This window comes from Triturus cristatus, chromosome 5_1 (assembly GCF_964204655.1).
Source record: "Triturus cristatus chromosome 5_1, aTriCri1.1, whole genome shotgun sequence".
NCBI lineage: Eukaryota > Metazoa > Chordata > Amphibia > Caudata > Salamandridae > Triturus > Triturus cristatus.
Genome location: NC_140587.1, coordinates 6,564,938 through 6,637,026, shown reverse-complemented (window position 1 = coordinate 6,637,026; position 72,089 = coordinate 6,564,938). Strand labels below are relative to the sequence as shown.

Genomic DNA, 72,089 nt, shown 5'->3' with positions numbered 1-72,089 from the left:
GTTCAGATGGCAACTCTCACAGGGGCACTTGAGAAACCTGCTATATAAAACACCCATGCACCAGGCCATGGCAGGCTATTTCTCCCATAACCTGGCGACTGCCTCTTCCAAAATCATACTATGGGAGGCAATGAAAGCCACCATTAGAGGCGCAGATATTAGTTTTTGTACTGCGAGGTGTGAACTACGGTCAAATGAGCTATCTCTCATAGAGGCTCAGGTGCTAGAGTTGGAGACGCAAGGTCAGGACGAAGGGGTGGGATGGCACGAGGACATTCGGACCTGACCCAGCAGCATCATCCAAGAGTGCTCCTTGAGGAGGCCACGTGTGCCTGACGAGCCTCCATGAACCGCATAGACCAGTCGCGAGACAAATCTAGCAAATCGCTCCATAGACTGTGCCAGGATTCCCTTGCGATGATTCAGGTCCCCACGGGATGCTCGGGGACGCTGGTGTCTGGTCCGAGTGAGGTGGCCATTAGCTTCACCGACTACTATGAGGCTTCAAAGATAGAGAAAGAGACTGTGACACTCCCTCGAATCAATCCCTTCATAGACGCCCTTCTCCCAAAGTCTTTGTCTCCTACAGCCAAGGCGCTGCTCGATGCGCCACATACAGTAGAGGAATTGACTGCCACCCATACAGAATTGCACCCTGGGGATCCCTAGTAAATTATTCAGAGCCCATATATGCGGCTGGTGGGGGTTCACATACAAGCATCTGTTCATGCTGGGCTAAAAGAGGCGTGCATGCCTCCAGATTGGACATGCCGAGTTTGTTGTATTCCCGAAACCGGCTCGCTTGTTGAAGGTTCCCTTCTATTACCGTCCAATCTCTCTTCTAAATATTGAGGTCAAACTCCCTCATCAAAACTTTACTCAACAGAGTGATACCTCATATGCCGGATTTGGTCCATCTTCACCAGGTCGGCTTTATGCCCCACCGTGCCACTCATCACAACATCTGCTGTGCCCATAATGTCGTGGCTCTTGAAGATCAACTGGGGCGACCAGCAGCTCTGCTTCTAGCAGACATAGACAAGGCCTTTGATTCTGTGAGACAGACATATTTGTTTGCGCTCCTCCAGTGTCTTAATATGGGGCCTTGATTTCTCTTTTATGTTCGACTATTGAATACAGTTTTCACTGCATCGGTTAGATTTGCGGGGTCGGTGTCGGCCCCATTCCCCATCCGCCAGAGCACCATACAGGGCTTTCCCCTGTCCCCCTGGTTGTTTGACCTGGCCATGGATTCACTGGCCGCTTGGGTCATGGTGGATGCCCAGGTGCCGGCCTTTGAATGGTCCATGGAAGTCTCAGATCACATTGCACTATATGCCGATGACGTTTTGTTCTTTCTGGTCGGCCCCTCAGTTTCGGCACCCCAGAATTTGGGAATCATGCAAGTGTTCATGGAGACTTCGGGGCAAGTCCGTGCTTTTGCTGCTGAGGGTGTCGTCGGTTGACTTAGAGTGGGCTACAGAACTAGCCCACGTTGCAGACGGTTTACAATACTTCAGAGTATATTTATCGCTCGTCCCGATTACCTCATGGGACCGTAATTTAGCCCCGTTGATGGAGCATGCCAAGAACGAGGTCAGGTCTTGGTCGCAGCTGCCTCTATCCTTATTTGACCGATCAACCATCTTTAAGATGAATTCGCCACACCGCTCCTGTATCCATTACAGAACTATCCAGGTTGCATTCCCTCCCCCTGGTTGCGGCAGATTAATGCAATCTTGGGTCAGTTTTTGTGGGGCGGGGATTCTGCGCTTGTGGCACTCTGACCCTGCTTCCAATCCACATACCGCGGAGGCACCGCCGCTGCCGACATTCAGTCCTACCATGCCAGCGCCCACCTGCAGCTTCTAAATGAGTGGTGGTATGGCACACGTTAGGATCCAAGATATGCCGTAGAATGATGGGTAATGGGTGATACATCTATACTAAAGTTATTGTACAGTGGGTCAGAGGCTGGTACCCTTCCCCCAGAGACCAGAGAGGTGAGTCGGGCATAAAGGCGATCCCTTCGTTAAATGGGATAGTGGAGGGGTCTAACACGTGAGACACCCTCCTGCCAGGGCACACTCCTTTCGCAAGTCGCAGGGCTGAGGGGATTCATGGATGGGACCACACAGGTATATCCGCTTTGGGTGATGTTTTGAGCGGCCTCATACTTAAGTCACTTCTGGAGCTGCAACCCAAGGGGCATATTAACAACGAATAGTGATAAACATCGCTAAGCGCGTTTAGCGATGTTTATCTTATCGCGGGATATTGATGGATTTCATAGCTGTGATAGCGCTGTATCGTCAACGCTTATCACAATGGCGATAAGAAATCCAGCGATAGCAGCTAATAACCCCATTAACTCTAGAAATCCGGAGATGAATTGTCGGTGATAAGAGTAGAGCTCACTAAAACTGAAGTGTGGTTTCAACTTTATAATCCACATCCCATATGTCATAAGGCTAAGTCTGCTTTTTTGCAGACGTTAGAATCGGCGATAATGGGGGCTTAGCGCGAGTTTAGACTTGACTTCGCGGGTCCGCTGCTGCCTTGTTAATATGGCGAAGCCGTGTTAGCGTGCATTTCAATGCTGTTTTCCTCAGGAACGCCTACTTTGCATCTAATTAGCGATGCGAGGCGTTAGGAAAACTGCTGCTAACATGCGCTAATGCATGTTAGCAGCGCATTGTAAATATCGCGAATTCATAATCGCCGCTTTTTCGTCGCAGAACAATGGAAAAGCGGCGATATGTCTGTTGTTAATATGCCCCCAAATTCTCGATGCCCCATAGCAATTCTATGAATACTAGATGTGCCACGCCCTATCCCCATACATCCACATTCTCTCGGATCTCTTGAACTTCAATCCACTCAAGGGTAAGCTTTTAATGAGCGACTTTGGCAACCATTACATCTCCAAAATATACCAGACCCTGGATACAAACAGCTCCACCGCGTTAGCTGCCCTCAGGGCGGGGGGGGGGGGGGGGGGGGTACTTGGGGTGATATCGATGATGACGACTGGGCAGAGGCTTCAGAGTCTCCTCGCGGGACGGCCATGTCTACACGCCTGTGACTAATCCAAGTATCTTCATGGCGCCCATTTTACAGGGCACTGCCCATAGCGTATGGGTCTCTTTGCTCTCCTGGGTGCCTGAGTGTGAGACTGGAGACGCCACATCTCTCCATACTGGCTGGGACTGGAGGCTCCTGGCCCCATGGCGCCCATTTTACAGGGCACTGCCCATAGCGTATGGGTCTCTTTGCTCTCCTGGGTGCCTGGGTGCGAGACTGGAGACGCCACATCTCTCCATACTGGCTGGGACTGGAGGCTCCTAGCCCCCATGGCGTTGTGTCCTGCTTGGCTGCAGTGCTTGCCTGGGATGTCCTGTTGGCCCTGACGTTGCTTCACCTCCAGGGTGCTGCAGGTATAGGTGGTAACAGATATAAGCATCGTTTACTTTTTCTTGGCTTCACGGTAGCCAAAAGAGACATAGCGCGACAGTGGCAAGCCGCAGACCCGCTGCTTCTGGGGGTTTGGACGTGGGGCATCAACTTCTGTATGCGTCTGGAGGTCGCAGTGTTCCAGGCTAGGGGATGTCCACAAACACATCCTAAGGGGCATATCAACAAGGGCTTTTTTGGCTTTAAAAGCCAAAAAAGCAGAGATAAAACTAGCACCCTATCAACAACAGGGTGCTAACACGCAAATTGGCATGTTAGCACACTTTTACTCTACGCTTCCCCTTGCATCTCCAATGAGATGCAAAGGAGGCGTTCCAGAGTAAAATAATAGGAGAAATGTCGCTAAGCGACATTTCTCCTATTATCAAGAATGTCGCTAACCCTGTTAGAGACAAAAAAAGCAGCGCTAACCGCGGTTAACGCTGCTTTTTTACGTCTGCTACTTTTCAGACTTAGCCATGATATCCTATGGAAGGAGGATAACATGGCTACATTTGCCTGTCCCTATCAACAAGGGGGCATATCAACAAGGGCTTTATCTCTGCTTTTTTGGCTTTAAAAGCCAAAAAAGCAGAGATAAAACTAGCACCCTATCAACAACAGGGTGCTAACATGCAAATTTGCATGTTAGCACCCTTTTACTCTACGCTTCCCCTTGCATCTCTAATGAGATGCAAAGGGGGCGTTCCAGAGTAATATAATAGAAGAAATGTCGCTAAGCGACATTTCTCCTATTATTAAGAATGTCGCTAACCCTGTTAGAGACAAAAAAAGCAGCGCTAACCGCGGTTAACGTTGCTTTTTTACGTCTGGTATTTTTCTGACTTAGCCATGATATCCTATGGAAGGAGGATATCATGGCTAAGTTTGCCTGTCCCTATCAACAAGGTAACGTGAGATTATCGCTGGGTTTCCCGCGATAATCTCACGTTAGCCACTTAGCGTGAGGATTTTTATCACTATTGAGATAAGCGTTGCTAATAGCACGCTATCTCAGCGATAAAAATCAACGCTAGCCGGCGATAAATATCCTAGCGCTAAGTGCGCTTAGCGATAATTATCGCCTGGTGTTGTTGATATGCCCCTAAGATCGGACAGAGATGGCCAGACTATCGTGGCTTCACTCTGGAGCCGATGCGCGCTGCTGAACAGCAACTTGTCCTGGACGAGCGAGGGCCTTATGTCTTGTGAGTGCCTCTAACGCTGGCCATTGTTCCCGGTGGGTGGGTGGACGCTGTCGGTGTCATATGTTAAAAGTGTTTCTGTTGATGTTTTCCGTTCATGATCTTATTTTGCTACGGAGCTTGTGCTGTACATTAAGCTATACTTTCTATTATGTGACATGATGTATCCTCCTAGGCCGGCTGGGTCACGCTTTGGCAAAAAAACCAATCCATTCTGTGAGGAAAAAAGAGAAACAGGAAATCACACTTGTTGGATTTCCCTTTTTTTGGTCCCAGCTTCATGGATTTGCACAAAAGGTTCCATGAAGAAGCCAACGTTTGGGAAGGAGTGTGCGTGTTCCTCAACTGACACCAAAGTTAGTATAGAATCAAAATATGCTTTGTCTATGGAAAGTCTGTGCTAGCTCTGTCCACACCGGCACTCGCACCAAGAAGCACACAGGAGAAGGGAATCCTTGCCGAGGCATTGAGGGCGAAGGTAATATCAGACGCCGACGATACTCAGCGCTCTTTGGGGCATATCAACAAGGGCTTTATCTCTGCTTTTTTGGCTTTAAAAGGCAAAAAAGGAGAGATAAAACCAGCGCCCTATCAACAACAGGGTGCTAACATGCAAAATCGAATGTTAGCACCCATTTACTCTACGCTTCCCCTTGCATCTCTAATGAGATGCAAAGGGGGCGTTCCAGAGTAAAATAATAGGAGAAATGTCGCTAAGCGACATTTCTCCTATTATCAAGAATATCGCTAACCCTGTTAGAGACAAAAAAAGCAGCGCTAACCGCGGTTAACGCTGCTTTTTTACGTCTGGTATTTTTCTGACTTAGCCATGATATCCTATGGAAGGTGGATATCATGGCTAAGTTTGCCTGTCCCTATCAACAAGCTAACGTGAGATTATCGCTGGGTTTCCAGCGATAATCTCACGTTAGCCTGTTAGCGTGAGGATTTTTATCGCTATTGAGATAAGCGTTGCTAATAGCACGCTATCTCAGCGATAAAAATTCACGCCAGCCGGCGATAATTATCCTAGCGCTAAGTGCGCTTAGCGATAATTATCGCCGATCGTTGTTGATAGGCCCCTTTACTTGTGAAAAAGGGGCAACATTTGATGGAGGAGTCATTAAACTCTGTCCCACTAAGCTGTTCAATTTGCCGTCCAATAACCAACTAAAAGGCAATCCCAATAAACCGGAGATTGTGATTTTCGGCTGTACCCCATCTGAGGTTCGGAGGTCTTGGTGGCCTCAGGTTGTCCCTCATTCTACCGCTCATCAGAGTTCGGTAACACATTTATGAGTCAAATGTGACTGTACCCTGTCATTGCAACCCCAAATGCAGGCTCTTGCGGGCACCTGGGCTGCTACGTAAAAAATGGTTTACCTCGTCTATGTGTCGAAACTAGAAGAACGGTGACCCAGGCCCGGATTACTTCCAGGCTCCACTGTGGGATGTAATTCATCTAAGTCCTCCTGACCATCCTGTGAGTGGTCTGCAAGGGGCCGAGTCTGCGGCAGCCAGAACAGTCCTCAATCTCGCTCCCAGAACCCATATGACCCCGCGTCTGAAATCCCCCCGCTGGATACCCATTGAGAAGCTCTTTAAGACAGGGGTCCTGGGTCATCAAGCCCTGCATGAGGAGGGTACACGGAACATATGGCCCCAGTGGACACAATGTCTCAGCACACCATTCAACATCGCCTGTAAAATTAATTCAGAGCAATTTTACAATATGTTTAACCTCTTTATTCATGTGGAACAAGAGTTCTTAGGTTCACAAGGAACACATCAATGTTATTACATTTAAAGAAAGGTGCCCCAGAAGGAAGGGACGGGTAAGTGCAGCAACGTGCCATGGTGAGGAGAAGTGAAAAAGGGGGATTGCAGTGAGCAATATATGCAGTCCGGCCTGAGACACGTGCCCTGTCTGTCTACAACACCATAGTGTTAGGACACACGAGGGACCTATCACTGTTTGTCCACAATGGTGAAAACAACATCAAGCCGTTGACGTTTCGGCCCTGGGGGGATGTGCAGACTGTAGCGGTCTAGTTGTTATCGCGTCACGCTGACGTGACGCTGGCAGCCACGTTGGCGCCGGGATGCGCGCGCAGAGTGAGCGCGCAGTGGAGAGAGAGTTAGCGCGCCACAGCCAGTGCACGGTTGTGTTGGCCGGCGCTCCTCGGGGCAACTGCTCATTCTCATGCAAATAAATATAGCGGAAAGATCACACGTGTCTCGAGTGTTCATTGAGACAACATTACAGTGGCGACGAGGTCGGGACAGAAACCAAGAACCGACGGGGAAGCACAGTAGTGGACAACACTCCACGTGGCCCCCACGAGTCGAAGGAAGACACGCTAGCAGGTCATCAGGCCCTAAACAGAACACCGCACAGGCCGCCTGGAGCGGGGGAGTCACGGGATACGTCCCAGCCAACCGTGTAGGACGATCCGAAGCACAGAGCAACCGAGGAGCGTGGCAGTGCCACGGTACAGTACCCGAACCACATACAGGCCACAGGGACGACGCCGTCCACAACCGCCAAGAGCACACGAGCTGCCTTCGCACGTAACCAAGCACAGAGAGCGCTGCACTGGCTACCAAAGAGGAGGAAGTGGGGTCCAGTGACAGGAGCCCCCAGAGGATCAAGCACACTAGAAACAACGACAACACCCCAGGCAGCCCCCCGAGCAAAGCCACCGACGAAACAAGCACCAAGGAAGTGAAGATGAGTACCCCGGCAGGGTACGCGATTGCACCGGTGCAATTCCTAACGAAACCCGGTGAACCAATGATGAAATGGGAGGACTGGAAGGAATATATAGACAATTTCATAGGGGTCTTGGAGGACGAGAACGAAGAAAAATTCACTCCTCAGAGGAAAAAACGCATCCTGCTACTAAATCTGGGCCCAGAAGGACTGAGAATATATAAGAGTCTAGTACCCACGAAGAGAGAAGACACAGACGATGATGTGTATGCGCACGCGGTGGAGGACCTAGATGAGCGATACCGCCCCACCGTCTGTGTTTCGGTAGATAGATATAACTTCCAGCAAAGGAAACAAAAGGTGGGGGAATCCATCGAAGAGTATGTAGCAGCACTGAGGAAGCTAGCAGCCCCGTGCAGGTACGCACTGTGGGAAGACGAATTTATAAAAGACCAGGTGATCATGCACACCACTAGTGCAAACGTGCAAGACAAGCTGTGGGCGAGTGGGGACACCACACTCAAAGAAGTAATGGTCATAGTGAAGAGGGCAGAACTCTCGAAGAGGTGCGCCGTTGCTACCAGAAAAGAGACGGTCACCCCAACCATGGTGAACAGGATACAGGAGGGAGATCACCGCAGGGACCAGAAAACTAAACCACCCATAGCCAAAGGGACCAGCAGATGGCAAGGGAAACAAGCGGACAGCGAGAACAAGAAAACGTGCTACAGGTGTGGAAGTTGGTCCCACGAAGCCCACGACAGACGTTGCCCGGCCTTCAGAGCCAAATGCATGCACTGCGGTATCATGGGGCACTACGAGAAGGTGTGTCGGAAGAAACAACAGAAAGGAGTGGTGAAATACATGGACCAAAGCGCAGAAGACCTGGAAGATGCCACGGAGGAAGAGGTGGTCACCGTCTTGTGCATATACGATCAAGTATTGAGCGTGGATGCCAAGAGATCAACCAAACCTGTCCTAGAGATGTCCATGGGCGGCATAACCATTTCAGTCGTGGCAGACACCGGATCCCCATTTACCATCATACAGAGAGCAGTGTGGGTAGAACAATTCCAAACCAAGTTGGGCCCTGGGCTGGAGAAACTAGACATACGACCGGTAACATATAATGGTGATCGCATTCCCATGCTAGGCTTCCGACGTCTACTGTTCGAGTTCAGAGGCCGATCAGCGTGGTGCAAACTGTATGTGGCCGAGAAAGGACCCTCCGTCCTGGGATGGTTGGACCAGGGTGACCTGGGCATAAAACTCGACCCAGGGGGGAAGGAACAGATTCTGCTCACAGACCAGGAGGAATGGCCGGACATGGATAGATGGAAGAAGAACTACCCAAAGGTGTTTGGGGGCACAGTAGGAAAAATGGAAAAATTTCAACACAAAATAGTACTTAAGGAAGGAGCCACACCAGTAGCACATAAAGTGAGGAATGTGCCCATTGCAGTAAGGGAAGCTGTTCAGACAGAACTCCAAGATCTGGAGAAGAAGGGCATCATAGAACCCATAACCTGTGCCGAATGGCTGGCACCTTTGGTGGTCGTGATGAAACCCAACGGGAAGGTCAGACTCTGTGTGGACTTGAGAGAACTCAATAAGAACATAGTGGTGGAGAAATTTCCCCTTCCCAAGATAGAGGAGATGCTGGCAAGAACCAGAGGAGTCCAGTGGTACTCCACCATCGACCTCACGTCAGCTTACCACCAGGTAGCTCTACACCCGGACAGCAAAAGTCTGACATCATTCATTACCCCGTTCGGGTGCTACAGATTTTGTCGCATGCCGTTCGGGCTAGCCTCGGCGGCGGCCGTCTTCCAGAAGATGATGCACCAACTGTTCAGAGACTGCAAGGACGTACAGTACTTCCAGGACGATATACTAGTGATGGGCAGAGATAGGAGGGACCATGACCGGACACTAGAAAAGGTATTACGGACACTGGAAGCCAAAGGCCTCACGGCGGAATGGTCGAAATGCCGGTTGGGACTGCAATCGGTAACCTATTTAGGCCATGAAATAGGGCAACAGGGGATCACACCCAAGATGGAGAACGTGAAAGCCATCGTTGAAGCACCGCCCCCCAAGAACAAGGAGGAGGTCAGATCATTCCTGGGGATGGCGGAGTACTACAGCAAGTTCGTGGTACAATTCGCATCCAAGACCTACAACATGAGGAGGCTGACCAGAGAAAGCACGGCGTTCCATTGGACACCGGAAGCCCAAGCGGAATTTGAAGTCATCAAAAAAGGGATCCTGGAAGCAATACCACTCAAGGGGTACGACCCACAAGGCGCCACCATACTCATCATGGACGCCAGCGACAAAGGGTTAGGCGCTGTACTCATGCAAGACCGAGGGAGTGGGGACATGGAGACAATAAGCTTCGCCTCCAGAGCACTGACGGAGACAGAAGGCAAGTACAGCGTCATTGAGAAGGAGATGTTGGCGGTAGTGTGGGCCATGACGAGGTTCCGGCAGTTCCTATGGGGTACCCGATTCCTGCTCAAGACGGACCACAAGCCGTTAGTGAAGGTTTTAACATCGTGTGGACACGCCAGCGCCACACCCAGGATATCGAAGATGTCCTTAAAATTGTTGGAATTCAGATATGACGTGGAATACATCCCAGGAAACAAGAACCGAGTGGCGGACTACCTGAGCCGAGCGGCGGCCATGGAGCCGGGAGAAGAAGACCCAGCGGACAGAGGAGAGATGGTGGCTCTCATCGAGGACCAAGAGAAGATCATCAGCATACAAGAGTGGACTGAAGCTTACGAAGAAGATGCTGACCTGATGGAGGCAAAAGTGCACATCACGCAAGGGTGGCCTGATAAGAAAAAGGTGAAAACCAACCTCAAACCTTATTATGAAGTGAGAGAAGAACTGACAGTGGGAGACGAGGGCATATTCATCTACCGGGGAGACAGAGTAATTCCCCCCACGAACCTCATCAACAAACTGCTGGACTTATTACATGAAGGCCACCTTGGCATAGGGAAACTCAAAGCCAGATCGAAACAGAACTACTGGTGGCCAGGCATGGACATGAGAGCAGAGAGACACGTCAGAGAGTGTCCCCAATGCCAAGGGGCCGACAAAACATTGAGACCATTACGTCCGGCACTGGGAAAATTCGACACTCCCTCAAACCCATGGGAAGAGCTGTCCATAGACATTCTAGGACCGGTGCTGGATGACCAGAGCGTACAGAAGTATGTGTGTGTCCTCATCGACCGTTATTCCAAATGGCCAGAGATAAAAGTGAGCGAATCCATGGACACGGAGAACATTCTGGAGTTCCTATCGGAGACATTCACCCGAGAGGGAATTCCCAAGTCCATCTTAAGCGACAATGGGCCACAGTTCACATCAGAAAAATGGAAACAGTTCATGGGGAGGAATGGCATCTCGGTAAAGCACACGGCCATATACCATCCGGCAGGTAACGGTCTAGTGGAACGATTTAACAGGGTGGTGATGGGGGCCATACAAGCGGCCATCACCTGTAACAAAGACTGGAAGAAAGCGGTGGAGAACATGGTATGGGCCTACAGAATAACGCCCACAAGCACGGGGTACAGCCCGTTCCAAATATTGAGAGGACGTGAACCCTTCACACACGACAACAGAGTCTGGAAGGAGAAGGTAGTGACCAGCGAATGGTCTCCGGCGGTTGTAAGAGCAAACCTGGAGAGGGCACAAGCCATCTACACCAATAACTACAATAAGAGGAGGAGTGTGAAGGACACTCGGTTAGTGAGAGGAGAATGGGTGAGAGTAAAGCTGGCTACCCTACAAAGGAAAGGAGACAGCAAGTACAGCAAACCCATGCAGGTCAAGGAAGTGTATGATAGAGCAGCCCTGCTCAGCGACGGGAACGTGTGGTCGCAGGACCGCATGGCCCGGTGCAACAAGATATTGAGATGGGAACAGTGGGAGCCGGAAGGTGAAGGCACGGAAGACGTGGACGAAGGGAATAAGGGGAGCGGAAGTGAAGAAAGGGAAGAAGCAGGTGTAGGAGAGGAGCAAGTAGGAGAGCAAGGGGGTGAGACCCCAGTGGCAGAGATGGACAGGCCGAGAGGAATTATGAACAGTGGAGGAGCGATGACTGAAGGAACAGAACGTGAGGAAACACAGAGCCAAGTGGCTCGAGGGTACAGTGGTAAGGTGACCAGGAGCGGAAGACAAGTTGTAAGGCCTTCCAGGTTCCAAGACTTTGAACTGGACTGCGAACTGTAAGTGACTGATCTTTGGGTTGGTAAAAAGGGGGAGATATGTAGCGGTCTAGTTGTTATCGCGTCACGCTGACGTGACGCTGGCAGCCACGTTGGCGCCGGGATGCGCGCGCAGAGTGAGAGCGCAGTGGAGAGAGAGTTAGCGCGCCACAGCCAGTGCACGGTTGTGTTGGCCTGCGCTCCTCGGGGCAACTGCTCATTCTCATGCAAATAAATATAGCGGAAAGATCACACGTGTCTCGAGTGTTCATTGAGACAACATTACACAGACAAATGTAGTTCTTACAGTAGGGTCTTCACCAGGACCAAGTGTGGGACACCATTGGGCCACCGGGTGCAAGTGGTGGCAAGTAGGCAAATGATGGGGCCTCAGACTCCGAAGTCAGAAAGGGGCGTGGTATGGTTAATGATGAAGCTAAACCTGTGATCCTGGGCTTGAATCAATCTAAAGTCACCACGCATCTCGTTAGCTGTGAAGTGCGTCCATATACGATTCTGTAAAAAAAGTGGAGTGCATGAGATTGGAGCAGTGTACCCGAGGAGGAGGATTTATGAATATTCCCCTCCCAGGGTTTTACGGCCAACCTATGGCCATCTTGCCAGCATTCCTAAAGTTTGCCTGGCCAGAACTGGTGGAAGATCCTTTTGTTATCTCGGATCAAGGGCCTGAAACAAACTCCCTCTGGGACCGCATGTTATCCCTGAGCTTTCGGACCCAGGAGGAGGCTAGAAACCGCCTTTCTTTTATTCTGCAGGTGACCTTTCTCTCTAGCGCTGGGGCACTCCCTGGAGTATGTGGGCGCTCTACACATGCCTTTTAATTGCATTATGATTCAGTTTACACAAATCCCAAAGTCCTGCATTCGCAACGCACAACGCACATCATAACAAAGGCCCTTGTCATGTTTTTTTTCTTTGTCGACATCCATGTTTGTTTATTTTTTATCCTCAACGAAGAAGTACTGAAGATGATGTTTTTGTGTTCCCTAAACTAATGTGTCCTTTGCAGTGATTGCCATCTTTTTTTCTGCTCTGCCTCGTTCCCCTAGTGTGTTCCTGTTCTGCACCATACACAGGCTGTTCATAGTGGGGTTTGGTTGCGCGGCCTCCCTGCTTTGAACTGAGATTATCCTGCTTGCTTCCAGATCGTCAAAGGGCACCAAAGTGACGTCATTCCATGTGTGTTCCATGGGCGTTCCCACACATCCTCCGATAGATCTTGAAGCAACCCCTTATCTACAAAGAATTGTAGACATTGATTATTGCCAAAATCCTGATCCTCCCTGAGGCTGGCGGAGCGAGAAGAAATATTTCTATCTCATCCTGCGGCACACATAGGGAGAGGACTGTCCTTAAAGAGTTGTATTTGTGCGCGAAGGCATCCCTTCCTGTACACAGGCTATGCTGACCACAATGCAGACATCCTTGCACTATGGCACAAGAGTGCACGGCTATGGGCAGTTCACCAGCGCAGCCAGAGGGCAGATCTGTGCCGCCGCTGTGTATATATGGCTCCTGTCTGCTCTGTCCCTTTAATGCGGCGCAGCTGAACGACTGCTCCATGCCCTGTGCGGCATCAATCCGGGCCGGAGAGTCCGGCGAATGGTGTCAAGTATGCGTAACACACACTCTAACCTTACCAAGCAGCTGCAGGTTTATTTCAAATGCAATGCAGACATCCTTGCACTATGGCACAAGAGTGCACGGCTATGGGCAGATCACCAGCGCAGGCAGAGGGCAGATCTGTGCCGCCGCTGTGTATATATGGCTCATTTCTGCTCTGTCCCTTTAATGCGGCGCAGCTGAATGACTGCTCCATGCCCTGTGCGGCATCAATCCGGGCCGGAGAGTCCGGCGAATGGTGTCAAGTATGCGTAACACACACTCTAACCTTACAAGCAGCTGCAGGTTTATTTCAAATGCAATGCAGACATCCTTGCACTATGGCACAAGAGTGCACAGCTATGGGCAGATCACCAGCGCAGGCAGAGGGCAGATCTGTGCCGCCGCTGTGTATATATGGCTCATTTCTGCTCTGTCCCTTTAATGCGGCGCAGCTGAATGACTGCTCCATGCCCTGTGCGGCATCAATCCGGGCCGGAGAGTCCGGCGAATGGTGTCAAGTATGCGTAACACACACTCTAACCTTACAAGCAGCTGTAGGTTTATTTCAAATGCAATGCAGACATCCTTGCACTATGGCACAAGAGTGCTCGGCTATGGGCAGATCACCAGCGCAGGCAGAGGGCAGATCTGTGCCGCCGCTTTGTACATAGGGCTCATGTCTGCTCTGTTCATCTAATGCAGCGCAGCTGAACAACTGCTCCATGCCCTGTGCGGCATCAATCCGGGCCGGAGAGTCCGGCGAATGGTGTCAAGTATGCGTAACACACACTCTAACCTTACAAGCAGCTGCAGGTTTATTTCAAATGCAATGCAGACATCCTTGCACTATGGCACAAGAGTGCACGGCTATGGGCAGTTCACCAGCGCAGGCAGAGGGCAGATGTGTGCCGCCGCTGTGTACATAGGGCTCATTTCTGCTCCGTCCCTTTAATGCGGCGCAGATGAATGACTGCTCCATGCCCTGTGCGGCATCAATCCGGGCCGGAGTGTCCGCGAATGGTGTCAAGTATGCGTAACACACACTCTAACCTTACCCACGAGCTGCAGGTTTATTTCAAATGGGAGAAGTCACGTTAGACTGTTTCAAATGTTGGGAGTATATTTCAGTCTTGGTTTGAATCTGGTTGAATCTGTTTCTTGCATGTTTCTGCCTCCAATATATAACAGGAAAGGGGCAGGTTAGTTCCATGTTTCTGATCCACGTCTTGTAATTCAGACAGTAGAACAAGGAACACGTTTGTTGCATTTGCCCAGAAGATCTTTTTACATTCAACATTATGGACACAGGCTTTTAACACCTGTTCAATGCATCTGTGGTCTGCTCTTTGACTCTCTCTTGTAGTTAGGCTGTCTTTCCATCCAGACAGCCCACCAGAGCTTGACACAATGCCCCTCCTGTTTGTGAAGCAAGGTGACTTGGTGACAGTACAAGACACAAAGAGGACTCTCTGGATTAACCCACCAATGACTGCCCTATTTCAGTACATCAGTGACTGAATACTTGTGCCTCAGGGGCTGTCATTCACTGACCCACTACCTTCTTCAGTCCCACAGAGCAGAACACATGTCTTTACTTTGTGAAATCAATAAATGGTAAATTGAATAACATGTATCTTCTGTTGATATGAGTTTCACTGCAGATTCTTGTGCATTCGAGGCGCTGAGGATGGAGAGAGCCAGACTCAGGGGACCTCAGACAAGGACTGTCTCTAAAACAGATGCTGCCATTAAAGGCGCCTCTTGGTGGCACTTGTTGTTCTGCCGCAGCCTGTACTTAGCGAGGAGCGCGCGGTCCTCGCGGACTCTGTCGCAGTCACCACAGGCACAGAACAGAGAAGAAAACAGGGACCATCCTGCAGGGCACAGGATCCAGGGACACAGCCTCTGGGGGACCCTCCTCTGAAGGAGGGCCACAGCTGAGGTCTGAAGAGGAGATGGGAGGGGGAGAGGCCATGTGAGCAGACAATGTAGTATCTTGACACCTTTTCAATCATCTACAGTCCTTCATGCTAGTTTAAAAAGATGTATGGGGCACATGCATCGAGCCTTTTCCCGTTCCCAAACGGGCTGATTCGCAGAATCGTCCCGTTTGCAAATGGAAATAGGCCTTTTCCTATGCTTGTAGGTTTTGGCATTCGCAATTTTGCGAATGCATTAAGGGAATCACAATTTGCGATTTCCTAATGCCGATGAATGTAGCCTTTCCTAAAAGTGAACTGTACATTTAGGAAATGCTGATTACCATCCACTACAAGTCGATGGTAATATGAGAATGCTTTGAAAAATGCACAAAAATGCATTTCTCAAAGTGCCATGTAGTGCAGACATGTCCTTTGGTCTTTGGCCGTGCATAGTGAAGGGTTGGCCATAGCACGGGTGGCAAGCCGCAATCTATGCACAGTGCAGAGAGTGGCTTGATGCATGTGCCCCATAGAGCTGATTTTTAGAAACATAGGGGCACATGCATCAAGCCCACATTTTGCGATACCCAAATAGCGAATTTTCGCGATTCACTATATGGGAATCGCAAAATGCTATGCATGTAGGAATCGCAAAACAAATTGAGATTCCTTAACATTACCTAATAGCGATTCAGAAATTGCGAGTCACTATTTGGTAATGTAACGCCATTCAATCCTATGGGCCTACAGGCATTTGCTAATTGCGATTACCAAATTGGTAATCGCAAATAGCGAATGAAAATCCAAGGGTGCCTGGGAGCCTAAGGCCCCCCTCAAGCACGCCACAAAAAAAGGTAAGTGTGCACATGTAAAGCACACACATGCCGTAAGGGCATGTGTGCGTTACAAGGCATTTTGAAAAATACATTTTTGTGCATTTTTCAAAGCATGCACATAGTACCATCAACTTGAAGTTAATGGTAATTAGCGTTTCCTAAATGCACAGTTCGCATTTAGGAAAGGCTACATGCGTCGGCATTAGGGAATTCAAAAGTGCGATTCCCTAAATGTATTCATAATTTAGATAATCACAAAAAATTGTGATTATCTAAATGGCGAATGCCAAAACCTACATGCATAGGAAAAGGCCTTTTTCCATTCGCAAATGAATCGGGTCATTTGGGAATGGGAAAAGGCTTGATGTATGGACCCCCTACATCCTTTGGCAGCCTAAAGTGTTCCTGCCCTCTGGAACCGCGTGACCTTTGCTTGTTCTGCTGGGTCACCCTGCAAACTGGGCTGGCATTTGGTTCAATGGTGAGTGGTGGGAGCCCCAAGATCCCTAAAGAAGTTTGAGGATTTCTGATACAACCCCACTGTGGGTGGTGGTATTCCCTCCTGAGCCGTAGGTCCGCGTCACGTCAGGGTCACTGAGCCTGGTAATCCAGGAGCTGCAAACTCCAGAGCTGATAGTTCTTGCCGTTGGCAAAGGTTTCTCTATCTGCAGTTGTGCACCTGCTGAAGTACTGTGGAGGCGGGGGCAGGCCTGAGGGCATGAGTGAACCCCCCCACTGTCTGACCTTTGCGGCACACTGGTGGTACAGGCAGAACTGACCCAAGCAGGTACTGGGCTCCATCTGACCCTCATTTACCCAAAATCAACAGGAAAAGGACATTGCCTGGCCAATGACAGAGCCTATGACCTAGCATCCCCCCCCCGAGAGCACTTTTAGGGGGCAGAAGACGATGCTCCCCACGGGGCGTAGCTCAGTCAGTGAGATTCAGTGGATATGCATCTCAGATTTCCCAACTAAAGAAGCGGTGGCCACAGGGCGAAGGGGTAAGACGGTCACAGTTCAGGATCGACTCTTTCCAAGGGGACGAGGGTCAGTGCAGATCTGCATTGGGGCGCCTCTGTCTCGAGGGGCGCAATGGGCAAGAAATGAGGGTTTGGAATGATACTCGGAACGACTGCCAGTGGTTAGACAACGATCCATCAATGAGTGATCTTATAAAGCATGACTACTCACCCGTGAGGGTCTCAAGACGCTGAACAAACGAATGACAACAAACATTCATCCCATCAACCTTCGGGTGTTTGACCGCCAGTAGAACGCCTGGAGACCTGGGACCGCTGGCTCTTTCCAAGCCCACTGCTGCCGAGGTTTGTGAACTCCAAAAAGTAGTAGATTTGCGCCCATCGGAAGAGCACTCCCATGGCTGCAGATTTCTTTCTTTTTTGGTGACCCAGTGAGTGTGTGTGTTGAAGTTTCCACTACAATAAATTAAGAAGTTAAAAGCTTTTAGTGAAATAAGACTGCTGAGAAAACCGACACAGAAAGAGCAAGCCCATCTCAGGGACCGGGTCCCTTCCACCCAGGCAAGAATGCGTCTGGGGGTGTCACACCCTGAACACCCTTGCTCGGCCCATTCCTGGTAGTGCTCCCTGGAAACTCATGGTGGTCACGTACAACACAACGCCTGAAGTGCCGGACCAGAGATCGCTCATGGTCAAAGCATTTTCGCTGCACGCACTCTTCTTCATCTCTGCTACGAGAAGCCTTGTTGGTATCGTTTGCAAGCGGTGATTTAGGCGGGGCTCCATGTCGGCAGCTCTCGACTTTTACAAATCATTTTTATCAAGTGACTGAAAAGTTGCAAATAGTGATGGGTGCACCAGTGGATAAATGCATAAACAGACCTAGAGCTACGCCAAGGTTTTTTGATTTGGCTCTAAATCAATCAATCAATCAGTGGATTTGAACAGCGCTTGTTAGACCTGGCACCATTGGCGTGGGTCTCCCATCCATTTTTTCACTGTGCCTCCTCTGTTTTTCTGGTGATAGATGCTCTGGGCGCTGCGCCACTGCCATTCAGTGCCGCAGCGCGGATGCTCCCTGTGTAAAGATGACATATGAATTGATGTATCCCTGATTGGCTTATTTGGTCTACCTGTTAGTCCCTAGTGATGTGGCCTGTGTGTGCCCAGGGCTGGTAAACCTAATGCTGCTGGTGGGCCTGCAGCGCTGATTTGCGCCACCCACAGAAGCAGCTTGTAAAGTGTGTCTCAGACCTGCCACTGCAGTGTCTGTGTGCAGTCTAGAACTGCCATCTTGGCTGTGAAGTGCACCCACTTCCCAGCCCCTGAACCTTCCCTTGGCATCATGTAAGCCAGCCCTATGGTAGGGTGCATTCTATGTGTAAGGTAGGACATGCTCTGATGTGTGTAGCATATCCTGGTAGTGAATTACACCCGATTTCGTTTTTTCACTACTGTAAGGCTACCTGTTCTCCATAGGCCAGAATGGGAGGTTTGGCTATTACATTCTATAGTCCTAACTGACCCATAGAACATGGTAGAAAAACGAATTTAGTATGCCTGAGCTCAGAATATTAAAAATACATATTTTAGTGAGTTTTATTTTTATATTCTGTGTTTGAAACTACCACTTTTAGAAAGTAGGTATTTTCTTGCGTAAGCCTGTGCTCTGCTGTTATGTGTATTGGCTGTCTGGTTTTGGAGGGACAGGGCAGGCTGACGCAGACCTGGGTTGAATAGAGAGATCTGCATTGGAGTGTGGGGAGGGGTAGCTCCTGGACCTGAATAGGGCTGTGCCTGGCAAGGTGAATGCTGGCTCCACCTCCCACTGTGCGTCTGATGCCAGACCCCCTCTTTCTGAAAGGAAGGATGCAGCCTGGTAAACAAAGTGCTCCAGGGCTGGGCAGAACTGGTTCTGGCTGGGTTCAGTGACTTGTAGCTTCTGAGAACAAAGACTTTTGGGGTATAAATATCTGTGCTGAAACCCATACAAATTGTATTGCCCCTGGATCTCAAGACCAACCTCTGTCCGTGGAACTGAAGTAAGTTGCAGTAGAGGACTGTCCTGGTGTTCTGTGCTGTTCTCTGGATTGGCCTGCAGTAGTTTTCATTGGACTGGAAATAGGAGGGAAAAGGAGCTGTAAGAGAACTTTTTAATCTTGAACCTGCAATCACCCAAGGGCTAGAGAGAGAACTAGCCTCCTGACTGAAGTCTCAATACCAGTAGACTTCACTTTTGTCGCTAAGGCCCGTTAGCGAGCTGCCGCAGCCGAGGAGCGCCAAGAAAATCATCGCACTGCTGCCGCCGAGAGCTCGCTGGCCTGACCATCGGCCCGCACGTTTGCGGGCCTCAAAATTATCGCTATCGCCTGTTAGCGAGCGGCCACCGCCGCGGAGCGTCAGGAAAATCGTCGCCCTGCTGCTGCCGAGAGCTCGCTGGCCTTATCATCGCCCCGCACGCTTGCGGGCCTAAAAATTATCGCTACAGCTGCGGAGCATCAGGAAAATCGTCGCCCTGCTGCCGCTGAGGGCTCGCTGGCCTGATCATCACCCCACACGTTTGCAGGCCTCAAAAGTATTGCCACAGTTACGAAGCGTCAAGAAATTCATCACGTCGCTGCCGCTGAGGGCACGCTGGCCTGATCATCGCCCGCACGTTTGCGGACCTCAAAATTGTCGCTAACACCCGTTAGCGAGCGGGCGCTACCAAAAGCGTGAGGAAAAACATCGCTATCTCGCCGTAGCGGCATTTTGACAACAACATCCCGGAACTGTGAGTAAAAAGGGTCGCAGAGACCATTGCCCTGAACTGAACTTTGAATTCCCCATTTGAACTATTTTTGCAGCATCCAGAGAGAATCATTTTTGCACAGTATTGTGGCTTTCTCGTTATTTGGTTTTGTGATAAGACTATATATAAAGATAACTATTTTTTGATACCTACCTGTGTTGAGTCCCTTTGTGTTCCTCACTGTGTTAATGTGTATGGTCATAAACCCTTCACACACTGCCTCTGAGATTAGCCTAACTGCTCGTGCTACGTTACCACAGGGTGGAGCAGGTGTTGTCAAAGGGGTGCAGCCCTTCACTCTGACTTAGGAAGAAGGGTCCCTGCTTGGACAGTGGCCATCCACTGCCAACCAGAGTCCCCATTTCTAACAGTGCTGCTTGTCACCTGTGAGGGTGTCCAGGTGCTGGCAGGGCCCAGTTGATAAGCCAAATAGATAGGTGTTCAGGGACTTTTGGAACTCTGCTTGAGATGGATAGGTCCGTAGATGAAAGGGTAGCTCATTCCATGTCCTCGCAGCTAGGTAGAAGAAGGAGCTGCTAGGTAGGAGAAGGAACTGCTAGGTAGCAGAAGGAGCTGATAGGTAGTTGAAGGAACTGCTAGGTAGGAGAGGGAGATGCTAGGTAGGAGAACGAGCTGCTAAGTAGGAGAAATAACTGCTAGGTAGGAGAAGGAGCTGCTTGGTAGGAGAATGAGCTGCTAGGTAGGAGAATGAACAGCTAGGTAGGAGAAGGAGCTGCTAGGTAGGAGAAGGAGCTGCTAGGTAGGAGAAGGAGCTGCTAGGTAGGAGAAGGAAATGCTAGGTAGGAGAAGAAGCTGCTGGGTAGGAGAAGCAACTGCTATGCAGGAGAAGGAACTGCTAGGAAGGAGAATGAGCTGCTAGGAAGGAGAAGGGGCTGCTAGGTAGGAGAAGGAGGTGCTGATTAGGAGAAGGAACTGCTATGCAGGAGAAAGAGCTGCTATATAGGAGAAGGAGCTGCTAGGTAGGAGAAGGAGCTGCTAGGTAGGAGAAGGAGCTGCTAGGTAGGAGAAGGAGGTGCTGATTAGGAGAAGGAACTGCTATGCAGGAAAAAGAGCTGCTTGTTAGGAGAAGGAACTCCTAGGTAGGAGAAGGAGCTGCTAGGTAGGAGAAGGAGGTGTTGGTTAGGAGAAGGAACTGCTAGGTAGGAGAAGGAAATGCTAGGCAGGATAAAGAGCTGCTAGTTAGGAGAAGAATCTGCTAGAGAGGAGAAGAAGCTTCTCGTTAGGAGTAGGAGCGACCTCCAAATCTGCTACGTGAAGAGGGGGCGAGGGTTGCAGAAAAGGACTCAGAGTGGAGGTGTCTGGTTGTCTGATGGAAGACTGGGGGGATTGCATAAATAGTCCGTAAGAGTCTGTATTCGAGTCAAGCCATGAAAACTGTTGACATGCATATCGTGCAACACACCTAATGTAAAAATGTGATGCAGGCTCCTCAAATAAAAAAAGGTGTATTTCTTTAACATGCACAAGCCTTCCACGTAAGCACATCACTGAATAGATGGACATTTTTAAATGTGGTATGACTCAAACATGAATTAAGAAACATTAATGACTCACACACCCAACAGCAAACAATGCCATTGGTGAACTGGTTAAGCAACATAATATTGAGACCAGAAATATTATGATAAAAACATACTGAAAAAAATATTGTTTCCCACTAATATTGGTAAAAAAGACAAAAATATTGATTTTTAATAGGAATATATAGGGAATAGAAAACAACAAATATTTAAAAAATAACATAACTATAATGTAAAATATATAATTTAAGTAACATTTTATACTATATATAATATAATTCTAATTTACTAATATAAAACACATATGTATAGATAAAGAATACAATAATTAACACATTAAATACAAAAAAATACATTTACCAAAAATAATAAAAACATATATAAAATAATACATATACGTTTATACAAAGAATATAAAAAATAATATAAAATGAAACAAATAGTAATATTACATAATTTAAACGATATTAAAAAAGTAGTAATGTCTGTGAAAATTCGATTTGATTTACTATTTCTATTGTAATATATACAACAGAAGGGAAAGCGTAGGATTCCAGAGGGGTAAAATTTACTATCCCTACTCCAGTCTGTGCACCAATAGGGAAAGCGTTGCACTTCAGAAAGGTAAAATGTATCTTTCCCATGTCAGGGTGTAACAGTTGAGAAAGGTTTCAACACCGAAGGGGTAAAATGTAATATTCCCACAGTCTGTGCAACAATAGGGAAAACTTTGGACACTGGAGGGGTAACATTTACTATTCACACCCTAGTTTGTGTAATTAATTATACTTCACTTCCCACCCTTTACCCCTACAAACCCTATAACCCACACCTAAAATAGGACTTAAAAATACATTAATTACACAATTTACATAATTAATGATCAATTTACTAATAAATAATGATGAAAAATTATGTATTTACTGCACTTATCAATTAAAGTTAAGAAATAACAAATTGCATACTATATTTAACAAAAAAAATACAAATATGCAAATGATTTATAACATATACAATTCAAATATAATCTAAAATACATAAAGATAATTAAAAACAATATTTTTGTAAAGGATGTTAACGCCTTCGGTGCTCATCACAGAGCGGTTCCGTCATGAGCCATGGTGGGCGTGTGCTGATGACGAAACCGCTCAGTTATGGCACCCACTCATGGGGGAAGCGCTGGCGCTCCCCCCATGGGCAAGCCAACAACTTGTGAAAGCGTTGTCTCCCGTAGGAGTAACGACCTTTACTCAGCACTCCCTTTTATTTGTTGAGTTTCAAATAACGGTGATTCAATTGTTGTAATTTTCTTACATGATTTATTTTCAAATTCAAGTTCTTGATAATTTCATTGACATTCATACAATTTCCGACATGGTATTGTTCAACATGAAATTCAAATTTCAATTTTCACTGTATTTCAGCCCTATGCATTTCGGGCGAACCCTTCTTCAGGGGACTTACATCTCTGAAAGCAGAAAAATAATATTCAAATAACCATATACAACATTTATATCATCAAAACGTTTTACATACGTATTTACACTAGCATCTATTTCGGTGGTTGGAAGAATGGTTTAAAAAATTGTGGACGGAAGAGTACCGGACTGAAATAATTCATGTGGTGAGTCAGCAATTAAAGTTATGTGACACCTGATAACATAAACTGTGATTGAAAGTGGAGCGTGAATGACTGTAGGACGAAAACACAGGTGGATATGTGTAAACGCTCTGTCATTAGCAACGGTATTGACCTGTAACTAAGATGGTTAAAGTTCTAGAACTAAACCCCGTTGAGGTAAATTTATCTTCAACAGTAACGGCTCACGGATTTAACGATATCGATAGCTTGAGTGTACTAAGAATCAAAGCTAACCTTTCAGTAAGCAAACAATCTCATCCGCCCGTCTGCCATGGCGAACGGTGTTACTTCCTCTAAAAAGAAAGAGGAATGGTGCGAATAAGTAAAGTTGGATGTACCAGATTTTGCGAACCACTCGTGCAGGTGTAAAGATTTCTTACCTCGTATACGGCTACGGTCGAGTTGAATAGAGGGGTCCTGTTTGCAAAAATGTCGAAAGCGTCTGCTTTCTTATATATTCGCGATATCATGAGTCATTCGTCACGTGACGATAGAAAGTGAAAAAAGACGATTTCTACTTGTACTTTATGCGATTAATTCAAAAGTTGTTGTGATTACAAAGAATGTAATTCAACGAATATAAAAGAGATTGTTTCTCAACCAATATAAAGAGATTGTTTGATAAGCCTGATCAATAACTATGAAAGCCAGTCTTAGGGATGTGTTCTGGAACTCGAGGTGCCGATGTATCGATAAAGTTTCAGGTAAAAAAATGATGTGAAAAAAGGGTTGACAACAGGGTGAAACTTTTAACAACGTGCTTGTCGTGACTCAGTGTATACTCGCTTATATCTCCTAACGGTCAATGTGATATTATAACGAGTATGAACAAATTATAATGGAATTAGAGGTACGTGGGGGGGTTTCCCGTGCTTATGAAAGATAATGTAAATGGTGTGTTCTGATCAATTGGTACTTTAAATGAGACTTAGTATTGGGACCGTGGAAAAGTATACGAAAATTACAAAATGAACATATACGTCTGTTAACATTGTTTTTAGTATACACAGTAATAATGGTACTTAAGTTCAAGCTACAGTAGATGAAATACGTAACATCATAATCTTCCTACAGGAAACAATGTAATTCAAAACGATCATTTAGACCTTTTGGTTGAAGCGTATTAAGATGGGATATCCAAAATATTTCTCTTCTCAAGAGATGTTGAGAATTGTCTCTTCCTGGTAAAAGTACCAATTGATCAGAACACACCATTTACATTATCTTTCATAAGCACGGGAAACCCCCCCACGTACCTCTAATTCCATTATAATTTGTTCATACTCGTTATAATATCACATTGACCGTTAGGAGATATAAGCGAGTATACACTGAGTCACGACAAGCACGTTGTTAAAAGTTTCACCCTGTTGTCAACCCTTTTTTCACATCATTTTTTTACCTGAAACTTTATCGATACATCGGCACCTCGAGTTCGAGAACACATCCCTAAGACTGGCTTTCATAGTTATTGATCAGGCTTATCAAACAATCTCTTTATATTGGTTGAGAAACAATCTCTTTTATATTCGTTGAATTACATTCTTTGTAATCACAACAACTTTTGAATTAATCGCATAAAGTACAAGTAGAAATCGTCTTTTTTCACTTTCTATCGTCACGTGACGAATGACTCATGATATCGCGAATATATAAGAAAGCAGACGCTTTCGACATTTTTGCAAACAGGACCCCTCTATTCAACTCGACCGTAGCCGTATACGAGGTAAGAAATCTTTACACCTGCACGAGTGGTTCGCAAAATCTGGTACATCCAACTTTACTTATTCGCACCATTCCTCTTTCTTTTTAGAGGAAGTAACACCGTTCGCCATGGCAGACGGGCGGATGAGATTGTTTGCTTACTGAAAGGTTAGCTTTGATTCTTAGTACACTCAAGCTATCGATATCGTTAAATCCGTGAGCCGTTACTGTTGAAGATAAATTTACCTCAACGGGGTTTAGTTCTAGAACTTTAACCATCTTAGTTACAGGTCAATACCGTTGCTAATGACAGAGCGTTTACATATATCCACCTGTGTTTTCGTCCTACAGTCATTCACGCTCCACTTTCAATCACAGTTTATGTTATCAGGTGTCACATAACTTTAATTGCTGACTCACCACATGAATTATTTCAGTCCGGTACTCTTCCGTCCACAATTTTTTAAACCATTCTTCCAACCACCGAAATAGATGCTAGTGTAAATACGTATGTAAAACGTTTTGATGATATAAATGTTGTATATGGTTATTTGAATATTATTTTTCTGCTTTCAGAGATGTAAGTCCCCTGAAGAAGGGTTCGCCCGAAATGCATAGGGCTGAAATACAGTGAAAATTGAAATTTGAATTTCATGTTGAACAATACCATGTCGGAAATTGTATGAATGTCAATGAAATTATCAAGAACTTGAATTTGAAAATAAATCATGTAAGAAAATTACAACAATTGAATCACCGTTATTTGAAACTCAACAAATAAAAGGGAGTGCTGAGTAAAGGTCGTTACTCCTACGGGAGACAACGCTTTCACAAGTATTAGTTTTCGCCTCTTGGCTCAAGAGGTCATTTACCAGGCACCCTAAATAAATTCAACAGCATTTACCTATCATAACCAGGAGTGCGACGTTCCACAATCCATTTGGAGTTCCGCAAGCCAACAACTTGCCACAAAGGGAGATAGCAGCAGAAGAGATTTCCGCTGCCACCCCTGCCCCCCACCCCCCATGGGAATCCCATGACGTCAGTGCACACAGCGCGCACTGACCTCATCATGAAGCCCCGGACGCCCTGGAAGCCATTTGCTTCCAGGCGTCTGACGGAGCAGGTAGGTTTCCTTGCTCCTGGGGGGGTGTTTCCTGCACGCACAGAGGCATCGGGGGGAGAGGAAAGAGTTTTCCTCTCCCCTGATGTCTCTGTGCAGGCCATTTCTGCTTCACGATCGTGCACAGCGTCATGATCATGCAGCAGAAATGCCCCCATTAGGCACCAGGGATTACCTTTTGCAGTAATGGAAGCGACCCCTTGGGCAAGGGTTGCTTCCAAGGGGGCTGATTATTTTGTATGTTTTTTCTCCCCCCCACCCCCGAGGCAGATCAGCCTGTTTTTTTGGTGTTTTTGCCCCAGGAGGGGCAATTGTAATGCTTTATTTCTCCCTTTTTATTCTAGTTCAAGGCTTTTGCTCTTTAGACATTTCCAGGTTGCTTTTTCGTTACTGGTGGTTCTGCAGTTTGTGTAGTTGCATGTGTTTGGTAAGAGATTTTTTTTTTGTACAATGTAAATGAGTTTATTTCCCTCCATGAATGTGTTTTTTGCAAATGGTGCAATAATAGCAGTATGTTTTTATTTTTCTGTCAAAATCTTTTTGCATTTGTGCTCGATGTGTATTTTGTTGTCTTGAGAGTAATTTGTTTTGTTTCTTATTTCTAGTGGGATGTCTTGCTTTTTGCTGTGTCTCTGCAGAGTAGGTGCCGGTGATTGTAGCTATCTTTGGCAAGTGAGTCATTGTTTTTGAGTATATAGGTCTTTGTGCTAAAGCCACACTTTGATTATTACATATTTTGCAGTGTTTGTTGTCAGGGCCGGACTGGGAACCAAAACCAGCCCTGGCAAACTGCTCAGTTGCCACTTCCCCCTGGGATGAGGGGGGGTCCAGCCGAGCAGATTGCGAGGGCCGATTTCGGCCGATTTTGTTACAGGGGACTGATATTGCCGACCCCCGGTAACAAAAACGCCCCCCCTGGGGCCCAGAACCTGCACCCACCCTAGCGGCCCACCGGGGAATCGCCCAGTGCCCGCTATGGCCAGTCCAGCCCTGTTTGTTGTTGTTGACTTTTTTGTGAAGTCTCTTTCTTTGTAAGGACTATGGCTAGCTGCAGGATTACTGCTCAGCAGGTTGTTGGTTTGCTTTTTGAGTCTTCCTCTGACCATGGTTCAGAGACTGACTCTGCATCTGAGGCAGTGGAAGTTTCTGGCAGTGATTTTTCTGTCCGCAAGGAATAATCGGATGATGAAGCCACTCTTAGTGCAGATGAAGTGCCTGTCTTAGAGGAGGACATTGATGTGCCGATATCGCAGCAAGAGGCATTTGGGTTGCAGCCTGGGGCTACAAAGCCTCCCATTGGAAGTGCTGACCTCTGGGTTCCCCAGGCATGGTGCAGCCGACATTGCCAGACTTTACTGGTGTTCCAGGGTGTAGAGTGGATACTGAAAACTTTTTGCCTAGACATTTTCTTCAGTTGTTTATGGACGATGTGTTTTTGGCAGAGATTGTTGAGCAGACTAATTTGTATGCCGAACAGTTTTTGAGGGACAACAGTGCCAGCCTCTAGAGCTACCCAGTGGACTCCAACAAATCTGGAAGAGATGAAGAAGTTTTGGGTTTAACTTTTTTGATGGGCTCGCTAAGGAAGCCATCAATGTCTTCATATTGATCTACTAGTCCCTTCATGGCAACGGCTACATTTCCGGCAGTTCTGAGTCGTGACAGGTATTTGCTTCTGCTTCAGATGATGCATTTTGTCGATAATGGATTAGCGTTGCCACAAGATCACCCTGAGTGTGACCGTCTTTTTAAGATTTGGCCTGTCATTGATCACTTTTTAGATCGATTTTCTGAGATCTATGCTCAAGGGAAAGAAATAGCAGTGGTTGAGTCTTTGGTCTTGTTCAAGGGCCGCTTGGTTTTTAGGCAATACATTCCTAGTAAGAGGGCACGCCATGGAATTAAGCTGTATATGCTGTGTGACAGTAGGTCTGGATATGTCTCTAATTTCAGGGTGTACACCGGTAAGGATTCAAGGATTGACCCCCCTGCTTTTCCGTCCACTTTTGGAGTGACTGAGAAAATTGTCTGGGAACTTGGTAGAGAACTGTTTAACAAAGGCCACCATTTATATGTAGATAACTTCTACACTGGTGTGCGGTTGTTCAGAAATTGGCCAAAGTGGACACTGTTGCTTGTGGCACAATCCGCTCTAACCGTAAAGGTTTCCCGAAAGAACTTGTTTGTCAAAAGCTTGTGCGGGGACAGTGCAGTGTGTTGCGTTGCGAGGAGCTTCTTGCTGTGAAGTTTTCAGACAGAAGAGATGTCTACATGCTGACTACCATCCATGATGAAAGCACTGCACCTGTGACTGTTTGGGGTCAGGTCGCTGAAGCGCGCAAACCTGTGTGCATTTTAGACTATAATAGGCACATGGGTGGTGTTGACAGAGTAGATCAGCGGTTGGAACCTTACACTGCTCTTCGTAAGGCTTGCATTTGTATAACAAGTTGGCTATCCATCTTTTCCACTTGGCAACCTTTAATGCTTTTGTTGTATTTAAAGATTGTTGTCCTGAGTCAAAGATGACTTTTACTAAGTTTCAGGAGTCTGTTAAAGGCAGCCTTGTATTAGTGGAACAGGCAAGTGTTTCTAGAGTTGGAGTGGTGGAGGATATGGCTAGATTGAAAGATCGCCACTTTCCTGATCACATTCCTCCCACACCCTCCAAAGACTTTCCCAGTAGGAGATGTAGAGTCTGTTGGCAAAGAGGTATGCGGAAGGAGACTCCTATGTACTGCCCGAGTGTCCTTCTAACCCTGGGCTGTGTCTCCCTGCTTGTTTTAGAATGTACCACACGCATAAGAATTTTTGGGAGCATCCATGAGTGGTAAAGTGACCTGCCTGGTCTGTATTATTTTATATTTTTTGTTTAGTTTCAAGGTTGACATTTGTGCAATGTATTTAGTTTCAGATTTTGTGTTAGTAGATTTGTATCTATTTGCAATTTGTTTGTGTTTTCTTTTTTGTATAAAAACCCCTAAATGTGATGGCGGTGTGTGCAGGCTGGTGCTTGGCTGGTGTGCGTGGATTGGCACTTGGCTGGCAGTGTGCGTGGACTGGCACTTGGCTGGCGGTGTGCGTGGACTGGCGCTTGGCTGGCAGTGTGCGTGGACTGGCATTCGGCTGGCAGTGTGAATGGACTGGCGCTTGGCTGCCAATGTGTGTAGGCTGGCGCTTTGCTAGTGGTGTGCGTGGACTGGCGCTTGGCTGGCGGTGTGCATGGACTGGCGCTCAGCTGGTGGTGTGAATGGACTGGTGCTTGACTGCCTGTGTGTGTAGGCTGGTGCTTGGCTGGTGGTATGCGTGCACTGGCGCTTGGCTGGCGGTGTACGCGGACTGGCGCTTGGCTGGCAGTGCGCATGGACTGGTACTTGGCTGGCGGTGTGCGTGGACTGGTGCTTGGCTGGCGTTGTGTGAGTAGGGACTTGCTACTGGTCATTACATATACTGCTAGCCAAACGCCAGTCCACATAATCCATCAGCTGGTGTGGTTGCTGTGTCAGGCATGTGGGTGTGTATAAGTGATGGGCCCTTGAATGGCGCTATCTGCTGGTGTGAGTGTTCTAATGCGATGGGCCCACGGCTGGTGGTGTGAATGGTTTCGAATGTGTTACATGTATGAAAGTTGTATGAATGGCCTGTAGAGAGGTTGGTGCCTTGTTGTGGATTTACAGCTCATGAGCTGTGAGTCAATGGTTCAGTTTCTTGCCCATTAAATTATTAACAGTGCATTTCATTTTTGTGAAATCTCTTGTAAATACAATAGTCTATACTGAACCATCACGCACCCTCATGCCAAATCCAACTGGTATGTGTGTGTGCTTGAGGGCTAGATGGTTGTGCAGTAATATTTGTCTTTTCTGTCTTTCTCAAGCAGGGTGTACCATGTCCCTTTTTGAGAATGTTGTAATGTGTTGGTTCCGTGGCTGGTGGTGTGAATGGTCTTGTGTGTATCACGTACGAAAGGTATGTGAATGGCCTGTAAAGCAGTTGGGGCCTTGACGCAGCTTTACAACTCACGAGCTGTACGTCACTGGTTCCGTTTTTTGTCCTTTCAATTATTGACAGTGCATTTCATTTTTGTGAAATTTCTTGTTAATAAAATTTTATATACTGAACCATCACTCGCCCTCGTGCCAAATCCAACCAGTATGTGTGTGTGCTTGAGAAATAGATGGTTTGCAGTAATATTTGTTGTTTTTGTCTCTCTGCCAAGGCGTACATTCCATCTAAGAAAAACCTACCAACTGTAGATATTTTCATAAACAAAACACCCATGAGAGTACACGGTGATGTCTCTCTTGTGGATCCCAATAAGTTATCTTACCCACAATGTCCTGCAAACCTCAAAATGTGACTGTCACATTTTCCTCGCATTACTGTGCCAAAATATTCACGCTTCAGAAATAAAGAACAAATTTCCTACCACCCAGCATTTCCCCAAGTATCCCGATAAAAATGGTACCTCACTTGTGTGGATAGGCATAGTGGCTGTAACAGGAGATGGCCCACATCATACTGTGGAGATTTCAAAATTACCTATCACAAAAGTACCTGGTTTAGCGGAGGGGCAACTGTTTTTTTAGCCACGGGCTCGCAACCATCTAGGGAAACCTACCAAACCAACACATTTCTGAAAACTAGACACCCTGGGGAGTCCAATGAGATATGGCTGTGTGGATACCCCAACGTTTCCCTACCCAGAATCCCCTGTGGTGACAAAGGCTGGACTTATTACCCCGTGGTACCACATGTTCTGATTGCAGTGGGTCGGTGCGTGCCATGGTCTTAGGCCTCTGGCTCACATCGCACCCTACATGCTACCTTCTTGCCAAGAAATGATGTGCACGCCGGTCCACTGCTGAGCTACTTTACATAGCTCTAAGAGGTTTCCACATATGATCCTGGACTAACCCTTTGTCATGGGCTCAACGATCCGGGATTGCCCTGGTGGTTTGTCTTCTAGAGGAGATCCAAGGGAGGAACTTGCCACAGTTCCATCCTTGGTGAACTGGAAGGACATCCTATGTTTGGACAACAGGTTCCGCCCTAATATATTAGTCAGGGAGGACGTACAGTATAGGAATTTTCACTTGAGCTAGTTTCCTCCTAGCTCTAGTTCAAGAGGTTGTGTGAGGGGGACCTTTGCCATTGAATCCAGGACCCCATGTACTGTGGAATTGGCCTTGGACACAGGTGCTGCTCCTTCCCACAAGCAGGACCTTGCCTCCCCTGTATCCGCTAGAAAGTGGTATGGTGTCCCATTTACTAACGTAGGGGCCTTCCTCAGGGTGGTCCTGCACTGTCAGTGAGATAAGCACGTCTTTAAGCACCTGTGGTAAATATTTTAATTACCTGTACTATTTTTTATGCAGTAAAGTCTAGTAAGAATAACTCAGTAAAAATAAGAGGCAGAATCCGTGGTATTAGAGGTTCTGAAAGGCTTTATTCCTTACAAAGGAATTATGGTTCGAACCAGGCAATCAAATGCCATCACCACGAAGGTTCAGGAAGAGATAGGCAATACATTATTGACAGGTAAAGATATTTATATGAAAAGCATTACATTAAGACAGATGCAGGAGGCGTAACAGCTGATAATACAGATAAGAATACACATACGTAATGAAAAGAGGCGTAAATATAGGCGTATCCTAGAAACGTCATTAAACATGATGTCACAAGTGGGTGGATCCATAAGAGAATCCTGCAGTGTCAGCAGAAATACTTGGCAGAGATGCGCGCGCAGCCGCATGACGTGTGATTGACGTGCAACTAGAGGGTGAAGGGGACTTGACATTTAGCTCTACATGTGGAGACAGAAGTCTGGGGGGTCAGGTCAACCTAATCCCAAATCACATCTAATATCTTATGTTTAAAGAACTGTATTATCCAAAAGGAAAGGTCTCTCGGATGGAATCTATTCTATACTGACTGTTAGTGCGTGTACAAGCGTCTAAGTGTCTACATGAGATGCGAGGGGGCAGGAATCTTCCATGGTAACAGGGGCTATGAATTACTTGCATGAAGACAATGAGGCCGGGCCCTTTGCTCGGTAGCTGGAAGAATGTTTACCTAAACTACTAGACAGGAATGCATTGGATGAGGAGCGGAGCAGATAATCTTGAAGGTGAAATACAGTTTTTGGCAGGCAACAGGCCGGATCAGGCACCGTTAGCCGCGCAGGGAGTAGGACAAAGTTCATGGATATAGATGCGAGCTCAGACTGGAGCTTTCAGAGACAGAAGGCAGGAAAAGGCTTGATGGCAGAATTCAGGGCCTACTCGCCTGAACTGTAAAACGTGGAAAGTGAACCACATAAAGTCGGTGGCCTTTCATACTTAGGAACGGAATATCCGACTCATTCATGGCGGATCTGAAAGAGGACATGTTGACGGTGGACGCACATGTATTTGCGTCTTCATAACTGGAACTGGAGGGAACATACATGTACTTGTAGCATGTACATGGAGCCGTTGGGGTCTAAGATAGGGGACATAACTGATCATAAAATTCATATTTCCTCACACCCACAGGGTCCCCAGCATGCCCTCTCTATCTTTTTTCTGTGTTGGTTGGACCCACCCTGTCCTTTCACCCTTGCTGTTGGTTTCGGAGTAGCTGGAGCTCTGTTCCTTGGGATTGCTAATTATGGGGATATGTGCTCTGCATTTTTCAGCCACCCTGGGGTCGGCCCATAGATTCAGCAGGGCCAATTTTGTTTCTCTCTCTTGGCCCCATTGTCTGCCCCAGATGTAAGCTCTGGTGCATTCTATGATGTTGATATCAAAGATTCCCCCTCAGGCCAGGGGAATGCGTGCACTTTGGTGAGGTCTTCCACTCGTGGCAGTGTCCCTCAAACCTCCAACCCTGGGTGGGGAACCACACTTGCACATGGCTTAATGGGGTCGCCATGATGGATTGGGGGACTTGTTTTAAGGATTTTACATATTTGGATTGTCTTGAGATTTTTTAAATCATCACAAATACGTCTCTACTTTTGGGAAACAGTGTACATAGGGTGGTACTGAAAACAATCTGCTGGTAACGAGCTCTATAAACAATCAATGCATTGAAAGGACATTTAACATTAAACGATAGACAAATGCAAATGAAACAGTAACGACCGGTAATAGACTGTGATTGTTAGTTTAGAGCAGTACGAGCTGGTCTATAGCAGTAAACTAGCAAACATTAAATCCTGGTCCATCAAATGGGTTACTATTTCATTAATAGCAGAGACTTACTAAACATGACATAACGTTTAGACATGCATCATATTACAAAATATAACGGCATCACGATATCGATAAATACACAAAAATATCAAATCTAGAATGGTTGACAGAATAAGCGATTATTTTTGTTCAAAACTTGTTGTTTACTTAGCACCTACAGCCTAGGGAGAGGGGATGCTCCACACAACACGCAGGGTTAAGTGATATTGATAGTCTGTGGCTTTCGCCTCAGAGGACAAACATTTGCAATGATTTGTGTCGAGAAGAAGGAGTAATCTGACAATTAACGGCCTTCTGTGGCCAGACACAAGCTATACCTTATTCAACAAGGTCCCAATTTTTCCCTAACATCTGAATTACACCCTATATCACTCCCAGGGGAAGTGTGTACCGACTTCTTAATCCACAGCTGTCCAAGTGCCTAAAACATAAAATCAAGGTATTATCTCCACATAACGCTCAGGCCAATGCGTACCTCTGTACCAGGCCAAAAGGTCCAAGCGATCCCCTACTGACACCCATGGATGAAGCGTACCTCTGATCGATGCCTAAAGGTCCAAGCGATCCCCTACTGACACCCAGGGATGAAGCGTACCTCTGATCGATGCCTAAAGGTCCAAGCGATCCCCTACTGACACCCAGGGATGAAGCGTACCTCTGATCGATGCCTAAAGGTCCAAGCGATCCCCTACTGACACCCAGGGATGAAGCGTACCTCTGATCGATGCCTAAAGGTCCAAGCGATCCCCTACTGACACCCAGGGATGAAGCGTACCTCTGATCGATGCCTAAAGGTCCAAGCGATCCCCTACTGACACCCAGGGATGAAGCGTACCTCTGATCGATGCCAAAAGGTCCAAGCGATCCCCTACTGACACCCAGGGATGAAGCATACCTCTGATCGATGCCAAAAAGTCCAAGCGATCCCCTACTGACACCCATGGATGAAGCGTACCTCTGATCGATGCCTAATGGTCCAAGCATTCCTTTTTTTTTCTTCCCAACCTTTATTGCACTTCAGAAAAATAAGAGGATACACATTTTAGCATACTGCCGACAACCACCAATGCTCCAGTGCGTAAATGCAAATAAATGATCAATGCAGGAAGGGATAGGGAAATACACAGCAAGGCACCTACAACCCTTCCGGGCCGGCCGCGTTGATGGAGGTTCCAAAGCAGCCATGCAATGACTTCTGAGCATGCATTTAAGAAGTGCACTAACAGTCAACAAGAACATACCCATGAACTGGTTCCACTAAGGCACTGTGCTCTAAGATAACATGGCGAAGGCGACGAGGCTGTTTAACCATTAATTTCAGGAGTGTTACCTCCATCCATCCCCAATCCCACTGTGTGCGGTGTGTGCAGACTCAATCAATAAATTCTACGGCTGGGTTGTAGGCAGTTCTCATGAGGGTCCCGTGTCTGTATCAATTGGGTGTTCCAATACGTAGGTTTGCAAGGGAGCCCAGATATCTGCAGTACGTGATGAGGGGGGTTGAAGATCTGCATACGTGCGAAGTTGCTCTTGACAATAAATAAGATCCTGAATCCAATCCTTAAACTTCGGCGCTCTACCCTGTCCCCATTTACAAGCAATTCTCCTTTTGGCAAGAAGCAGCGCAAGGGAGGTGTATTTGTGTATTTTAGCAGCTAGAGTGGCAGTGTAGCCCAGCAGGGCAGTCAGGGGATCGTTGGGAATATGCAGTCCTGTCATGAGGTCTAATGCAGCAAGTACCTCACCCCAGAAGCTCTGTATGGGCAGACAATCCCAAGCCAGATGCTTAAAGTCCGCCCCCTCCCGACCACATCTGGCAGAGCAAGCGTTATCTCGGAGCTTCAACCTGTACAGTCGCACTGGCGTGTAATATAGTCTGTGAATATATTTGTAATGTATTATTCTGAACCTACTGCTGGCGGAGTTCACCCCGGTCTGCTTGCAGCAGAATGTCCATTGCTCCTCCGTGCGCGCTAGCGGGGCCGCATAATCCCCATTAGTTTGTACAGTACGATACAGAAGCGAGAGCATGTGAGTACGGGCCTCCTGTTGCAAAAACACATGTAATGGGAGCATAATCTGAGGCTCAAGAGGGAACGTAGGTGTGGCAGTTTTCATTGCTTGACGGAGTCTGATATAATAAAAGCGTTCCAGTGGGGTGGGAGTGATATCTTTAAAGAAATATGCACTGGTCTTAACCTTTCCTCCTGTATGGAGATGCTCCCAAGTATGAATAGAGAGTTTGCGGAGGAGCTGGCAACAGCCGCCCTCCCGTGTAACCGGGAGGTCCTGTCGTCCAGAGAGGGGCAGAAGCGGGGAGTATTGTAAGGTGCAGTTGGTTGCCTTTGTGAGATGCCAAACACTAACCGTGGACTGAACGGTAGTATGCACAAGGTGTCGCGGGAGCTTGGGAACAGTCAGGTAGGCCGTGCTTGGTTTGGGGGCCATATACCCGTCTTCTATCGCCAAATGGGGCATGAAAGGGGGAGGTAAGGTCCAAGCAATCCTTTACTATCACTCAGGGATGAGGTGCACCATGTGTCCCCTAGAGTGGCCCCAAAGCAGTAGTAGCGACCTTTACTCTCTCTATCGTGCTGACTAGAGAAAAAGCAAAATTGATCTACGCTTCTCCTAGTTTGCCATACGCTACTCACTGGGACTAAGGATCAGATTAAGTCTCTTACCTTATAAAGACTGCCTCCCGTTAGACCTCTGCCCCGCGGATTCAGCAGAATTTCTAATCAATTATGGCGTCTGCTCATCGGTCTTTGTTTATGCAGATGAATCTGTTCTGGCAGGGGTCCTTGTCCTTTTGGCAGCAGTTGGGCGTGATAAACCAATCTTTCCTGGCTGTCTCATCAAAATGTTGCTCAAATAGGAATTTACCTTAAAGAAATGAAAAGACAAGAGGTGTTTTATTTAAACGCAGCGACTGAGAGAGTCTTGACAGAATGCATCTGAGGAAAATCTCTTGTTGTAAAATGTTTTGGGTGCTTTTATACACATCTTGACTTCTGCATTCTTAAAAGGCATTACATTCATACATTAAGAAGTTCGGGCGTCTGATAAGGACACAGATGGCTCTCAAATTTGAAAAGAGCTAGTGTGGATCCGTTTGTATGTGTCCATGTGTCTGGTATGAGGAACGCCTGATCACTACGTGTGATGTGCATGTTGTATCCTGATTGTCTGAGGGTTTCTATCTATATTTGGCATCTAGCTTTGCAGTATTTTTGGGGAACGTGAGCGTTTGGGTAAACATGTTTTTGGGGCCAGCTGTGGAGGACCTGTTTGTAGGGCAACTAACTATCTGTGAGATTGATCTAGGTAATTCCTGGGCATGCACTTATCTGTGGGTTAGGAGGGACCCACCTGTGACCGGTTATTTGATCGGCATTGGGACGGGTGAAGAGGCCTGTCCAACCACGTCTCACAGACTCAGGGATGATGGGGAGGTCATTTGGGTAAATCCGACATCAATGATACGAGCAAATAATAGGGCAGTCACTGGTGTCATTTTTATCGACATTCTCAATAGCTTGTGAACATTTGTCATAGCCTTCATTGTTAATGTTTTTACTGATATTGACATGCTTATGCTTTCCTAGATCATGACATACATCGACACTGCTTTTACTGGTAACAACATTGTCGTGTGTACATGGATTATGGCATACATTGATTTTGGGGTCAGTTCTACCTTGATCTCAGATCTAGCGGCAATGAATATATTACTTCATAACTCAGGCGCTACTCACTCAGCTGGGCACTTACTTGATCCTATTTTCTCTAATCTTTTAAATATTGAGTGTTCCCCAGCTCTTCCGCTAACGTGGTCAGACCATTATTTAACGGGTTTTAGCTTTAAGCAAACTTTGTCTCACCCTTCGACGTTTGTTTTGAGCGGCAAAACAAAAGGTAGAAATTGGGGGAAGCTGAATCTGGAAGATCTTAATCAGGTTTTAGCAAAAAATATGCCTGACATTAGTCAGATTTCCTTGGCCGAAATGCAAAATATTCAACACTGGCTTGAGAAATCTATCGATATATGTCTTCCTCTTTCTCCAAAAACATTAAACAACATCAACAAAGCCGACTCCATCATCGCACCCCAACTCCGGAACATCATCAACAGCTCCTTCGCATCCGCCACCTTCCCAGAGAACTGGAAACACGCCGAGCTCAGCGCCCTCCTGAAGAAACCCACCGCGGACCCCACGGATCTCAAGAACTTCCGCCTCATCTCGCTCCTCCCCTTTCCGGCCAAAGTCATTGAGAAGATCGTCAACAAACAACTCTCCGCCTTACTCGCGACCAACGGATCCCTCGACCCCTCTCAGTCCGGGTTCCGAGCAAACCACAGCACCGAGACCGCCCTCATCGCAGCCACCAATGACATCAGGTCCCTGCTTGACAACGGGGGAACAGCTGCCCTCATCCTCCTGGACCTCTCGGCAGCCTTCGACACCGTATGCCACCGCACCCTGATGTAGCGCCTCAGCAACATCGGAATCCAAGGAAAGGCCTTGGAATGGATCATCTCGTTCCTGGCCGGCAGAACCCAGAGAGTCCGCCTTCCCCCGTTCTGGTCCGTGGCAACCGAAGTCATCTGCGGCGTCCCGCAAGGATCCTCGCTCAGCCCCACCCTCAACGTCTACATGAGCCCCCTCGCAGCCATCGCACGCCAACACAACCTCAACATCATCTCCTACGCTGACGATACCCAGCTGATCCTCTCCCTCACCAACGACCCCGCCACAGCCAGAGCCAACCCTCCAGGAAGGAATGAAAGACGTCGCGGAATGGATGAAGCTCAGCCGGCTGAAACTGAACTCAGATAAGACGGAAGTCCTCATCCTGGGAACATCCCCCTCTGCCTGGGACGACTCCTGGTGGCCCCCTGCCCTGGGCTCCGCTCCAAAGCCAACGGACCATGCTCGCAACCTGGGTTTCATCCTGGACTCCTCCCTCACGATGACCAAGCAAGTCAATGCCGTCTCGTCATCCTGCTTCAACACCCTGCGCATGCTCCGAAAGATCTTCCGGTGGATCCCAACTGACACCAGGAAGACGGTCACCCAGGCCCTCGTCACCAGCCGACTGGACTAAGGAAACACCCTCTACACTGGAACCACAGCCAAACTAGAGAAAAGACTCCAGCGCATACAGAACGCCTCTGCACGACTTATCCTGGTCACCCCCCCGCTTCAGCCATATCTCTCCCCAGCTGAGAGACCTGCACTGGCTCCCCATCAGCAAGAGGATCACGTTCAGACTCCTCACCCACGCACACAAGGCTCTCCACGACATGGGACCCACATTCCTCAACAACCGCCTCACATTCTACACACCCACCCGCCACCTCCGCTCTGCCAGCCTCGCCCTCGCCACCGTCCCGCGCATCCTCAAGACCACCGCCGGAGGAAGATCCTTCTCCCACCTGGCGGCCAAGACATGGAACTCCCTCCCCATCCACCTACGACTGACCCAGAACCATCTCTCCTTCAGGAAACAGCTCAAGACCTGGCTCTTCGAGCAGTAGCGTATCCCCCTCCCCCCAGCTCCTTGAGACACTACGGGTGAGTAGCGCGCTTTACAAATTCATTGATTGATTGATTGATTGATTGATTGATTGATTAAACAAGCATCGCCCAACTGCCCCCTGGTTTTCAGAGGAATTAAAGCAAGAAAAAAGTAAATGTAAAGTCCTTGAAAGGCGTTGGAGGAAGGACTACTCTGACAACTCTAAGACCGTCTATAAAACAGCAATACGAGCCTATCACTCTCTGTGTAATACTGCCAAAGAAGAATTTGTGAACAATACTATAATAAATGCACAAAATAATTCCAAAACTTTATTTAAAGTTGTCAGAAATCTGTCTGGCACTGTTAACCTTCCCAGCCCTCCTACTCTTACTGAGACTCAATGTGAGAATCTGGCCGTCTTTTTTCTTGACAAAATAGAAAAAATTGACGCTGCTTTTAAGACGAAACAAGACATTTCTCCAGTGTCAGATAATTACGCTTTCCTGACATCTAATACTGCCGAGCAGCTGAAGGAGAACCATGGACACTCTAGCCCTCTGCTTGAAAATTGGGCACCTCTTGATGTTATCACTTTTAAGCAAATTTTAAACAGTCTCAGATCTGGTTCACCAAACGACTTATTTCCTGTTCCAGTGATGCAAAAACTAGATGCACCTACACTGAGCGTGATTATGGAGCTACTGAATGCTTCCATTTGTGAATTTACTATACCTGCTGAGTGGAAGCATGCCATGGTTCTCCCGCTTTTAAAAAAAGCTACTGCTGATCCAGAGCAGTTATCTAACTTCCGCCCTATCTCTCTGCTTCCAGTATACTCCAAAACCTTGTAAAAACACATCAACATTCAGTTAACTAAATTTGTTGCCACCCAAAAATTCTTACATCCTTCGCAGTCAGGTTATCGAGAAGGTTTCTCGACCGAGACAGCGCTGTTTGGGGTCACAGAGAAGTTACGTGGTCATCTGGACGCTGGGGAGACAGTGGCGCTTATTCTGCTTGACTTAAGTGCTGCCTTTGACACAGTGTCTCATCCGGTGTTATTGACGGCTTTGCGTTCATTTGGGATTGCTGGCCCAGCACTTAGCTGGCTCAGTGATTTCCTGACCAACCACACCTTTCAGGTTTTTTCATCTGAGGCAGCGTCTAAAATTCATTTATCTCCCTATGGTGTTCCCCAGGGCTCTATTTTGAATCCTTTAATATTTAATATTTATGTTAAGCCACTAGCAGTGATCGCAGAAGAAGTAGGGCTGTCTATCTTTTCCTATGCAAACGATACCCAATTAATTTTTTCTTTGTCGGCAAATAGGTCTTCAGAATCATCTTCTCTTCAGAATGGGCTTAGGAAAATTGCTGATTGCATGGAGGCCAACTCACTGAAACTCAATGGAGAGAAGACTGAGGTTCTTATCTTGGGTAAGAATGTAGACCTCTGGGGCCCCCAGCACTGGCCACCTGAAATGGGGACTCCCCCTACACCTGCCTCCCAAGCTCGCAATCTGGGTGTGATTATTGATAATCAGCTCTCAATGAAGCAGCAAGTGGCAAAGGTAGCTTCGGTCTGCTTCACAATCCTGAAATGGCTCAGGAAGATCCTTTGGATGTTGCCTAGTCCCACTCAAAAAACAGTAATTCAAGCACTTATTACATCTAGATTGGACTATGGCAACATCCTATATTTGGGTGCCATTAAGGAGGTGAATCGCAGACTGCAATTGGTACAGATTGCAGCGGCTAGGCTGCTATGCCAGATTCCGCGAATGACTCCTGTCTCCAGCTCTCTTCGTGAACTCCATTGGCTCAGGGTCGAGAGCCGTGTAAAGTTCAAGACCCTGAGCTATATGTACAAGGTAAGGTCTGGTAGTGCCCCTCAATATCTAGAGGCCATTGTTTACTCGTATCTTCCTTCCCGGTCCCTCCGTTCTGCTACCCAGGCCAAGTTTGTAGTACCTAGGATCAAACGTTCCCGTTTGGGTGGTCGATCCTTTGCTTATCTAGGTCCCCTTCTCTGGAATTCTCTTCCTTTATTCCTTAGGAAACAAACTGTTTTCAGTAACTTTCGTAGACACCTAAAGGCTTGGTTATTCAATCAATAGGTTCGTGACAGTTTGACTATGTGTACTTTTTCCTGTACAGTGGCGCTGGGAAACCTTTTTGGTAGCTATGCACCTTATAAGATTAATAATATTAATAATAATAATTGCTACTACCGATAGCATCGCTGTTGTGAAGGCATAGATTATGACATAAATTGACATTGTATTTATGAAAATTGCATTTATTAGCATTGTCGCTGTCTGGCCTACCCACATCATGGTACACATTGACATCGTATTTATCCGTTCCAACAGGTGCATCTTAGATTCCTAGGTCCAGATTTTCCAAACAGTGAAGATGCACAGCACAAATGCCAACTTCCGCTGCACTGCATTGCGTGACAGGGAGGGAAGCAGGAGACCGCATGTTTACACAGATATCTCCCTGGGGCTGGTGCTGATTTTAGCTACCGTGTAACAGGCACACACTTTAGCGGCATAGCTTAAGGGTGTGTTCCTGAGTCTACCATCGGTTGTGTACTGGAAAGGTACCCTACCTGTACAGAAAACGTTCCCTATATTTTAGGTGTGCTGCACAGTGCAGCACACATGCAAAGTCAGACAAGGCATCGACTTTTCACACTAAACCCTATCAACCATTAGTTTATAGATGGGGTTTTGAGTCAAGAGGCGAGGGTGGTAGCATGGGATCACTATGTACCACCCATGTGATGCCCCTTTGCGCTAAGTAATGCTAAGCACTGCTAAGGGTACTTACCAGCGCAGAACAGGTTTTGCACAGTAAAGTGAATTAGTAACAAATACATGTTGTGCTGGTTAGCACACGTTTGTGACACTAACCCAGAGCTAGATGTTTGATAATCTGCCCCTTATTATCTTATCCAACACACATATACCATACACATACACAACTACTACCATGATCAATAGACATTTATAATATGACTACATGGCCCGCGACCTTTTTATAATCAATAGAAATGTGGGTAATATTATACTTTGCCATGAACTTTGTTTTCCTCAAGCTCAGCAGGACCTTGTACTCCACCAACCAAGTCAGGTTGCGTTACAGTTAAAGCCTGTCCCTCCATCGGTGTGAGCTCAATGTTGCTCTCAGGTCAGCCTCCAGTTGTACCGGCGGCACAGCGATTACGTGGTAACTTCTCTTTACTACGGCATTGATGTCATTCCATCTCTTTTTAGACTATTCATCCATCCTGGAGGTGGGTGCAACTACATTCATTTTGCCTTCCATAATGCGTTTTGTTTGCCTTGAGGTATTTTGTATTTATAAATATCTGGTGCTCATGTTTGCTGACCTCAGGTATTAATATTTCTACCTCCTCCGGTGTGAACTTAATTTGTCTTTTCCTTACTCTATCATGTTGAGGTTCTGGACTTTTAAGAGTCCAGAGGTGTCAGGGAAACAACACCCAAAGACCCCTGAGTTCCTCCTGTCTCGGTGCACAAATAAACAGAGACACGGGCTTCTCGATGGTGGCGTCAAAGACCAAGGTTTATTTACTGCAGGGACACAGAAGTCATAGGAACCACACAGAGGCAGAATCTACGAGACTGTTCGAATTGCATTAAGTGGGTTGTTCTTTAAATACACGCAAAATGTCTTTAGGCAACATTACCCAAATATTTCTCATGCCCAACCTGGAATCCCAAACAAACAGTAAATAGACATCAAACAATAATTAGTCGTAGGTTTTCGGTATTCGATCAGGTCTCCTTGTCAGTTTTCCATTCTTTGCCCGATCCTCCCCATCATAAAAATCGTAACCTCCCCATTGTAAAAGCCCAGAAGGAGAGGAGCAGAGCCAGGTGCAAAGGATTGAAAAGTAGGATAAGAGGTGTTTATGGATCATAAACGGGCATGGCTACCGTCTTTGGCCTTTCAGTCAGGACAACGGACACGAGAACCAGTATAGCAGGACTGGCCTCAGGCAAGGGAGGCAGCTTGATTCTGCCTAGTCATGCAGCGTCAGCCTTTCTCGGGGCTCGAACTTACGTGTCCTTAACAAGGTGACTCTGCCGGGGTCATCGCCCGTTCATTGACTATGTGAGGGCAAGAAACAAAATGGACGCCGTAACTAAAATGGATGCCATGACTTTACAACAGAATGCCCTATTTCTCAGTGAATTCATGATAGTTGCGTAGCGAAAACACTGTCATGCATGTTGTGGAAAATAAAAATCTATGAGGCCTATATGTCCCCATGTGCCCCCCAACGCCTATGTGCGCATGCATGTAACCTATGCATTTCCCCTCCATGGCCTTTCCTGTCATGTTACTTATGCTATAACGTGGCCTGTCATCATTCAGTTCCCCATGAGAGAAACGACAAATCTGTATTGAGGCCTACACGTTTTGCATCATGGTTTCCTGCACCACATACAAACCCGTGTTTGTGGCTCAGCTAGACTCGAACAGACCTCAGACGTTCAGAAAAGCTTCAGCTGCATATCCTTGGCCTTACACACTTGGGCCTCAGCCAAAAGGGCCCTGCTACAAGGTGCCGAGACAGTATTGAGCACGGTTATCTGCTTACTACTACAGAGCCGCATTCCTGCCTGGAGAAGGAGGGATCAGCAAAGGAGAAAGCCTAGCCTTTCTGTCTCTCTTTGTGAGATTGCAAAGCTCACGTCAGTAAAAAGCCCATAGCTCCCATGTAAGGCCTCTGCAGTAAATGAAGTAAATGAAGAAATAGATGCCACATCGGCTCTTGGTGATGAGCAACCTATGTCACAAATCAGTCCCTGCTCCAGACATCAGATATCAGAGAAAAGATGTGCTGGTCGTCCTGACACTGAAGGCCTCACTCACTGAAGGCCTCACTTCCAGACTTCCAGGTTGCATAGCAACCCACGTCAGTTACACGTCATGCTCGAGTTGAGCACAAGTAAGGCAAAGTTCCAGTACAATTCCAGCAGATCACGCAACCCCCTCCAGGTATCCACCCACACTATGACAAATTACCCATTATCATCAAGTGGACGCCCACATGGACGCCCACCTTCACACCCTCTTACACGCCCACATGCTCTTATCTCACTCTCTTTTGCTCTTTTTGTTTCCGATGTATATATACTGTACTCTGTGAATAATGTTTTGAGAATATTGAGAATACTTTTTTGTCTCTTCCAGATCCTTTGTGGTGATGGTAATATTCTCCCTTTGACTCGAGTTATTGGAATAAAGCCCTTTTAGAACCTGATACCACAGACTCAGCCTCTTGCTTTATGCATGATCCTATTGATATTCTGAAATACATAGAGCGTAATATTTTATTTACCACATAATGGCGCCCGAACAGTTTAATCTCTTTTCCCACACGCCGGAGATGAAGGTCCAGTTTTGCCCCCTTCCATAGCCGTGACGGACTTCAAGCGCGCACGTCGCGGGTCTTCCCGCCAACTCCCTCAGGCCAACGAAGGGGACAGACTGCGACCAGGCATCCATACGAGGCGGTGAGGAACGCAGATTGTCCTACCCAGAGCCCACCTGCGAGAGAGCTGTGTCCGAGGTATACAGAGGCCCACCAGGTTCCAAAGTTCCGAAGTACCTACGTCACCAGTCCGGTCCAGTCCAGTCCAGAGTTTCCGAGGCCTTCTGTTCCGTTCCGTGCTACCCGGTGAGTACCGTTGCTGGGGAGGCGTTTAGACGTGCACATTAGTTTGTGCCGGTCAAGACGGGTTTGGGTACACAGATCCGGTCTGCACTGTTTCAGCAGTGTATCTGTACTGTTTAGCAGTATATCTAGTAAGTCTTGTGTATAATACAGTATTCTCTAGTATTAGTGTTATGTCAGTAACTAGTTTTTTTCTAATTATCATTGTTCGTTAAATGTTAAATGTTAAATGTTTTAATATGTTTTAAAAATTGTGGTATGAATGAGTGTTCATTATTGTGTTTATTGTAATTTATTGTGTTCAAAATCAAGTAGCAAAGTTTAAAGATGCCGTTCTTTTCAAAATTAAGACAGATCAAAACTAGAAAAGGGGTACTCGAGGAAGCTGTTCCCATTCCACCTAGGGACACCCCAGGGTACTTTATGTACCATAAGCATGGCCTAGATGCCGTATTATTTCTTGATTTATGGGTGGACTACACCAAGGATCTAGCCGAAAGTCAGAGGTGGCCCGCAGTTGGGACATGGGATGCAGATTGCATCATGAGAGTAGAAGAAGAATTATGGAAAAAGAAAGCCAGACAGTCACAGAAAGATGCCATTGAGTTTTGGCGCAAGGAGTCACATAGGAGGACAGAGTAAGTGTTTCACGAAGCAGAGAGAAGTAGACAGGAGTCTGGAAAAGCCAAGGAAAAGATGTTACAGGAGGAAGTGGAGCAGGTAAAATGAGTGCAGGCTGACAGAGAAAGAAATACTGACGTTGCTGGTATTTATCCCGTCCTTTCAGAGGACCTAGCAAGAGTGGCCCCAGTAGAAAGACCAGTTGGAGTGCCACCGCAAGTACCCCGATACATATGATAATGATATAGTAGCTCAAGTGTTCTTGAGCCTCCCGCCAAAAGATCAGCGCATGGCTGGTGTTTTCATGGTCCAACATTTGTTTACGTTGTTAAAAGGGAATTGAGAGGGGTGTAGCTAGAGAAAGAGCACCACCTGTGATTTGATGACACCCCTAATGTACGAAGTGTTAACGAAAAATAATTAGTGATCCATTAAGGGTTTAGCTTGAGAAAAAATTGTGGGTATTTCGAATTTGCAAATTGTTCAAGAATACAGGTTTGTGTTCTTGGTGGTCCAGTGAGCCAATGTGCTGGGTCAAGACGGTAAGATTATGACCCCCTGAGAGCAAATTGTATATAAAAATAATTTTTCAATTGGGCGAATTATTGCAGTTTTTATGGAATCGAGTAGTCTTTTTGTCTTTGACAGCTTCAGAGTGAGGAGAAGGTGGGGGCTGTGTAGAGCAGAATGTGATACAGAAATCGGAGACAGATTCTGACCTTGTAGCCAGTGTAGGTGGGGGCCGGTGAGAGGAGCAGAACAGAGGCACTGCTTAGAAAGCTTCTCTGACATCGCATCTGTGTAATGCCTGCAGCCGGAGAGCCTTGGGGGCCAGGAGTAAGAAAAAAAAAAAAGATGGCTGGCAGCCCAGGCTCAAGCCGCGCTGAGGGGCTATTTTTAGCTTCTCTGATAAGACAGGGCAGCTGAGAAATGTAAGTCGAGAAGGATTCCCTTGTTCTATTCTGTGCAAAACCAGTGCCCCGAGGAAATGTCTATGGAGAAGATTTGTTTTATTTTTTAGCAAATGTTATATTGCTTCTGGCCAGAAAGTAAAATGTTGCTCTTGCTTGGAATTTTAAGGGCTATATGCCTATATAAAAACGATTTTCTAATTCAGACATTTTTAAATTGTGGCCACATGCTGCCACCAGTTGAATTGAATGACTGATCCGGTGGTTAAAAGTCTGTGAGGAGAGATGAGAGGTGCGTCTTCATCTGGGACATTAGGGTACATTGTGTTGACGAAGATGCATAGCTCATTTTTATGAAAAAACAAACAGGTTTGTGTGTTCTTCGTTTTTGATTATTCTTGCTGATCCTGTGTGTCAGACTTGACACGGTGATTTCAGCTGACCGCTGGTCGCAATTTGTCTATGCTTTCTGTGCTTGGTATACTGATGGCTTGGCATATGTATTTTGTATATGTTTTGTTTTTGTGTTGTATTGACCAGTCTGTTTAGCGTTTAATACAAAGTTCTCCTGTTCAGTACAGAGATGGTCGTGATGACGGCGATCTTTGCACAGCGCTTGGCTGGAACTTGTTCACAATTACTAAATTTCACAGACATGATATTACCATTATCATGCTGTCAAAATAGGAGACAACACGTTATCGGTGTATGTCTAATTGGTATTGGGGATGAATAAAACAAAAGAAAAAGGCTATGCAAGACTAAAATATTTTTCACATAACTGCCTTTCTCTTATAGACAGGCAGCCTCGGTCATATGTTTCCAGATTGGACATTAAGGAACAATTATGATCTGTACACTCGCATCTTAACTCTTGAAGAGCCTGTTTTAGATAAGGACTGCCACCCCAGAGTGACGAATGAGGCTCGGTATTTAGGGTAATGAGAGAATATCTGACAGGATTTCCTTTTTAAAGTTTGCTATAGTAAGCTCATTCTTGTAAGTGGTGGCCCCAAAAGTTGACTTGTTTTTAAATTAGGCTATTGGGTTTGGGTTTCTGAAGGGAGACGTTTGAATATGAAAGGCGAGAGATGCAGTTTATTGTATAGGTGGAAATTATTGCAGAATGACTGGTTTCTTTAGCAGATAAATTATTAATTATTGATTATCAACATTAACAACTGTTCTTAAACTTGGTTTTCCAAATATTTAGGAAGTTTAGCATTCCTATTAGGGCCTCCTAGCATTAATATTGACTTCAGGTTGGTGTAGGTTCACATAATAGGGACATTTGCATATGAGATGTCATTTGGCCAGCCTATGAGCTCACACAATGAAGTTTGTACATTTGCTGGAGGTATTTCTCTTGAATTTCAACTGCGCTGTGCATCTCCTATAATTTTGCTTACGCCCAGTTGCTACACGCAGGGTTTGATAGTGTTTGACAGCAGTGGAATCTGTTTCAGATTTTCTCCTGTCAAAAAGGGGGGAAGGAGCTAGCCCCTTAGAAATTAAGCCCCTTAGAAATTAGCCCCCTTAGAAATTAAGCCGAGGAAATAGGTATGGTGCTTTCCCCTTTTTCTCATGTTTTATTGTGATCTTTCAGGGGAATTAGTTGTGGGCACCGGAACGTATTCAATTGATTTCTGGTTTTTCACAGCCCAAGACACAAAAGGAGGCAGCTTCTACTAAAAGTCCTCCCTTGGACACAAGAACACACTGTGGCATTTGAAGAATTAAAGAGAGCTTTATGTCAAGCACCAATTTTAGCAAACCCTGATTACAACAAATCGTTTATGCTTTTTGTGACAGAGCGGGATGGAACAGCACTATCTGTCCTAACACAAGATCATGCAGGAAAACACAAGCCCTGTGCTTATTTTTCTAGTACATTAGACCCCGTAGCACAGGGTTTGCCTGCGTGCCTAAAATCAGTTGCAGCAACGGCCTTAGCCATAAGACAAAGTGACTTGATAGTGCTGGGCCACCCTCTGACAGTACAAGTACCACACGCAGTAGAGGTTCTCTTGAACCGGACACAAACACAACACCTGACTGTAGCTAGACTGACAGGCTATGAGCTAACGTTATTTCAACCACACATAGAGATCAGACGATGCAACATACTGAATCCCGCTACTCTATTGCCCTCCAGTACAGAAAGCCTTTCACCACACGACTGTGTTGAAGTAATACATACCGTGACTAAACCAAGACAAGACTTGACAGACGTTGCACTCCCAGACCCCGACCTAACACTATATGTTGACGGCTCATGCATGAGGACAGGGGCGGGAGAATTAGTGGCAGCATATGCAGTGACTACTGATACTGTAATAATAGAGACTAAAAGAATAGACATATTGTCAGCACAAGCAGCAGAGCTCATCACCCTGACACAAGCGTGCATAAGAGCTAAGCACCTGAGAGTAAACATTTATACCGATTCTCTGGGGAGAAAGAGGTTTCTTGACCTCTCATGGGGCCAAGATACAGCATGGCCCCCATATTCAAGCCCTTCTGGAAGTGATACATTTACTAACAGCCATAGCTATCCTAAAATGTAAAGCACATACTAGAGCCACAGATCCCATTTCCCAAGGCAATGATCTGGCAGACCGAACTGCTAAACAGACAGCTCAGACCCCACTAGACATGACAAAGTTACAGGTTCAATAAGTGTCCAAAGCCATGACAGTTAGGGATCCTTCCAAGGATGTACAAGACATACAGACACATGCTACTGTAGACGAATTAAAGAAATGATCGGAACAAGGAGGGGTACTGACTGATCAGGGTTGGATGACAAAGGGCAAATCCACATGGTTTCTTCCTGATTCAATGGTACAAATAATCATAAATACCGCACATAGTCCTGCACACTTAGGAGAGAAAGCAATGCTAGACAGCTTACAGAATATATGGTTCTCTTTTAAATGCGAATGGTAGCTCATTCTAGAACAGGCTTATCTCCCTATGAAGTGGTCTTTGGTAGACCACCGAATATGTGGGGCACTCCAATGCCTAAAAAGATTACTGATGTTGATAGTAACATGCTGACAGATTACCTGGCTTCCTTGATGTCTGCACTACTCTCTTGTTGTTCGCAGGTTGCTGCCGCCTTCCCTGACAACCCCCAGGTCAAGGAACACTCCATCGCTAATAAGGAACTTTGATAGATCAAGCCCTCTTGCGCCGAGGTGGAAGGCGCCGAAGCCGTTAAAGTCGAGGGACGGAAAGGATGGTTGCACCTTCACCACTCTTTTACAAAGGAAAGACTTTGAACACCATTTTCTAGAGGAGACTCCCCAGAAGTTTCCACAAAGCTAAACTTAGATCTAAAAAGTCAGAACCCGTTTGATCAATTAAGTCCACTAGGTGGTGAAGCGGTTGAACATGTATTCTGGCTTGCATAAGATCTTGGACAATAACAAAAAAAAAAAAAAGAGCAAGATAAGAAGCAAATACTGTAAAATATTACGTGGTAGATGTATAGTGACTGTGATTTTTCTATCTCTTCTGTGCATCACGATAATATGTGTCAGCTTAATACTACATGCTATTTTTCCTCCTATTGCCTCACTCTTATACTCCTCCACTAATGATACCATAAAGCACACATTTAGTGATCTGCCATCCCATGAGTTATCATATCGACTTGCCTTACGCAGCAATACCTTTATTCAGATGCTGCACCATTCACATCAGGTTAGCAATGCTACAGACTGCTGGGTCTGTGGCCGACTTCCCCCGTATCAGAAGGTAAAGGGAGTCTTGCCTCTTTTTCCTTTTCCGTTCCCCCATAATGGTTCTTGCGGAGCATGGTTTGCCTTAATGACATCCATCAACGGTGATGCCAAAGAATGTCAAGACAAGGAGTGTAGGGGCGAGTGGGTATGGGGTAACTTGAATAAAGTCATGAACAAAGCATGTTTCCCAGATGAAGAGGGACTTCCCCAAATGAAAGGTACAGATCTAGAAAATGAAGAGTATCTGCAAGGAAATGCGACCCTCGATTTCATAGTGTTGAACGTAAAGCCCCAACACATGTCAGGTCCGCCTTCAATTACAGTCCTGCCAGTAAAAGGGAAATTGTGTGTCAGAAAAGAAGGCTCAGTACATTTGGGGCACAGTGAGTGTGATACTATAATAGTATTCAAAGACAAAGGAAAGTCCTATTTCAGAGCATCACGACACACCTACTTTATTTGTGGCCTGTGTGCTACTGCATGTGTTCCACATCCCCATTTACAAAGCATTGAAAATGGAAAAAATAATGCTACAAGAACAGATCGACTGTCTCATGAAAATAGACGTTACATAGGGGGTTCACTAGGGTACAAGGAGGGAATGTGGAAAATAAAAATCTATGAGGCCTATATGTCCCCATGTGCCCCCCATCGCCTATGTGCGCATGCATGTAACCTATGCATTTCCCCTCCATGGCCTTTCCTGTCATGTTACTTATGCTATAACGTGGCCTGTCATCATTCAGTTCCCCATGAGAGAAACGACAAATCTGTATTGAGGCCTACACGTTTTGCATCATGGTTTCCTGCACCACATACAAACCCGTGTTTGTGGCTCAGCTAGACTCGAACAGACCTCAGACGTTCAGAAAAGCTTCAGCTGCATATCCTTGGCCTTACACACTTGGGCCTCAGCCAAAAGGGCCCTGCTACAAGGTGCCGAGACAGTATTGAGCACGGTTATCTGCTTACTACTACAGAGCCGCATTCCTGCCTGGAGAAGGAGGGATCTGCAAAGGAGAAAGCCTAGCCTTTCTGTCTCTCTTTGTGAGATTGCAAAGCTCACGTCAGTAAAAAGCCCATAGCTCCCATGTAAGGCCTCTGCAGTAAATGAAGTAAATGAAGAAATAGATGCCACATCGGCTCTTGGTGATGAGCAACCTATGTCACAAATCAGTCCCTGCTCCAGACATCAGATATCAGAGAAAAGATGTGCTGGTCGTCCTGACACTGAAGGCCTCACTCACTGAAGGCCTCACTTCCAGACTTTCAGGTTGCATAGCAACCCACGTCAGTTACACGTCATGCTCGAGTTGAGCATAAGTAAGGCAAAGTTCCAGTACAATTCCAGCAGATCACGCAACCCCCTCCAGGTATCCACCCACACTATGACAAATTACCCATTATCATCAAGTGGACGCCCACATGGACGCCCACCTTCACACCCTCTTACACGCCCACATGCTCTTATCTCACTCTCTTTTGCTCTTTTTGTTTCCGATGTATATATACTGTACTCTGTGAATAATGTTTTGAGAATATTGAGAATACTTTTTAGTCTCTTCCAGATCCTTTGTGGTGATGGTAATATTCTCCCTTTGACTCGAGTTATTGGAATAAAGCCCTTTTAGAACCTGATACCACAGACTCAGCCTCTTGCTTTATGCATGATCCTATTGATATTCTGAAATACATAGAGCGTAATATTTGATTTACCACAATGTAATGGATCATTTGCGGTTCATTGGTACCGAAATCGTGTCAGTACTACGATACCGATTTCACGGGTTCGGATCGCTACAGAACCTCAGACCGTCCTTTTGCCCTTACATAGGCAACAACTTACTCTATGTCAGAGTCCATTTCTATGTTCAGGAGGTCACTGATATGTTGCTGAAGCATTACTCTATCCCGTGGCGTATCTCTAAAAACAGGTGGTCTTCTTACGCATGTTGAAATGCAGAGATTACATAAGGCAGGACCACACTGAACAATGAGACAGCACGAAAATAAAAATACCAACGCAACACCAGTGACTATCAGAACCTTCCATCCCCACGCAGACAACAGGCTCCAGAACCATCCCATTAATGACCAGTCACCTTCCTCTACATGAATAGAGTCAGAGATTTTGTGTAACTTAGAGATGGCCTTGTATACCGTTGGCGCATTATCTGGGATAAAAACACAGCAACTCGATTGGATCATCTTACATACTCCACCTCGATCTGCAAGTAACACATCAAGAACCATAAGGTTCTGTAACGTCATGAGGCGATCCGCTTGAAGCTCAGCTGTCAGGTTACTAAGGGCACCCGCAGTTTCGGTGATAGTGGATTCAACTACCCGTGTTAGTTGACGTAAGTTTCTACTGTTGGCCATAGGCCCCCAGAACGGAAGGAAACCTTTGAAGAAGTCTCCTGCTTCTTGGCCAGCAGTATCTTCTTTACTGAAAACACCTCTCACAACTCTAGTTTTGTGATAGTCCGGTGCAGCAGTGTATGTCGGAGGTAACAGTTGAGCGATATAACATGAGCCTGAGAAGTCAGCAGGCAGCCATGTGTATGCTCTGTCTTGGCAAACAAAATAGGTACCCTTAGCAGCTAAGAATGTAGGGGAAGACTGTGATGGGAAAACATATGTTTCGATACAGTCACTCTTCCCTAGTCGAGCTTTCGGATTCCTCCCATTTCCTTGCAAACAGACCTGACCTTGGTGGGGTACGACCCAGATCGGAGTCGAGCTTTTACGTTTGTTCTCACCCAGAGTAATGCCATATTCCGTAACATTCCAACCCATGTAAACTCGCAATTCATCCTTGGGAATGAACGGAGTGTTATTGACATCTCTAACCATGTCAGTGATTCCTTTTACCAAGGCTCTATTAGCAGAGTTATACCGAGTGGAACGCGGAGGTCGTGGAGGATAGGTCTCTAGGGCATAAGCAAACATGGTCTGAAATGCCCAGAATGATCCATTATAACTAAAGGGTAGAACCAGATAAGGGATGCCCTTGTCCATGGTATGTGGTATCAAGCCACACACCCAGCAGTTTGTTGTGTTAACCACTAGTTGATGTTGGTGCAAGAGCTGAATGAAAGTGTTATTTATAAACTCAGAGCGTCGAGCTTGCTCGTGGGCAGGAAAAGGATGGAAAGAGTGAAGAGAAACAACAGTCGGAGAAACAGGAACATGGGGAGATACTGTAGATGTAACAGGTGTAAAGATCAACTGAATACCAAAAATAATTCCGCCTACCAAAGTTATCAAAACGATCAGAAGTGTCAGAGTACATTGCATTAGAAAACATTTGCTATATAATATGTCATAGAGTTTTGTCTTGTGCACATTTATGACGTTAACCCGTCGCAGTTCAGGAAGCTCCATCTTCTACAACCGTTCGCAACGGATGGTTTGTACCTGTTAAAAACTTGCCTCTGTTTACCCTGGGAGTTCCCAAGATAGACAGAAGAAACCAACCTTGTGTCTGATTCCCTGCAAATTAAAACAAGGCACACGTTACGACCCTACGGTAACCCAGACGGCAAGGTGAGAGAAACAACAAAAACAAAAAGATAAAAATTTGAGCAAACTTCCTGACTGAATGGAATGCAATAAGATCAAAACAGTTTTCAAACAGAAAGGTAATTATGCAATGTCATTAGTTCATAACATGAGAACGTAGATTATATCTGTACTTTCCGGGTCTTGTCTCATCTTGAAATAGCTGGTCTGCAGATGCGGAAATGTTCGACTCCACAGGTGACAAATGTTCACTTTGTACAACACTCGGTCCAGGATTCAAAGGAGCGGTTCCTGCTGAGGTGTCAAAGTTCTGTGTTTCAGTTCGTGGGTGGTCCGTTATGTACTCTGCATCACTGAAAGGGATGTGCCTAGGAACAGGTTCTGTCTCGGATACGCCAAATCCCTGTCTAACCCAGTTATCATAGGGGAGTGGGAGAGGGACACGCTTCGTATGGCTAGCGTGCACCCAATTCTTCCTTCCAGCTAGGCGTACAGCAGTTCTTGTTGTGAGGAGTACCTGGAACGGACCCACGAATCTGGCTGGAGGTTCCGAGTTCGTTCAAAATTCCGTACTACAACTTGGTCGCCTGGTTTTAGCGTGTGGCCTGGACTCTCTGGCAGTTTAGGCAAGGATTCGAATACCTGTTGATGAATAAGGCCTAATTTAGCAGTCAGATCATAAAGATAATCAATCAACATTGGGTATTCAATCTGTTTGAATTCCTTTGGCCTAGGGACTCCCCAAACATTAGCAGGACGACCGAACACAATCTCATATGGGCTAAGCCCTACTCGAGAGTGTACAGTCGCTCTGGTGGACAGTAGAGCTAAAGGCAGTGCATCTGGCCAAGATAGACCAGTGGAAGCTTGAATTTTAGCAAGTTTCAGCTTTAGGGTGCCATTGTACCCTTCAACCAAACCCGCTGACTGTGGGTGATTCGCACTGTGGAATTTTTGGTTAATACCCAGACCCGTACACACACTCTTCATAACTTTCCCTACAAACTCACTTCCATTGTCCGACCAAACAATCCGTGGCATACCATACCTGGGGAAGTACTCTTTGAGGAGGATTTTGGCAGTGGATATAGCAGTGTTATCCTTTAACGGATATGCATCAATCCATCTTGAAAAATCACAGACTACCACTAGGACGTATTTAAGATTGTTACACCTGTCCATGTGGATAAAATCCAACTGAATCACTTCAAAGGGACAAGAAGGGGGAGCAAAATGACCAGTTGGGGTTGGGGTTCCCTTGCCAGGATTATGCATCAGGCATATCATGCAGTTTTTCACCACTCTTTCCGCACACTTAGTAATTCCATCGTTCTTCCATACTGGAGCTAACATTTTACAGATCCCTTTCGAACTGATGTGCGCTGCTCCATGCGCCATCGTGACTACTGCGAGCACATACGCATCAGGTAACATCCAACGTTGCTGTTCAGACAAATCAACCCAACATCCACTTGAATCCATTTTACCCGTTTTCTCCTTCCATTCATTCTTCTCGTTTTCAGTTGCTTCATTCTGGATTGCCTTCACACTTTCAATCGTATTCTCACACATCCCTGACTCAGCAATCCATCTTGCAGACGTTGCAACCTACATTCGGCTCGTCATGTTCTTGGCCGTTTCTTTAGCGACCTCATCAGCAAACGCATTCCCACGGCCAACATCATCCGTAATCTTTCGATGTGCACTGCACTTCACAATCGCAACTTCATTCGGTAGGGTCAGAGATTCCAATAGATCGCTGACTAGCTGTCCATGTTGGATCTTAGTCCCATGGGACGTGAGAAAACCTCTTTCTCTCCAGAGACGTCCAAAACTATGTACTACGCCGAAGGCGTATTGGCTATCAGTAAACACATTCACTCTCTTTCCCTCAGCTAAAACACACGCTCTTGTTAATGCAATTAATTCTGCAGCTTGGGCAGAATTCTGACTTACTCTTGCAGTCTCAACAATCGTACTCAAAGTCGTAACTGCATACGCGGCCGTCACATCACTATTCTGTAGTTTAAAACACGACCCATCGACATATAAACTGCCGTCTGGATCTAGTAACGGAGTATCTTTCAAATCAATGCGACCTTTTGTCTCTTCCTCAGTTCTAAAACAGCAATCATGGGGCTCTGAATCACTCGACTCTAGAGTAGTCGGCAACAGCGTTGCTGGATTCAATATGCTGCATCGCTTGATCTGAATGTGACTTGCCAAAAGCGTCAGCTCATAGCCTGATAGTCTAGCACTGGTGAGGTGCTGAGTTTTCGTTCGATTCATGAGTGTATCCACAGCATGTGGAACCATGACTACTAACATGTTGTTCATGACTAGTCCAGCAGACTGTCAGATAGACACTGCAGCTGCTGCTGTAGCTCTCAAACAACTTGGCAATGCTCTGGCTACCGGATCTAATGTGGATGAGAAATATGCACAAGGCCGCTGTTTGTCACCAAATTGTTGCGTTAATACACTCAACGCACAACCTTCTCTTTCATGGACATATAAAGTAAACGGCTTACTGTAGTCAGGAGTACCCAACACAGGAGCTGAGCACAGTGCATCGCGTAAGTCGGAAAACTCTGTTGACATTCATCAGACCATGGCAAAGGGCTCGGAACACCTTTTCCAGTCAGGGCTACCAATGGTTTTGCCATGAGAGAAAAATTTGGGATCCATTGCCTGCAGTATGACGTAATACCCAAAAACGCACGTACTTCTCTCTGTGTGCTTGGTACAGTCATCTGCGAAATTGCTTTGATTCTCTCTGGGGTCAACCTTCTTCCCTCCTTTGACAAAAGATGACCTAAGTAGGTCACTTCTTGGCAACAATATTGCAGTTTAGAAGGTGACACCTTGTGATGTAAGTCTGACAAATGACGTAATAACGAAATTGTAGCTGCTTTGCAAGTTTCCTTGTCATCAGCGGCCAGTAAAAGATCGTCTACGTATTGGATCAGAGCAACACCAGGAGGAAGTACAAGAGCATCTAATTGACTCTTCAATGCTTGGCTGTAAATTGAAGGGCTCTCACAATAACCTTGTGGAGCGCGTTTGAATCTGAAACTGCGACCTCCTAAGGAGAAACCAAAAATGTCTCTACTTTCCTCGGCTATCGGAATGCTGAAAAATACATTTTTCAAGTCGATAACTGTAAACCATGAGGCTGAGGCAGGAATCAACGTCAATAATGCAGTGATATCTGGGACCACAGGAAACTGCGGAATCACTATTTTGTTAACTTCTCTGAGGTCAATCACAAATCTGTAGATTGGAGGTTTGGACGGGTCAGTGCGTTTCAAAATCGGTAGAACAGGACTATTGCAGACATTTCCTCTAGTTTCCTCAATCACATCTTTCTGTATTAAGTCTTTCACAATCAGCAAAAGTGCACGTTCACCTTCATTCGAAATCCGATACTGTGGGATTCGTGGGAATTTAACATTCGCTTTCAGGCTTACCACATAAGGGGGAATTTCCAAGAGGCCTACATCGTTAGGACCAGTTGCCCAAAGAGTATCAGGGAGAGAACGCAGCTCCGGTGGGAGCTTATCCATCGACATATACATTGGAGAGATTACTCTTTTGCCTAATGTGAGCTGTACTCCCGAAGGAGAACAGTACAGTGTCGCATGCAGGCGTTTCAACAAATCTAAACCAAGCAGATTCTCATTACAACCGGTTGTTAGGATAAGGGGTGCTTCTAGTTCGCATGCCCCAACAGATATTGATAAAGAACTAGAAACAGGATTGTGAACAGGGGCGCCTGAGAAACCTACTGAAGTGTTCGTTAAGCCAGACAAAGGTGCGCCAGGGAGTTTTGCATGCATAATTGAACTTTTTGCCGCACCAGTATCCAACAGAAACGGTTCAACCACGCCTGAGGTAACTACTGCGACATAAGGTCCACTCTGATCAACTGGAACGGATACTACTCCCTCTCTTTGCCTGCGGCTGTCCTAGTACTCGCTTCTCTGAATCTCTTCATTATGTTCATAGTAATCTTCAACATGATACTGTGGAGATCTACCTGGTTGCGTAGGCTGTGCATTTCGCTGATCAAAGTAATTCGATTGGCGATCAGCCTGTGGTGTCGTTGTACCACGTCCTCTACCTCTAGGAGTTTGCATAAACCCAACAGTACCTCTCTGAGCTGGGACACCACTAGTCTGTGCGTGCAGTACCGGACACTCATTCTTATAATGACCCTCTTTTTTACAATAGGCACACTGATTCCATGCTAACTGTTGTCGGGAAAAACCATAATTAAATCTTTGGGACGTCCCTTGCTGGAATTGTGGCTGTTGCTGAAACTGGGGTCGCTGCTGTGAATTATGTTCATAGTAATCTTCAACATGATACTGTGGAGATCTACCTGGTTGCGTAGGCTGTGCATTTCGCTGATCAAAGTAATTCGATTGGCGATCAGCCTGTGGTGTCGTTGTACCACGTCCTCTACCTCTAGGAGTTTGCATAAACCCAACAGTACCTCTCTGAGCTGGGACACCACTAGTCTGTGCGTGCAGTACCGGACACTCATTCTTATAATGACCCTCTTTTTTACAATAGGCACACTGATTCCATGCTAACTGTTGTCGGGAAAAACCATAATTAAATCTTTGGGACGTCCCTTGCTGGAATTGTGGCTGTTGCTGAAACTGGGGTCGCTGCTGTGAATCTGACTGATTCGAACGAGGCAGATACGCCTGTTGCAAAAGAACTTTAGTCTTTAAATCTTTTGTTTTCTTTTCTGACTTTTCCTTCTCTTCTTTCTCTCTATTCTCGTAATACTGAGCAGTTGCAAGTATCTGTGCTGTTGTCGACACTGCCCATGCACTTTCAGAATCCTTTAACTTGTTACTAAGCTCAGGTAATAAATTAAACACAAACTTGTCGACAAACAACCTCTGGCCTCCCTCAGTACTCATATCTTGCCCACTGTGGTCTACGAAGGTCTCTTCAAATCTAGTGAAAAAGTCAGAGACGCTTTCGTCCTTCTTTTATCCCAATTAACTCGTAACGCTGGCATCAGCGTTTTCATCAGATTAATTATTCTGCCAGGTAAGGCAGCAATCAGAGGTTCAGGTTTAGCACCGCCAACTTGTTGCGCATTTGCTGCTACAATAGCTGGCCAATCACCTCCTAAGGCGACTGGGTGGTTCTCTTGTCGAATCTTGGCCCATATAGGCTGTGGCACTACATTGCCAAATAACATTTCAATGTCTGCCAAATTCATGACGCACGCTTGGACTGTCTGCGTTAACTCTTTGTAATAACCAGCAGGATTTTTACGTGGGTCTGGCAACGCTTGTTTTACTGCTAATACTTCGGCCCGTTTCCAAGGGATGTGTATCCACACTCTCTGGAATTGTGCCGGGGCAGCTGCAATATTATGAGCCGCATCAGCTTGAACTGCATCACGCCATATCGGTGGAACTTCCCTCATCGGATATTGACCTCGTTTTTTCCTAGTAGTAATCGGTGAACCATCAGGGTCCCTTGTCGCTCGAAGAGGGGAATCATCCCTATAAGCTAAAATCAGTTCTATCGCTCCCCTTACTTCTGAACCTATCACCATTCCGGCGGCGAATTTCTGTTGAATATTTATCAGATCAGAGGGGACGGAATCTAAGTCATCATCTTCCCATTCTTCACGCAAGACAACACATCACGTCAAAAACATAACGTTGAGTTGGTTCATTCCATTGCATAAAAGTATCTAACACTCTTCGTGCATCATACTTCACAGCTTTCGACATCCACCTAAGAGCTGTTGAATCTAACATGTCTCGTTCCTGAGGACCAGGAAGCTGGCTACGTCTCTGTATAGAGTCAGAAACGGGGGTCCCAATTAAAGACCTGTAGAGAGGAGTTAAGATATTAGTTACAGAGTCGGTTATTTTCCGACGAACGGAAAGCGGAGTCAGAATGTTCACAGGGTTCGGGGACAGGGCAGCTGAAGCAGATGAAATAGTAAGGGTGGGAGTAGCAGGTAAAGCAGTTTGCGAAACGACAGGCAAAGGCGGAACAGGCGACCCAGGAAGAGGGGGTGCCGAAGGAACATTAACCACGGGAAGGACAGGAGCTGGAATCAAAGGAAGTGGAGCAACTATTCCAGGCTGACCAGCAGCTGGCTGTACAACAGGTAGTAACTGTGGTACTGTAATACCCTGTGCATACGGTGGAGGTGAATTCAACAGGTAAGACAACAGAGGATCCTTTTCATGATCCTCCATCGGCTTAGTAGGACAAGATGGTAATACAGGGTAACATTTATCAATTGCCAAATTATATTTTCTATTCGCCATCTCCATTGCTTTCTCAGTCTCGTTGACATGCAGCTGCCTAGCAGACTCCATTAAAGTCAACCCTTTCTCTTTCTGTTCTTTCTTCGTCTTCCTAATTTCTCTCTGTTTGGCTTCTTTGCGCCATACGCGAAAAGAATCAAACATTGCCGGCCGGGCTTTTCTCTTAAACAACTTAATTTCTAGATTGTCTAGTATTTCCGTTTCGAAGCTACCATGCGGTGGCCAACTAAGGACACCATCTTTTCTGGTGTAACGGACCCATACTTCATTATACATAATAGGACCCACACCATGTTTACAATAGAGCTCATATGTAGGAGTTCCAATCGGAGGAACCGAACACGAATCCTCCAACCGGGAATCCCCGTTGCAACGTAACCAGGACAAGAAACAATTACTACTGGTAGTCATGACAAACAAAGACAAATTTCAACCAAAATGCGCAAAGAACTTAGGCCTACCAAAATGAACTAATACCAAAACAAAGATTATCTAAACAAGAGCAACCAATGATAATCTATGAATTAAACCAGAGCAACAAAGAACAACCAAACTGAGCGTAACCCACTTAATACTTAACTGAAATGTGGAAGACGTCACCAAGGAGAACCCGTCTACGTCTCGCCGTACTAAGGTCTGCACCTCGGGTCCAAGACAGGGCGACAGTCAGGGCAGCGGTCCTCTGTAGCCGTCTGGGAACGGGAACCCTCGTGGAAGAGATCGTCGGGCCACTTTTACGACATGCAGGGATCGATGAAGCGGGGTACCTCCCTCCGGAATCTTCACACGAAACTTCTCGAACTTTTCAGGCTTTGGACCGGTACCGGATGACGTCGCCCCACGTTGGGCGCCAATTTGAGGTTCTGGACTTTTAAGAGTCCAGAGGTGTCAGGGAAACAACACCCAAAGACCCCTGAGTTCCTCCTGTCTCGGTGCACAAATAAACAGAGACACGGGCTTCTCGATGGTGGCGTCAAAGACCAAGGTTTATTTACTGCAGGGACACAGAAGTCATAGGAACCACACAGAGGCAGAATCTACGAGACTGTTCGAATTGCATTAAGTGGGTTGTTCTTTAAATACACGCAAAATGTCTTTAGGCAACATTACACGAATATTTCTCATGCCCAACCCGGAATCCCAAACAAACAGTAAATAGACATCAAACAATAATTAGTCGTAGGTTTTCGGTATTCGATCAGGTCTCCTTGTCAGTTTTCCATTCTTTGCCCGATCCTTCCCATCATAAAAATCGTAACCTCCCCATTGTAAAAGCCCAGAAGGAGAGGAGCAGAGCCAGGTGCAAAGGATTGAAAAGTAGGATAATAGGTGTTTATGGATCATAAACGGGCATGGCTACCGTCTTTGGCCTTTCAGTCAGGACAACGGACACGAGAACCAGTATAGCAGGACTGGCCTCAGGCAAGGGAGGCAGCTTGATTCTGCCTAGTCATGCAGCGTCAGCCTTTCTCGGGGCTCGAGCTTACGTGTCCTTAACAAGGTGACTCTGCCGGGGTCATCGCCCGTTCATTGACTATGTGAGGGCAAGAAACAAAATAAACGCCGTAACTAAAATGGATGCCATGACTTTACAACAGAATGCCCTATTTCTCAGTGAATTCATGATAGTTGCGTAGCGAAAACACTGTCATGCATGTAATGGATCATTTGCGGTTCATTGGTACCGAAATCGTGTCAGTACTACGATACCGATTTCACGGGTTCGGATCGCTACAGAACCTCAATGTGATCCTCCCAGGGAGTTATTGATAGCAGGATTGTGTTGTGGTGCAAGGTTCTGTGTGCATTTGGACTTCCAAAATACATTGCGTCCTTTTGCGGTGTTTCGCGCTTTTTTTTAGGATGTGCATGATGCACCTACCTTTTGCGGTGCAACACTACATTATTTTTCTGCATGCATGAATCTGCGAAGCCTTGCATTGTAAATGTGATGCTGCGATAATAGCATTGTTGCATGCATCGCTAATGTTTTGTGGCTCAGCACTACTTCTACTAGCCCTTTGAAAACCTGCACACAAGAAATCTCCATGAGATATTCAATTTTTTCAAAAGAAAGCAATTGATTGATGACTATTGGGATCAACTTGCAATTTTGGTGAATCTTCAGACACTTACTTGAAAGATCAATTTGCTTTTTTGGCTGCTCAAAGAAAATTCAGGAACGATTGATGAGCGGTAGGGATCATTCTGTAGCTGAGGTTTTTGATGTGGCCAAAGCCATTGAAAGGCTCCATGTTTAATCAATCAATCAATCAATCAATCAATCAATCAATCAGGTGTTTGTTAAGCATGACTACTCACCCGTGAAGGTCTCAAGGCCCTGGGGGGGGTACAGGTTCCAGACTATTGAGCATACTTCCACCTCGCACAGTAAAGTGTATTCTTGCTTGGAGGTGTTAACTCTACCAAAAATAAGTTTGACAGAAATATACAAAAGAAAAATCAGGAATTCTGTTTTAGATGTGGATCTAAATCCCACATAAGTAATCATACAAATTGTCTAGCACTGGGCAAACAGTGCATCAGTGTAACCATTTAGGCCATTTCCAAAGAGTCTGTAAAGGAGGAAAACCATCAGTCAACAATAGCAATGTGGATGTCTCTATGGATGATTGTGTTTCAGATCTGTCAAAAGTTCTTAACATTAAGGGAGATTGCCTAAAAATATGTCCTCCGTGTCCACCACATTTGGCAGACTTAAGAGTTCATTATGGGAAATTTGCATTGGAGATTTCAGTATAAATGATCGCTAATTCAGATACCCCAATAACCATATTGTGTGGTGAAAGTTGCTTTCGTCATTGTTTGTTCTAGAACAGCCAGATATCTCTCCCAAAGCTTTTGGGGAGCAACCTATTGACTCATTGTATTTTTTTGACGATTTATTGACGTGCTTAGGTAGAACAACTGCTACAAAAAGGCATGTTGCTGTGAAAGGCTGAAATTTGGTGGGTTGACTTGACCTAGCCAAATTAAGACTTATGTGGATCCCTGGGTCAGAAACTAGTATCCATTGATACATTTGTTACAAATGTACAAAAAAAGTTGTGCTCTGTAAATAATTGTATAGCCACTGCTCTTCATTCTTTGATTGAATCCAATTCTATGCACTCAACTGATGTTGTTAGGAAATGTTCGGAAGTTGCTCGTAATGAGGTTAGGTCTGTCAATGATACTATGACACGAAAATCACAGATTTTATCAGGAAATTTCCAAACGTTATTAGCAATGAGATAGTGTCCATCAATAATTCTAAGCACAAGATCAAGCTTAAAACCAATGCTGTTTCTATTGTTCATAAAGTGAGGCCAGTTCCTTTTGGCATAAGGGAAGATCTTAAGACGCAATTAGAGAAAATACCTTCTTTACAAGAAGCCCGCCGAGTCTGCACATTGGATGAGCCTGATTGTTATTGTGCAGATGTAATCTGGGGAGATTCGGATGTGTGTGGACCTTTGCAAGTTGGACAAAACATTTTAAGTTGATTGCCATGCCATCCCCAATGTTTAGGCCATGTTAGCAAATATAGGGAAAGTGAAATATTTTACTTTCATTGATCTGCACTCAGCCTACCACCAGATTTCTCTAACAGAGGAGTCCCAAGAACTGACCATATTTCCACGCCATTTGAGTCATTTATATTACCACATCTTCCTTTTGGTCTAATCTCGGCTGACAGTGTATTTCAAAGATTTATGGATGTTATCATGAGTTATGTAGTTAGGGCTCAGGCTTTTCAGGATGATGTATTAATGATTGCAGACTCTAGTTCCGAAAAAATATTACACATTTTCAAAAAAACAGGAGTTACCCTTAGGTCTGACAAGAGTATTGGTCCAGGAATTGGATTATTCAGGGCATCAATTTTCATGTGAGGATTTCAAACCCAAATACAGGCCATTCAGGAAGCCCCTCCACCCAAGGATAAGGACTCACTTCGCTCTTTTTTGTGAGCATTATTCAAGGTTATAGAGGAGTATGCCTTTGCTGTACATGCTTTACATGCTTGGCTTAGGAAAGGTGCAAAATTTTAGAAAGATCTTTTGGTCAACTACAATGCAGACCCACTTGCACTGTGACACGAGCCCATCGGAATGACCTCTGACCCTGCAGGCAGGTTGCTCCCCTCACTGCCACGCAGCCCCCAGTGTATTGTGTGCCCTGATTTGTGCTCCCTTTACCTTTGCACCCTCGTTTTTCACCTCGTCTTCCCTCCTCGCCACCCGTTTCCCGCCGCCACGTCCCGGTTGCCACGCCCCCTTGCATTCCATTGGCAGCCCCGCTCCCACCTCCCAGCTGCTCTTCCCTCCCTCTCCCCCTCATATGGAGGCCGCGCGGCGGTAGAGAGAGCGACCTCTGACCCTGCTTCCCAGGCAGGTCGCTCCCCTCACCGCCACGCAGCCCCCAGTGTGACCTGCATTCTCGCTGCCATGCCCTGACTGCCTGTGCCTTCTGCCTTTTGTGACCCGAGTGCCAGTGTCCTTTTACATTCTGTGCCCTTACTGCCGTTGCCTTCTGCCTTTTGTGACCCGAGTGCCAGTGCCCTTTTTACATTCTGTGCCCCGAGTGCAAGTGTCCTTTTAGTATTGTGTGCCCTGATTTGTGCTCCCTTTTACCTTTGCACCCTCGTTCTTCGCCTCGTCTTCCCTCCTCGCCACCCGTTTCCCGCCGCCGCGTCCCGGTTGCCACGCCCCCTTGCATCCCATTGGCCGCCCCGCTCCCACCTCCCAGCTGCTCCTCCCTCCCTCTCCCCCTCATATGGAGACCGCGCGGCGGTAGAGAGAGCGACCTCCGACCCTGCTTCCCAGGCAGGTCGCTCCCCTCACCGCCACGCAGCCCCCAGTGTGACCTGCATTCTCGCTGCTGTGCCCTGACTGCCTGTGCCTTTTGCCTTTTGTGACCCGAGTGCCAGTGTCCTTTTACATTCTGTGCCCTGACTGCCGTTGCCTTCTGCCTTTTGTGACCCGAGTGCCAGTGCCCTTTTTACATTCTGTGCCCCGAGTGCCAGTGTCCTTTTAGTATTGTGTGCCCTGATTTGTGCTCCCTTTTACCTTTGCACCCTCGTTTTTCACCTCGCCTTCCCTCCTCGCCACCCATTTCCCGCTGCCGCGTCCCGGTTGCCACGCCCCCTTGCATCCCATTGGCCGCCCTGCTCCCACCTCCCAGCTGCTCCTCCCTCCCTCTCCCCCTCATATAGAGACCGTGCAGCGGACGCGCCGCTGGTGCGCCATAGGCGCGCCTAAGGCAAGCCCGTGTGCGCCCGTCCGCGGCCGGCCCGGGCCCAGCGCCAGGACCCCTGGATCTCGCCGGAGCGAGCCAACCCGACAGAGAAACGACACTGCCACCCTCCACGTGTTCAACACCGGCCGACAGCCAGCCTGCTACCAAGCCAACCCAAAACGCACCCACGGAGCATTCACCTGCCACGCCTGCAACTTCATCTGCACCCGTTCCGATACCGCATCCACCAAGCCAGACCTCAGCAACGATCCCCTCAAGTGCATCTTGCTCAACACCCGCTCCGTCCACAGGCACGCCGTTGAACTCTGGAACCTCCTCGACACAACATCACAAGACGTCGCCTTCCTCACAGAAACCTGGATGAACGCCTCCTCAGCTCCCGACATCGCCATAGCCATCCCGGATGGCTACAAGATCACCCGGAAGGACCGCGCCAACCAAGTAGGAGGAGGCATCGCCATCGTCCACAGAAACACCATCCGAATCACGACCAACTCCGACGACACCCTCACCACCGCCGAACACCTTCACTTCCAGATACACACCGACCCCAAGACCACCCTCAGAGGCACCCTCGTCTACAGACCCCCGGGACAACGCACACAATTCAGCGAAACCATTGCAGACTTCGTCAGCCCGCACGCCCTTACCTCCTCAGACTACATCCTTCTAGGGGACCTCAACTTCCACCTAGAGGACAACAACGACAGCAATGCCGCCTCCCTGCTAGACAACCTCACCAACCTTGGACTCAAGCAACTGGTGAACACCCCCACCCACAATGCCAGCCACACGCTTGATTCCATCTTCTCCTCCAGCAAACACATCTCCTTCAGCCACGCCACCGGACTGCACTGGACAGACCAACTTCGAGAGAACCACGACCCACAACCACCCTCAACAGGCTCCCCGCAGAAGTTGGAGCAGGATCACCGCCGACCAGCTCACCACCTCCCTCAGATGGAACCCTCCCGCCAGCGCAACGGACCCCCACGTAGCAGCCCGCAGCTTCACACAGTGGCTCACCGACTGCGCCGATGACCTCGCACCACTGAAGACCCCCTCCTGCAGACCCGGCAGCAAGAAAACCTCTTGGTTTACCGACAAACTCAAAAACTCCAAGAAGATCTGCCACACCCTCGAGAAAGCCTGGCACCACGACCAAACCACAGAAAACATGACGGCCTTCAAGAACGCCACCCGCACACACCACCAGCTGATCCGCACCACCAAAAGATCAACATTCAAAGAACGACTGGAAAACAACACCCACAACAGCAAGGAGCTCTTCAGCATCGTCAAAGAGCTCTCCAACCCCAGCTCTGGAAACAACGACATCACCCCCTCGCAAGACCTCTGCGACTCACTCGCCACATTCTTCCACCGCAAGATCGCCGACATTCACAACAGCTTCGGCGCACCAACCGCGCAACCAACCACCGAACCCACACCCCCCACCACCACCATCTGCAACTGGACCCCGGTCAGCACCGAAGACACCACCCGCACGATGAACACCATCCACTCCGGATCACCAACCGACCCCTGCCCCCACCACGTATTCAACAAGGCCGACTCCATCATCGCACCCCAACTTCGGGACATCATCAACGTCTCCTTCACCTCCGCCACCTTCCCGGAGAGCTGGAAGCACGCAGAGCTCAGCGCCCTACTGAAGAAACCAACAGCGGACCCCACCGACCTCAAGAACGTCCGCCCCATCTCGCTCCTCCCTTTCCCAGCCAAAGTCATTGAGAAGACAGTCAACAGACAGCTCGCCGCCTTCCTCGAGACGTACGGCTCCCTCGACCCCTCGCAGTCCGGTTTCCGGGCCAACCACAGCACTGAGACCGCCCTGATCGCAGCCACCGATGACATCAGATCCCTGCTCGACAACGGGGAAACAGCGGCCCTCATCCTCCTGGACCTCTCCGCGGCATTTGACACTGTCTGCCACCGCACCCTAGTACAGCGCCTCAGCGACGTCGGCATCCGAGAGAAGGCACTGGAGTGGATCATCTCGTTCCTCGCCGGCAGAACCCAAAGAGTCCGCCTCCCCCCGTTCAGATCCAAGGCCACTGAAGTCATCTGCGGCGTACCACAAGGATCATCACTCAGCCCGACCCTCTCCAACGTCTACACGAGCCCTCTCGCTGCCATCGCACGCCAACACAACCTCAACATCATCTCCTACGCCAACGACACCCAGCTGATCCTCTCCCTCACCAACGACCCCGCCACCGCCAGAGCCAGCCTACACGAAGGGATAAAAGACGTCGCTGAGTGGATGAAGAGCAGCCGCTCTTCATCCACTCAGCGAGTGGACTTCCGTCTTGTCTGACAGCCGTCAGACAAGACGGAAGTCATCATCCTAGGATCAGCCCCCTCCGCCTGGGACGACTCCTGGTGGCCCCCCGCCCTGGGCATCACTCCCAAGCCGTCTGGACTACGGAAACACCCTCTACGCCGGAACCACAGCCAAACTACAGAAAAGACTCCAGCGAATACAGAACGCCTCCGCACGACTCATCCTGGACATCCCCCGACACAACCACATCTCCGGCCACCTGAGAGACCTGCACTGGCTCCCCGTCAGCAAGAGGATCATGTTCAGACTCCTCACCTACGCACACAAGGCCCTCCACGACTTGGGCCCCAAGTACCTCAACAACCGCCTGACTTTCTAAACACCCACCCGCCAGCTATGTTCGTCCAGCCTCGCCCTCGCCGCCGTACCACGCATTCACAGAGCCACCGCCGGAGGAAGATCCTTCTCCTACCTGGCCGCCAAGACATGGAACTCCCTCCCCATCCGCCTTCGAACGATCCAGGACCACCTCTCGTTCAGAAAGCAACTCAAGACCTGGCTATTCGAGCAGTAGCGGACCCCCTTTCCCCCAGCGCCTTGAGACCCTTCCGGGTGAGTAGCGCGCTTTACAAATGCATTGATTGATTGATTTTTTTTTTTTTTTTTTTTTGTAAATCTTTTTATTCAGAGTAGCAAGTCAATGACATTACAGTTATGAACGTATGTAACTACAGCCAAAGCAAGCATGTTCTGCACCAAGCTAACACTGTAAATCAATATGTGAGCAAATACCGGTTTCTTTGCATCCCCAAACCACTGATTGATTGATTGAATGACTCGGTCGGAAAGGAATCTGGCCGACATGGTCCGATTCGGTCGGAAGGGCTCCGTTGGTCGGAGCCCTTCCGACCGGAATCGGAATCGGCCCCATAATGTGTCAAAAATATTGATTCATGCAATATTCACTACAATATTGTAGCCAAAATAATTAAATAATCATACATAAATATAAAAAAGCACTTTATACAAAAAACAATTATTGGAAATATTACATCAACAAATTTATCATTCACCCCAATAAACTATATACATAAAGTCTGATAAATAAATATATATAGATAACTAAATTTATATTCCAAACTATCAAACTGTATATCAAACATTGCTAATAAAACCTAAATTTGTGTTTACCATAGAACAACATAACCGATAAAATAATGCAAAGTAAAACTAAACCATATTGTGAAGATTTGGGTATATAATAAGGTATGACTGGAAAGCCCGAACATGTAGAACACACACAAATACCGTCTTGGGTCCAGTCAGGTACGTTTACTTAACCTTAAGCTCAACCCTGGGTAGGATTGTGAGCAGTAAGGCATAGAGAAGGAACAATGTGTTCAGCATTTAACATCAACATACAATAGAATAAGAAAATCGTGCGAACCAAAAGATACAAGACATCAATTTATAAAATTAGAGCAGATTTTTGTAAAATCTTAGATAACTTAACCATTAAAATCCACTGGATGGATCTGGAAATACAGAATTTAGAAATAATACATAACGTTCTATATAAACCACAAACAAGCATTGGCCAACAAAAAAAGGTTGGAATCTTTTGAAAAGTTTGTAAAAGTTTGTTTGACAAATCCGGCCTGAGTTGGGTGACCAAGTCCAGCAGGACAGAGGTCTAGAGGACCAGAAAGGATACTTTGGACAGTTACTTGGCCACCAGACTGTTTTTAGAAGAAGATACAAACTTTGCAGGATGACCGCCTTACACAGCAATGACGTGGTCCTGATTCTGAGGGATGCAGGCTAAACATGCTCAAGGATGCTCCTGATGCTGCACTGTTGACGGGGGTGAAGACCGGTCAAGTCCTCAGTCCACAGGTGAGTGGGGTCTCTCCACATATCTCGTGGTCCCACTTAGTCCTCTTTGCATGTTTCAAGGGCTGTTGATGCAGGCTTTGCACTTTTGCAACACGGCAGTCACATTGCAAATCTTTGGTGCAGACGTGTTCCTCGTGGTCAATGAATCCGGTCACAACCAAATCCATGGGTCCAGCAGACACTGGTGCACCATTAGGCTATCTCGAATTGTCCTTTGGGTTGCCCTGCGTCCAGTAGAGGCAGAACCTCTGCAGTGGCTACAAGAGATGCGGCTTGGGCTCTTCCAGCTTAAATATCCCCAGTGCTTGTCTGGGAGGTCAGCCAACTGACCATTGTTCACAAGAAAAAGACTTAAATGGCAAACCCAAACAATATAGAGGTTCAGTTCCCCACTAATGTAGAGTGCCAGCTATATTCAAGTTACATATACTTGTCAAAGGAGAAGGTAAGAGGATCAGTCCCATTAGTTGGTCATCTTGTTTGATAACAAATCCGAGACCCCTTAGAGATTCAGTTGCTTGTCATCTTTATTTTTAGGATTCAAATTCCAATACACGAACCAGCCGACACGTGTTTCGTCTTACAAAGACTTTTTCAAGGCTGGAAAGATAAACATATTTACTAAATACATTAAACTACAATACTAAGTTTAAGAAACATTGTAAAGAATCAGTGTTAAGATACTGACAAATATGTGCTCACCCACAATGGCGATGGTCAAAGATCAGAGTGCCGACAGGTACCCAAAGTTCCCAAGATCTGATTAGTATAATGAGACAAGAAGGAAGATGAAAATCCTATATTAAAACCATCGTATCACACCACTGTGATACGTTGTTTGGTTCACACTAAAAAGGTATTGGTGTTGACCAAAGGAAAGATTAGAGACACGGCCCAAACCTTGTATGACTATAGTAAACTACCAATCAGAAATAAAGCAAAAGAACATATCAACCCACCACAAATTGTAATAAAGTTGTATTGATGGTATTCGTAGTATGTCGTGAAGATTCAAAAACACGACGTCCAAACTATCCAAGGTCACTATAGCGTGTGGTAGATCATACCCTCCAATAAAAGAACAGATCAACAGCAGGTCAGGAATAAGAGCTACCAAGGAGTGTCCCTCCTAATGCTCAATTTTTAGAAGAGAATTTTTTAAATAATTCACACCAGATTTAGATCACGTGTGCTCTCCCAGACGGTCATAACGCAAATTCAATCATTCTCACTTAATGCCAGAGACTGTGTCCCTCCATAGTAACTGTTAACACCCCAACCTCACACGGTACCACCCGTGTAGTAACAACAGTGCCACAGAATATAACATGTGTGCATAAAACAGCATATCTCCTCATGAGACATGAACATGTGACCATAAACAATCTCCGAGGTCGGTCCCCCATGCACGTAAATTCGGACTAGTAATCTGCTTGATTTAGGTACAGTCAAACACAGATAGTCCATATACTATCCAATAACCACATGTAATACATAATTACATTGTGGCCAGAATAACGTAGCAGTATAGTGGTAAATCCAAGCTGACCCCTCTCTACTGTGAATACACGTACCAATGGGAGTGGAATGTAGTTCGTTCCAATGGGATATGTAGAAGCCGTTCAGTGACGTTCTCGTAATTGGTGGCGTGCAACAACCTTGATAAGGGTGCACCCACTGTCTGCAATCCCGCCAGAATGGGAAAAAAGAGAGAACACAAAAAAAATATTTTTTCCTGGTTCTCCCCCAAGGGAATACATAAAAGTGAACTGTCACCAATCCAAGTCACTCCAATTCTCACCTGTTTCCACAAGGAATGAGATACAACCGCAATACGCACCGTCTCACTAACAAGTAAACGGCGCGAACCTCCCATGTTGAATTTATCATTCCCGGCACAAGTGTCACGTGATGTCAGTTTGAGGTCACCTGATTGTGACACGTGTTATTGGGAGGTGTAGACAGCATAGCAATTTGGCCGCCATATTGTAACGGTTACCTCACCTGCAGATAGCATATATTTAACATCATGGAATACTGCGTGTGTGGCATTATAAATGAGAAGAAATATAGAGAACCTCCCAAAATGTATAAAAAAGCACACACAAAACATTTTTTTTTTTGCCCTCAAGCCAATATCAATCGCTCGAAGGTCGGTAATTACAATAAAATTTGGGTGATCCATCCCCCAATATCAGCGTAACATTGTTTCGGTTCAACTAAATCCAATCGTACAAAGTGGCTGTGTTTAATCCCATATTAGTACTCCACCAATCGAGATTAATTATTTAAAAAGTCTCGTAATCGCCTTATTTGAATGGTCTACTGTCCTCTATAAGATATAGGAGTAACTTCAAAAGATGAACTGAATATAACCAAAAGTAAGATAAAACGAAATAATAATAATAATAATACTAATAATACCAGCGCTTACCAGACTGTAAATACAACTTTAGTATTGTTCTTCACAAAACGCACGTCTGCCCAATAGATAAATAATTATTCTAAATAAGAATAATAATAATTCACTGCCTCGTATCATAAAATAACTCTAAAGGTGTGAACAAGTCGGGTAGAGCGTGAACAATATATCAATCCGCATACAATGCGGGATGCATAATTTGGAGATTTAATATCTCCCCATATGGAACGCATATTATTGCATTCTCTGTTATCAACTAATTGAAGAATTCAAAATCCAAGGGAAAGTAATAATTCCACTACAAATAAATCAGAGATAAAAACATGTCGCTACTGTAACCCCAATAGTCATAAGTTAAAAATACCACAGACGGCAACAGAGAAAAAAGAGAAAAGAAAACAACAAAACATACAGGTATCAAGAGAAAAACATCCGCAACCGCAGATGCCAGAGTGTTAGTAAAGCAATGAATAAACATGCCAGATAGATGAGTGCTCCTCACATACATAAGACAATATGCAATGCACATTAATCTTATACATCAATTTGTAGGTATATTGTACTATCTAAAGCCTCCTACTCATTGTCCTCTACATCAATTGATCCATATGAACAGACAATAATCTGCCCGTCACAGAATACATTCAAATACAGTGCAATATGGAATGGAAGCATGATTCACATCCGTGATCAAACAGAATAGACAACATTAGAAAGAAACATGGTTAACACGATTCAAGCATAGGAATATACAGCAACATTTTAAAGATTCAGTATAAGGAGTTATAAATCACGTTGTTGAACAAATCAATCTTTCAGAAACACAT

At 46.4% G+C, this 72,089-nt stretch overlaps 1 long non-coding RNA gene across 1 annotated transcript; it reads right to left on the bottom strand.

The window, feature by feature from the left end:
• Positions 1-67,756: 67,756 nt before the first annotated feature.
• On the bottom strand, positions 67,757-70,728 carry LOC146829926 (uncharacterized). Its single transcript, XR_014961119.1, has 4 exons — positions 70,642-70,728; positions 70,415-70,521; positions 69,800-69,908; positions 67,757-69,440 (listed from the first exon to the last, which is right to left on the bottom strand). It is a non-coding gene; the product is annotated as an uncharacterized LOC146829926 (long non-coding RNA).
• Between the last annotated feature and the right edge of the window lie 1,361 nt (positions 70,729-72,089).